Source organism: Podarcis liolepis, assembly GCF_965112155.1.
Source record: "Podarcis liolepis genome assembly, chromosome: 6".
NCBI lineage: Eukaryota > Metazoa > Chordata > Lepidosauria > Squamata > Lacertidae > Podarcis > Podarcis liolepis.
The window spans coordinates 73,948,372-74,009,319 of record NC_139559.1 but is presented as its reverse complement, the minus strand read 5'-3'; the positions used below and the strand labels follow the sequence as shown (position 1 = coordinate 74,009,319).

Sequence of the window (60,948 nt, the reverse complement as noted above, 5' to 3'; positions counted from 1 at the left end):
TTTTGTGGTGCTAGCATACTTAGAGGCAAGTACTATCTTGCCTCTATATTTGTGTATATTTCTGCTAACCTCTCTGGGAAACATTTTGTTTGAAAAGTGGCCTATAATTTAAGATAATAAAATAGAAAATAGAGTTGAATAGTATCCCAGCACATCATATACTGTGATTATGCCAGAGTTAACAAACATTGTAACACTGATGTATCTGGCAGCTATTCAAGTTCCAGTCTTTTAAGATGAGTACATAGCATTCCAGAATGAAAAGCCAATGTTCACGTAAGCCATCCTTCTGACGGCGGGATTAGAAGTTTAAATCCTACAGTCGGATGCTTTGTTTATTCAGAGATGCTTCAGATAGCACAAATCGTGGCCTGAGCTATGCAGAGAAGATTAAAAAAATGTCACTACTGGCACTCCAGAAATGCAAAGCTGGGTATTTCAGTTCACAGCCAATCACTTGGAAACATGAACACACAAGCCTTTGATGTGTGGGCCATAGGTGTCTGATGCAAAAGGCTGGACTTCTGTCAGGAAGGCAAATTTCCCAATGTGATATCATTGTGTGAAAACAATAAAGAAATTACGCAACAGTGAGTCTGTAGCAATGGCATAACTGCACAGAGACCCTCCAAAGGAACAACAACGACAATTTTATTATTTATACCCCGCCCATCTGGCTGGGTTTCCCCAGCCGCTTACAGCTTATATAAAAACACAGCATATATAAAAACCTTCCACTAGTCTCAGTGGTGGTTCCCCATTTGCAGATTGCCCTCCCTGGTGAGATGTATCTGCCTCTGTCATTACTGAAATGCAGGAGAAATGTATCAACATTTCTGGTTGCCCAGACATTTGATGGCTGAGACACTCTTCCTGGAAACCATGAGATACCGTATTTTTCGCTCTGTAAGACACACTTTTCCCCTCCTAAAAAGTAAGGGGAAATGTGTGTGCGTCTTATGGAGCAAATGCAGGCTCCATGGCTTCAGCGAAAGCAACACACCGACCCTTCTTGCTATCCTGGCTTCAGGGATAGCCGCTGGAAGCCTCCGGATGCTTCGCATTGCTTTTGCTGAAGACAGGAGAGCAAGAGGGATCGATCATTTTTCCCCCTTGTTCTTCTCCTCTAAAACTAGGTGCATCTTATGGTCGGGTGCGTCTTATAGAGCGAAAAATACGGTAACTGTTTTACCTGCTTTTAGAATTTTAAAAAAAGAAATGTTTGCTTATTGATGTGTTTGCCACCTTCTGCTCCTTCAGGAGGAAGAGTGGGCTATAAATTGAATTAATACTTCTATGGGGTGGGATATGCGAAAAAGTGGAAAGTAAAAGAGGTATCTGCGAAAGAAACCTGGCAGAATAAACTGATAGAATACATAGAATTTGTAACTATGACTGTGAAACTAAGAAAAAAGGATGAGTCACAGATAAGAGTGGAACTGTTCTGGAGAATATCGTAGAGGATACAATATTCAATTTAATTTACAAGTATGAGTTAACATTTGGCAGCAGTTAACATAAAATAAAGGAAGATTTGAGAGGAAAACGGGTGGAATATTGGGATATGCAGCCGACTAAGGTTTGCTTAGAAAGCCATGGAGAAATGGACTGGGAAGTCCTAGGAAAAGAGATAAATGATGAATATGGTATATTGTGTGCATAAAAAATTGTACAAAATGCATAAAAAATGAATTAATACTATTATCAATAATTATGCAATAACCATGTAATAGCATTCGGTTTTGACCTGGTTTATTTATGGGGAAGCTTTGCAGGAAACCAGTCAAACTTGTGAGTGGTGCTTCCATTCAGGCCATATAACACCAGTCCTGCTCAAACTGCAATTGCTCCCAATATGCTACCGGCCCCAATTCAATGTTTTGTTGCTAACTTGTAAAGTCACAAGTACCGGAAGGAGCGACTCTTTGATTATCTGCCAGCCTGTGTCTTGCCACCCCAGACTCCTTGAAATAGTAGTCATAGTACTACTACTAGTAGTAATAGGACCCCTGGATGGTTACATCCAGCCAAAGGTGACAACGGGGTTGCAGTGCTCATCTTGCTTTCAGGCTGAGGGAGCCGGTGTTTGTCCACAGACAGCTTTCTGGATCATGTGGCCGGGATGACTAAACTGCCTCTGGTGCAATGGGACACCATGACGGAAGCCACAGAGCATGGAAATGCTGTTTACCTTCTCCAGCACCTATTCTCCAATACCTGTTTATCTACTTGCACTGGCATGGTTTCAAACGCGGGGATTCGAACTGCCAACCTTCTGATCAGCAAGCCCAAGAGGCCCAGTGATATAGACCACAGCGCCACCCGCGTCCCTACAACAGTTGACTTCGTCAACTAATAATAATAATTATAATGGGGTGTGGGGTGGCGGCACAGGGAAGAGTTGCTTCCTTTATGGAACTCCCTTCTAGACTCAAGACTCTTAAGCGCAAGCACTACACAACCATCTGATTGCTGAGCGTTTGGGAAGTGCTTCTGACCTCAGATGATTGATGGGTGAATGGTCCCGCCCACTTTATTATTAGTATTATTATTATGTATTAAATTTGTATACTGCCCTAAACCCACAGGTCTCAGGGTGGTTCACAAGATAAAATCGCAAGATAAAAACACAAAATACATAATAAAAACAAAAACAAGAACAACCTAACACCCCCTGACCTGTCCAAGTTGGCCCATTAGGGTTGGGCAGGGTTCAGTCCTACCAGAGCCCCAAATGGTCCCCCCCCCCCGGCCGAAAGATGCATTGTGAAGACACATCTTTCAAATCGGGTTTGCGGGGCAGAGTAAAACTGTTTTTAATTCTGTTATCCCTGTAAAACTGTGTTTGTGTGTAGTGATTATATATTGGTCCTGAAAAGCAACATTGTGTGTATACACACACACACACACATACACACACACATTATTGTTGTTGTTGTTTAGTTGTTTAGTCGTGACTGACTCTTCGTGACCCCATGGACCAGAGCACATCAGGCACTTCTGTCTTCTACTGCCTCCTGCAGTTTGATCAAACTCATGCTGGCAGCTTCGAGAACACTGTCCAACCATCTCGTCCTCTGTCATCCCCTTCTCCTTGTGCCCTCCATCATTCCCAACATCAGGGTCTTTTCCAGGGAGTCTTCTCTTCTCATGAGGTGACCAAAGTATTGAAGTCTCAGCTTCAGGATCTGTCCTTCCAGTGAGCACTCAGGGCTGATTTCCTTAAGAATGGAGAGGTTTGATCTTCTTGCAGTCCATGGGACACTCAAGAGTCTCCTCCAACACCGTAATTCAAAAGCATCAATATACAGTGGTACCTCGGGTTAAGTACTTAATTCGTTCTGGAGGTCCGTTCTTAACCTGAAACTGTTCTTAACCTAAAGCACCACTTTAGCTAATGGGGCCTCCTGCTGCTGTTCCGCCAGAGCACGATTTCTGTTCTCATCCTGAAGCAAAGTTCTTAACCTGAAGCACCATTTCTGGGTTAGCGGAGTCTGTAACCAGAAGTGTATGTAATCTGAGGTACCACTGTACCTATATCTATCTTTTTCATTATTTGGGGCTTCATTAATTAAAAGCTAAAATGAATAAAAGTTGCAGGTCGCTGCAGTTTTTATCCTACAAGGCATCAAACTGGTGTTTCGTAGGACATGCAGAGGAGGGAGGGGACTCAAAAGTTTGACAGCGCCACATAACCCAAAACGCCTTTGCTGTTCAGCTCCAGAGTCCCTCTGCCAGTCCAAGACCTTGGCATGCCCTCCTTCCCAATCATCTCTCGTGTGCTTTAACTGCCGTGTGACAGCCAGGCTTCACCTGTTGAACTACTGGCTGCTGCTCTCCCCCCCCCCCCCATCTCTCTCTCTCACACACACACAGAGACAGAGAGTGAGAGTCAGAGAGGTGCGTGCGCGAAACCCTGAAACCCAGCCAGGCGCAATCCGGGTATAGCTGCCCCCGCCCATTTCCTCTCCCACCCTCCTTAAGGTGTAAGGCTGGGCGCGCGCCGGGGCTGATCTCGTCTCGCGTTCCGCGTGGATCCCTTCCACGGGGACCCCTCGGGCTCCTTCCCGGCCGCCCCGCGCCCTCCTCCAGTCCTGCGCAGTGGCAGGAAAGGGCTGGAGAAGCGCTCCGGCGACCAATTGCGGCGCCGAGAGGAGGGGCGCCCGCCGGGGATCGTGCCCGCCTCCCGGGCGGGGCGCGCACACCAGCCGGAGAGGGACGGACGGAGGGAGGGAGGGATGGAGGCTGATCGCTGCGCGCCCGGCTCGCCTCCGCCGCCGATCGCCTCCTCCTGCCTTCTCCCTGGCGGCGAGCAGGCTGCCGCCCCTACCGAGCCGCCGACGTGGCCCCCGGACCCGGATCGCCCCGTGCCCGCGGAGCTGCTGGAGTTCGACGACGACGAGGACCTGGAAGTGTTCAGCAAGGTAGAGGGAAGGGGGAATCCCTCTTTCCCCTGGGCTCCCGGGGAGCCTGCCAGCCCCCTTGGCTTCCCTGGGGGTGGGGTGGAGGCAGGCAGAGCCGTCCCCCGACGGGGCGCCCCCGCTCTCCTCCCCACCTCCAAGCGCAAGGCGCTCCACCCTCTCCAGATCCCGCCGCCCTTTGCCCTGAAGTTGGCTGGCTGGGAAGAAAAAGTTCTCTTTCTCTTTATTTTTCCCGCATCCACCCCCCGCAACCCGACCAACAGGCTTGTGATGAGGGGACCGGGACAAGAAGGGCAGGCGACCCGCCCCGTCCGGGCCCCTCTCTGCCTCGCGCCCTCCTTGTCGGTGAAAGGCTGGGGGACTCCGAGAAGTTTTGCCAAGCGCTCCTCCGGTCCGCCCGCATCAGCAGGGAAGGTTAGCATCCCCGCCCTTGGCAGGAAGGCGAGAAAGGGGCGGGGAGACAGCGCCGCCCACGGAACCACGAGGCTCTTCCTCTCACGGTCGTGGGTTCGAGTCCTACGTCGGGAGGAAGGTTCCTGCCTCGCAGGGAGTCCCTTCCAACTTTACGTTTCTAGGTTGGGTCTGCAGGTTCCCTCTTGGTGCAGGGCATCGCTGAGTCTGCTGCTGGCATAAAGGGTGACCTATGCCTTTGATTTTCCCAACCCACGGGGATGAGGAACTGGTGTCCCCAGGATCCCTGATTGGCCATGCTAGGTGTGGCTGAGGGTCATCGGAGATTAGAAGCGTCAGGATGGCCATAGGAGATTTCCCACCCCACCCCACCCCGTTCATGATCTGGGGGGTTCTTTTTAATGCCGCAGAGCTCTGCAAATGAATTTGGACCCAAGCAAGCTTCAGGCATCCTTTTTGGAACAAAAATTCATGTTGCCCTGATTACCCTTCCTAAGACTGCTCAGCCATCGCAGCCCATGGAAGTGGTGAGATGTCAAGTGTCCCTTTTCTGGCGTGTTCATGAAGATTGGTGCTCATGATGGTTATCAGGGCAGTTGCATGCAACCCTGCTTTTGACACTTGTTTGTGCCTGCAAACTTTTCAGGGAGGATATAGGCCACATTCACATCATACCTTTAAAGCGCTATGGTACCACTTTCAACAGTCCCCCAAAGAATTCTGGGAAGTGTAGTTTGTTAAGGGTGCTGAGAGTTCTTAGAAGGCTCCTATTCTCCCCTGCCCTCAACTGCAGAGCTACAGTTTAGCTGTCAGTTTTTCTTGCCACAGAACTCTGGGAATTGCAGCTCTGGGAGGGGTGTTGTAACAACCCTCTTCTCCCTTTACAAACTACATTTCCCAGAATTCCTTGCAGGAAGCCATGATTGCTTAAAGTGCTTTAGCGCTTTAAATGTATGATGCCAGTGTGGTTATAGTTTCATTTCCAATCAGTGCACATCCCATAACTTTTTATACCACAAATGTTCCGGTTTTATTTTTTATTTTCCCCTTGCTTTTGCTGTGCTATAGTGCAGGAATGCCCCACCAGATGGCAATGATGTGATAACACTGAGAAAGCATTCAGAACAACTAATAAAATGAAATGATGTGTGGATGACCCAGTATAAATCCACCACCAGTGTGCACTATTGTTGTGTCAGTTACATGTTGCAAAAGATACCTGCAAACAACATAGGTCAGGAGGGGCTTTGAAGGATACTTTATACTTGCCATGAGACTGTGGGAAGCAGACTTCTTGTGATGACTAATTTTCTCCTTGCTTTAATAATTGGTGGTGTGTATCACATTGGATCAGGAGCATCATGTTCTTTCTCCATATCTAGTAGACATGAGAGGAGGGTGTGGAGACTCTGCAGTGTCCCTAATTTACGCCATGAGTTCTTTCAAATAATCATACTTTGTAAATAATAATAATAATAATAATAATAATAATAATAATCTCACCCATCTGACAGGGTTGACCCAGCCACTCTGTGCGGCTACCAGAACATATAAAAACAAAATAAAACATCAAACATTAAAAAGCTTCCCTATACTGGGCTGCCTTCGGATGTTTCCTAAACATTACATAATTACTCATCTCCTTAACATTTGATGCGAGGGCATTCCACAGGATGGGCGCCACCACTGAGAAGGCCCCCTCTCGGGTTCCTTGTAACCTCACTTTTTGCAGTGTGGGAGCTGCCAGAAGGCCCTCGGAGCTGGACCTCAATGTCCGGGCTGAATGATGGGGGTGGAGACGCTCCTTCAGGTATAGAGGGCCAAGGCCGTTTAGGACTTCTGAAAACTCATGGTCTTTCCCAGAAGTTAAGTGTGGAAGAAATGGGATTATTCCATTTATTTTTTTCTGGTGCAAGTTATTCTCATGAAAGGGGTGAGTGACTTACCCAAGACCAGGCAAAGGCAAACTCGGCCCTCCAGATGTTTTGGGACTACAACTCCCATCATCCCTGACCACTGGCCCTGTTAGCTAGGGATGATGGGAGTTGTAGTCCCAGAACATCTGGAGGGCCGAGTTTGCCTATGTCTGCCCAAGACCATTGAGTGATCTTTATGAGCTTATTCCAGGATTAGAACCCACCTCTTCCCAATCCACATCCCACCATTCTGCATAGCTCCAAGTGTTCTAGCAAGGATCCACAAATCTTGCCTTTTGGTTCACTAATCAGCTGTAATTTGTGGCCACCACTGACTGCTTCTCTCTCCCAAGTCTGGTTTGCAGCCAAAAATATGGGGTACAGGAAGGATGCTCCATCGTGCTCTGGGCTTTGAAGCAAGCAGAAGCAATTACAAATCTCTTGTGCTGCTCCCACCTGTTGTTTAGTCATGTCCGACTCTTCATGACCCTATGGACCAGAGCACGCCAGGCACTCCTGTCTTCCACTGCCTCGTGCAGTTTGGTCAAATTCATGCTGGTAGCTTAGAGAACACTGTCCAACCATCTTGTCCTCTGTCGTCCCCTTCTCCTTGTGCCCTCAATCTTTCCCAACTTCAGGGTCTTTTCCAGGGAGTCTTCTCTTCTCATGAGGTGACCAAAGTATTGGAGCCTCAGCTTCAGGATCTGTCCTTCCAGTGAGCACTCAGAGCTGATTTCCTTCAGAATGGATAGGTTTGATCTTCTTGCAGTCCATGGGACTCTCAAGAGTCTCCTCCAGCACCATAATTCAAAAGCATCAATTCTTTGGCGATCAGCCTTCTTTATGGTCCAGCTCTCACTTCCCCTTCGTGGATCACTGCCTTGCCATGGCAAAGGGGCTTGAATAACTCAGAGAAGCTATGAGCTATGCCATGCAGGGCCACCCGAGATGGACAGGTCATAGTGGAGAGTTTTGACCAATCGTGATCCACCTGGAGCAGGAACCGGCAAGCCACTCCAGTATCTCTGCCAAGAAAACTCCATGGACAAAGACAACAGGCATATAAAAGCTCCAACCTACTTGATGGCTAAGCACAACTTCACGAAGCACCTACCTTCCCTCCTTCTTGCAGTTTAGGAAAGGGTTTATTTCATGCACTGCCATTTGGAAGAGGAGGAGACAGTCTTGGAGTGGCTTCCTCCTGCTCCATTGACCATAGTGATGAAATAGACTCCCTGCTCCACAATAGGACTTGAGTGATGGGGGTCTCTAATGTTGCCCGGAAAGGGAGCTGTTGCATGTGGATCTGAAGAAGACTAAGCGAGGAGCAGGCAACTCCCATCTCATGCGGGGGTTATGTTCTGAGGCACCACACATGGAGTGAAACTTCGCACATTTGAAACGCCATTGGCAGATCCTGCAAACACCCATTGGAAACCCTTGGAAAACCCCTTAAAAACCAGCAGCACTTACCAGCCGGGCACAAATACTGGCAATCGCTCCCTCCAAACCTCTTTACTCAAACTCCAACTCTCCACAGGCCTCAACAGTTGGTTGAAGGGCTCCTGGGATTGCACTTGCAAAGGCTGGGGGGATTGCTAGGCACTGTTTATGCACCTTTTTGCCCTTTCTGGGCTATTTTGACATTTTAAAAGTTGCTTCCTGGTTCAGTGCAATGAGGCGGTCGCAAGTCAATTAGACGCGCATAAATTGGTCATTGCCTGTATTTCTGGGCCAAATGCCACAATTAACAGGAGGGTGTATAAACGCCCTGCTGGCGAATGAGGAAGGACAAATGCAGATAGCGTATAACCTCCCCACAAACAAATAAGGAGGAATGCACATTGATGACTGGATACAATCTAACCTCCATGTTAGGTAGCTCTGAGGGAGATTCCCTGACTGAAATTCTGGAGAGTGGCTGCCAATCCAAGTACAGTGGTACCTTGGGTTAAGTACTTAATTCATTCCGGAGGTCCGTTCTTAACCTGAAACTGTTCTTAACCTGAAGCACCACTTGAGCTAATGGGGCCTCCTGCTGCTGCCGCGCCGCCGGAGCATGATTTCTGTTCTCATCCTGAAGCAAAGTTCTTAACCCGAGGTACTATTTCTGGGTTAGCGGAGTCTGTAACCTGAAGCATATGTAACTTGAAGCGTATGTAACCCAAGGTACCACTGTAGAGAATACTGAATTTGATGGACCAGTGGCCTGACTGTATTCCTTCCTAAGGGTTATAGCCTGATACTTTGTATTATTGTTGTTGTTGATACTTCTTTAGTCAGTAAGTGAAATTGTATACCAGCCTTCATCTGCAGATCTCAGAAATTTGTATACAGTGGTATCTTGGTTCTCAAACTTAATCTGTTCCGGAAGTCCGTTCCAAAACCAAAGCATTCCGAAACCAAGGTGCACTTTCCCATACAAAGTCATGCAAAATGGATTAATCCGTTCCAGACTTTTAAAAACAACCCCTAAAACAGCAATTTAACATGAATTTTACTCTCTAACGAGACCATCGATCCATAAAATGAAAGCAGTAAACAATGTACTGCAGTCACACAATCAATTGATCAATCAATCAATCAGTAGCTGAACCGGGTTCCACAGTCACTAAAACAAAACAAAAGAGCCACAAATACAAAAACGCAAAATAAATAGCAAAAAGAGACAGACCCCAGCGTAACACTCAAAACGGAAGTGTGGCATTCAAATCAGAAGTGTGGCACTCAAAATGGAGCACGTTCGGCTTACGAAAAATGTTTGCAAACTGGAACACTTACTTCTAGGTTTGCAGTGTTTGGGTTCCAAGTTGTTTGAATACCAAGGTGTTTGAGATCCAAGTTACCACTGTACTGCCCTCCATCCGCAGATCTCAAGATAAAATTACAAAAAAGAACCTCAGAATACATAGTAAAAGTAAGAACAATAACAAACCAATAATTCCCCCTCCCACAGCATATTTAAAGGGGCTTCGTATATTCTAAAGTGCTAACCACCACTGTTATATATTCTCAGGCAAAGATTTTAGTTTTTAAGGTCAGAGTTTGGTTCGAAAGGCTCATGGCAAGCACCGAATGCGGAACTGCAAATTCTTGCTGAAACGCGCAGCGGTAAATTAATCATGGCGTATTTCATTGCGAAGAAATTAGTGACTAACAGTCGTTTTGTATTTCTTGAGTTTGTTAAATGGCAGCATGTGCATTTGAATCTCTTTCTCTGATCCAAACGTCAGGAGCCCTGCCACTAGGTAGGAATGCCTGCGGCACTAGCCTGGGTCAAGTCAGGTCAGTCTGTAACTATTTTATTGTTATTATTTATATGTTAAACTATTTCTACCCTTCCTTTCCATTAAAAGAAGAAACCGAGCTGGCTTACAAATAGATTTAGGTACAGCTTCATGATATACAATTAAAAAAAAATATAAAGCCTAGAAACAAGTTTAAGATAAAACAGCAGACAGATTTGAGTCAAGTAAAGAAACTGGAAATGTAAAATATTTCACAAATTGGCAGAAAAAAAATTGCCTGATAGAAGAGGAAGCTGTGCTTTGGTCTTTAGAAGGTCTTTAGATGCAAGTGAGACAGGTCTCCCTAGGGAGAGAATTCCCAAGCCACTGAGGCGGCCATCTCCTATATCCAAACTAAGTGAAATTCAGATATTGAAGAGACGCAAAGGAGAACTTCCCTAGAAGCTCTTAGGCTGTGTACATGTTTCTGTTTTATTCTGGCTCCAGTGCACTCCCACCTCTGGTATTTGAAGCCATGATACTAGCCACAATCCACATCTATATCTCATAGATCAGACTGTTTTTGGCCCACAACTCCCATGATCCCTAGCTAGCAGGACCAGTGGTCAGGGATGATGGGAATTGTAGTCTCAAAACATCTGGAGGGCCGAGTTGGAGGAAGCCTGTCGTAGTTCCTTGATAAACACTGCTGTCTGGTGCATTTCCCCTTAGGCCAGTTTCCATCTGATTTGAAGGTATAGGGCACATTCACTTTGCTGTTAAGTTGAGGTGTATACATTTGAGGCAGACTTTGCGCATGCACGTACGACAGCTTCGTGCATATGAGTCAAGGTGAGTTGCAGAGGTGGAAAAGCCAAGCAGCCAATGTGTATTCAGTGAATGCATCCCTGCTATGCACAGCAATGTGCAAGTGTGACTTGAGATGGAGAAGGGCCTGGGGACGATCTCGCTGTGTGTTCAGCTGATAATGTGCACATAGTCTTAGTGAGCAGGCAGGCTACTGGTTGTTAGCATCTGAACACTGCCATGCTCAAATAGGCCAAGGAGAAGTCATGGAGGGGTTTTCCTGGCAACCCCTCATGCATTAAAAGAACATAGAATCATAGAGTTGTAAAATTGGAAGGAACCACAAGTGTCATCTAGTGCAGGCTATTATTATTATTATTGTTGTTGTTATTATTTTATTTGTACCCCACCCATTTGACTGGGTTGCCCCAGGCACTCTGGGTGGCTTCCAACAAATTTAGGTAAAGGAACCCCTGACCATTAGGTCCAGTCATGGCCGACTCTGGGGTTGTGGCGCTCATCTCGCTTTATTGGCCGAGGGAGCCGGTGTACAGTTTCTGGGTCATGTGGCCAGCATGACTAAGCAGCTTCTGGCGAACCAGAGCAGCCTACGGAAACACTGTTTACCTTCCCGCTGGAGTGGTACCTATTTATCTACTTGCACTTTGACGTGCTTTCGAACTGCTAGGTTGGCAGGAGCAGGGACCGAGCAATGGGAGCTCACCCCGTCGCTGGGTTTCGTACCGCCGACCTTCTGATCGGCAAGTCCTAGGCTCTGTGGTTTAACCCACAGTGACACCCACGTCCCTTTCCCCAGCAAATTTAAGGCATAATAAAACATTAAAAACTGCCTTCAGATGTCTTCTTAAAGCTGCATAGTTATTTATCTCTTTGACATCTGAGGGGAGGGCACCACTGCTGAGAAGGCCCTCTGCCTGGTTCCCTGTAACTTCCTTCTTGCAATGAGGGAACCTCCAGAAGGTCCTTGGAGCTGGACCTCAGTGTCCAGGCTCAAGGATGGGAGTGGAGACGCTCCTTCAAGTATACAGGGCCAAGGCCATTTAGGGCTTTAAAGGGGAACCTAGATGAGGCCAGAGTGTTCCTTTGTGTGGAAGAGCTGTGTGTGCAAGAGTTCAAGTCCCTTTCAGTATGCTCCAAACCTGTGGATGGCAGGCGTGTGTGTAGTGACCAGGGGCATTGGTATGTGTGGTGGGATTAGTTCACATTACCCACAACCCCCTTGCACAGTTGTGTGTATGTGTGTGTTTGTGTAGGGTCATGTTAACCTTTGTTGTCCAAGTAATTGTCTATGCTTCAGGGCAGAAGAATGGGAAATATTGAGAAAAGAGTGTAAAGGCAAGCCTGTCAGTTGGGAAAGGAGCAAAAACAAAACCCTAAAGAGCCATGTGGCAGAGGAAATTTGAAACCACGAGCAGGATATTTATGACCGATGGCTGTCCTGAAGCAGGAAGTTTGTAGAAGACTTTGAACCGTCCGCATGGCCAGAATTAAAGCCATTTGGGGCATGAGAGAATTTGGCAATCAGAAGGTGGCACCTTGGAACACAAAAGAATTATGTTACTTCCATGATCAATCTGTGAGGTATAACTGTTCCAGGCTACTGTAGTTCACCAGTTACTGGTTCAAAACCAGCTGTTTGAAATGGCAAACATTCAACCCCTGCTGCCTTTCTACAAATTAAGCAGAAGAGCATTCACAGAGCAGCTGTAGGAGACGACACACATTTTTCATTCTTGAAAACCCGTGTTCACAGATCTGTTTATGACAGAAATTTATGGAGTGAAAAATCCAAATGTCAGCATCTTAGATTTGACTGCTAGATTTGCTCCTGAATAGACGCCTAAGAGGCATTAATGAATCATTTATGAATTGTACACTTCTCCTAATGTTTAAAAACACATCCGGCTAATGCTGAAATAATATTTCTGCTTCTGCTCTGTGTACAGAATCCTCTTTGGTTGGCGATGGGGTAAACACTGGAAGGCAACAATTTAATACTTGAATATGCTGATTCCAAAGTCCTTCAGAACAGGAGCAGATTCTGTCAAGTGAATTTGGGGGAAGTGGATGGGCTGAAATAGGTGTGTGTGTTTGAGATAGAGAGAGAGAGAGAGAGAGAGAGAAGGAGAGAGAGAGCTTCATTTCTTCTCCTTAGCCATCCCTCTGCAAATCACACCCTTCCCCACACTTTGTTTTTTGTTTTGTTTTGTTTTTAATAATATTTATTGAGAATTTTAAGATTACAAAGAAACAAAGAAAAAAGAAAGAAGGAAAAAACTAGTAACATTTAAACAATACGAATCAATAAAGAAAAAACAAGGTCAAAAACAAAACAAAACACATAATACCTCAAGATCAAAAAGCAAAAATAGACAAAGAATTTAAAAACAAATCCAATATTCCCAAATCATTAACTGTCATTACCTTGTTTCATCGACCTCCTCACACCTCCCTTTTTTGTATTCTAGTTGTTAATTATCTCAGCAAATCCTTTCCATGTTTCATAATATTCTGTCATTAAATTACCTTAATCTATTTTAACCTTATCTTACCATAAAAGGCCCTAAAACTTAAATCTTATTTATACCAAATTCTCTTAACCATGACATATTCTTACATAATTCTTTTTAACATTTCTGCTAAAGCCAAATAATTTCATTCCAACATTTTTCTAATACTCTTTACTTTTACAAGATTTTCCTAAATAAATTGTTTAAAACTTACTTCCAATCTTCATCCAACGTCTCTTTCTCCTGGTCTCAGGTTTTGTCAGTCCTTTCTATCCCATCCATCTAGTCCATCAACCTGGTAGCCTTACCTTCCCCACACTTTGAACAAATTTGTGTGTTGCACGCAAGGAGTCCCAGATTGTGAGAGCCTCCATAGAAATTAATAGGAACCTTCCCCATCTTGGCATTCTCCAGATGCATTAGACTACAGCCAGCATTCAAAATTGGGCAGGCTCCAGGTGCATTTTGCCCTGGCTATCAGCCACTTGCGACCAAGTGAAGATTTCCAGGTGCTAGGATGGTGACTGACATTATTGCACTTGGGCAAAAAAAATGAGAGGCACAAATACAAGATGGGGGACACCTGGCTTGAGAGGAGTACATGTGAAAAGGATCTAGGAGTCTTGGTTGACCACAAACTTGACATGAGCCAACAGTGTGACGCGGCAGCTAAAAAAGCCAATGCAATTCTGGGCCTCATCAATAGGAGTATAGCATCTAGATCAAGGGAAGTAATAGTGCCACTGTATTCTGCTCTGGTCAGACCTCACCTGGAGTACTGTGTCCAGTTCTGGGCACCACAGTTCAAGAAGGACACTGACAAACTGGAACGTGTCCAGAGGAGGGCAACCAAAATGGTCAAAGGCCTGGAAACGATGCCTTATGAGGAACGGCTAAGGGAGCTGGGCATGTTTAGCCTGGAGAAGAGGAGGTTAAGGGGTGATATGATAGCCATGTTCAAATATATAAAAGGATGTCACATAGAGGAGGGTGAAAGGTTGCTTTCTCATCTCCAGAGAAGCGGACACGGAGCAATGGATCCAAACTACAAGAAAGAAGATTCCACTTAAACATTAGGAAGAACTTCCTGACAGTAAGAGCTGTTCGACAGTGGAATTTGCTGCCAAGGAGTGTGGTGGAGTCTCCTACTTTGGAGGTCTTTAAGCAGAGGCTTGACAACCATATGTCAGGAGTGCTCTGATGGTGTTTCCTGCTTGGCAGGGGGTTGGACTCGATGGCCCTTGTGGTCTCTTCCAACTCTATGATTCTATGATTCTATCTCCATCATCTGGAGGTGCATGCCTGGGGATCCTTGGATCTTGACTGTTTTCACACACTAATACCACACCCTGTGGAATTTTATCAGTTTTTTATCAGAATTTTATCAGTTATCTTTTATCTGCACAATCGGAATGAATTTCAGGAACCAAAACGTCGTAACCCTGCTTTAAGGAGCCATTTGGCACCTAGCTTATATATCTGAGTTTCTAACACTGACTACAATACCCATCATCCTTGACTGTTGGCCATGCTCGCTGAGGCTGATGGGAGTTGCTAGCTGTCTTCACTAAGATTTTTAGCCATTCCTGTGTCAAAATACCATTTTCTGATATTGGTACACTGTGGTATAGCAATATTGAATGGGAAGCAGCCTTCTCATTGTTTCCTGGTCAGTATTTACTTTTTATTTTATTTTCATAAACCGGTTTTTACGAACATTAATAAAAGATTTCCTATGAAATCAATATTAATATGAAGGAAATTCCTCCGTTTCCATGCCCCCTCTATGTATTCATCTGCAAAGTTTGCTGCCTAACCAAAACATTATTTTTCTAGTGCATGAGTACCTGGAGGTAAATTGACTTCATATATCATTTTTTGCAGCTTGCACAATAGAAATAAAACAGCTCCCTAAATGGTGAAAAATGAGAATCTTAAAACTGTCAAGTGTAATAATCCAGATTATTACTCAAAGCATAAACATAAAGCACATGTGATTTTAGCAACTGCCTGGCTGTGTGGCCTAATGGTGCCCCTGGTGTTTAGAAAGCTTGGAAGGTGCCTTGGAAGATAATAATGTAGGCCATCACCCTTTGTCATCATTCCTGATAGGCATTAGATCCCCGGACTTTTATATTCTGTATAAAGAACTTTGACTAATATGTTTTAAAAGGTTACAAAACTGCTCTGCAGAGGGCTGCTTTTGTGGTTTATCTGTGTCAGACATCTGCTTTGAAATCTAGCTGGCACCGGGGAACAACTTATGCCAATTTATCCCTTTTCTGCCTTTGGAGCCAGCGTGGCTCTGCAGCTAAGAGTATATATTATGAAATTTAAAGTTACCAGTTTAAATTTCACCTCTGCCATAAACTCACTATGCTGTGTGGCTTTCAGCAATTCTTTCAGACTTAGATCACCCATCTGCAGGATACGAGTACAGTGGTACCTCGGGTTACCACTGCTAACCCAGAAATAGTACCTCGGGTTAAGAACTTTGCTTCAGGATGAGAACAGAAATCGTGCGGCGGCAGCGGGAGGCCCCATTAGCTAAAGTAGTACCTCAGGTTAAGAACAGTTTCAGGTTAAGAACGGACCTCCAGAACAAATTAAGTTCTTAACCTGAGGTACAACTGTATATGAAACTTATATATTTAAAGGCAGTGCTGTTTTTCTAGAAAAAGAGGTGCCGGAACTCACCATGAATGCCCCCCTTGTTTCTCTTACAGTGGCAATGGCACCCACCTGACAGGCGCCGGAACTAAATTCCGGCAAGTTCCGGCTGAAAAAAGACCTAATTAAAGGCAGTAAGGAGTTTGATGGTGAAGCGCTCAAGGCATGCATATCTGATTCCCATTTTCCAGCACCCTTAAACTACAGTTCCCAAGCTTCTTTGGAGGAAGCCATGTGCTCGAAAAGTATGGTGTCAGTGTGCCCTCGGGCAGAAGGAAGTCATGAGGGTGTTTCGGAGATTATTTGTGGCACAGGAACGGCCAGAAGCCCTCCTGGTTTTGCGTCCGTCAGGTTGGAAGGTAGAAGAGCTGGAAGGGGATGAAGCATGCCAGTTCCAGGGTTCATTCTGGAAGCAGGTCAGGGGGGAGAATGCAAAGCCACCCCAACACTCAAAACTGCCCCCACATTTCCTCTCTACCATTGGAGAGCTGATAGCAGAGGAGCAATGTGGGTGGTTCTTTCCATGTGTCTGGGATGGCCTCCCTTTCTACCCACAGAGAGGGAGATCCACAATCTCCTATGGCCTTTGGAATGCCATCTCAGGGATCATAGGATTGTGCCCAAAATGTGTTATATCCATGTCCTGCATGGGGTAACTGTGCCCCTGAAGGGCCAGGTATGCAGCCTGGAAGTCATTTTGGAGGTGCGGGTTAATTCTGTGTCCAGGGCTGCTGTCTACCAGCTCCACCTGGTACGCAGGCTGAGACCCTACCTGCCCGCGGAACTATCTCGCCACAGTGGTGCATGCTCTAGTTATCTCCCGCTTGGACTACTGCAATGCGCTCTACGTGGGGCTGCCTTAGAAGGTGACCTGGAAACTGCAATTAATCCAGAATGCGGCAGTCAGGCTGGTGACTGGGAGCGGCCGCCAAGACCACATAACACTGGTCTTGAAAGACCTACACTGGGCCCCAGTACATTTCTGAGCACAATTCAAAGTGTTGGTTCTGACCTTTAAAGCCCTAAACGGCCTCAGCCTGAAGGAGCGTCTCCACCCCCATCATTCAGCCCGGACACTGAGGTCCTGCTCCAAGGGCCGTTCTGGCGGTTCCCTCACTGCGAGAAGTCCCTCCCATCAGATGTCAAGGAAATAAACAACTATCTGACTTTTAGAAGACATCTGAAGGCAACCCTGTTTGATGTTTTATCGTGTTTTTAATATTCTGTTGGGAGCCTCCCAGAGTGGCTAGGGAAACCCAGCCAGATGGGCGGGGTATAAATAATAAATTTATTATTATTATTATTATTATTATTATTATTATTATTATTATTATTATTAGCATCACTGAAGTTGAGCCAATAAAAATATTTAAGTTTCGATTCCATTACCCCCCCCCCCTTTGTGTGATAGCAGAAGACACATGCAAGCTGATGGGTTTGATAAACTGTGGCAAATTACAAGTGAAAGAGCAAATCACTTTTAAGTAATATTAAAATTAAGCAGATCCACCTGTAGGCTTACAGTTTAGAGACACAGTGCCAGGGGGGCAGGACAGAAAATTAAAGGGTGGGGAAAGAGACTGAAGGCCAGTAAGAAAGTTCCAGGGTAAATAGATGATGATGATTTATCCATTTGATTTAGATTCTACCTTTTCTTCCCAAAAGAGTCCAGGGCTAACATACATTATAAATACTGGAACATAACTAAAAGTGTTGCCAAATTATTATTTTTTAATGGTTTCAAACCCACTTTTGGTATAGATATCTAAATTTCCAAGCTGTGCTCCCATTGCGAAATATAAATGGTTCTGTAAGGTTTAGGTTTTAGATTGGAAGCTTTGCTGTACAAGTGTCATGCTGCAGCAGAGAAAGAAAGACGAGACCGTAGATCTAGATAAGGAAGACCACGGAAATACTTGAAAGTAAGCATAAGAAGCTTAGTGCAAAGTTGACAAGCAGGAGCAAGCTGGTGAATGGAGTAGTACAAAGGAGTAAGTGATCTGAATGATGAGAGGGAGGTATCATGGCAGTGAGGACAGTTAAGGCACAGCAGAGAGGTTTAAGTAGGAAGGCAGGCATCAAAACTTAAAATAATTGAGGGGTGAGCTGTGCCAAATGGGGCCATTGGGCATAGGCCAGACTCTGAGGGGGCTGAGTGGATCCCCAGGGAGAGAATCCCAGCTGGGCAGGGGTGGGGAGAGAGGTGTGGCTTTTTGGGGAATCTCTTCATCTGGGGTGCTGGTAGGAAAATCTCTGGAGGGGCTCCCAGGCTGCCTTGGCTTCTCCCACCTTTTCAGGAATCTGTGACTCTTAAAAGTCATCCTAGAGAGGGACCCCTAAAAAGGGGGAGTTTCAATTCCTCCCAGGTTCTGTTCTTCCCTGGAAGCTAAATTCCACCCCCCTCACCATGCCCAGGGCAAGCTGAAGCTTCTGATGCATTGGAGGTCGAAGGATCCAAACACAGGACACTGCCTTATGTGGAGTCCAGCCATGGGTCCACCTGGGAATCTACAACTTGTTTTAGATTCTGAGCTCCTCAGGAAAGATGAGGCTGAATCTGAATGGAAGGAGGAAGGTGGATTGCTGACCCGCTCAGGCTGTTAACTGGGCCCCTCTCCACAACCTCTGAGATTTCCCACCCAGGAGCCTTAGAGACATCTGGAGAGACTCTGATACCCAAGTCTGAGCTCATCTGCTTGCTTGAAAAATATAAATACTGAGATGTTGGTTGTCCAGGATAAACTGAAAGCAGACAATGGAGAAGACGGCCAGAATTGTCGGGGGTCATGTGTAGTTTTATTCAGAATAACAAACCACTTAAATGTCTGGATTGTGGAATGTGCTACAGTCAGTGTGCACAACTAACTTCACATCGACAAAGAGAAACCATGACACACAGGAGAAACCATTTAAATGTATGGAGCATGGAAAGAGTGAGAGTAGAACACTTAAGAAACATCAACAGACTCACACAGGGGAAACTATTTAGATGAATGGAAGGCTGAAAGGGTTTCAGTCCGGGTTGACTTCTTCACATCAACAAACTTGCATATGGGCTAAACCATTTAGATGCATCAAATATGCAAAGAGCTTCAGGAGTCAGAACTTACTGTACGTCTACAAACTCATACAGAGACAAACAGAAAGAGAAGTGTTTTTTGTTTTGTTTTTTGTATTTCCCTTACTTACCATCAATGAACTCACACAGGGGAGAAACCAGTTAAATGTCTGCAATGTGGAAGGACCTTCAGTGAGAAACCCATAGAAAGCATCAATGGGCTCACACAGGGGATAAACCATTTAAATGTATGCAGTGTTAGAATACTGCTTTAAATGCATACTGCATATGAGGCCAAAGACAAGGCAAAAGTCTACACACAGAGACAAAAGGAAAGAGCATTTTTTTAAAAGTACTTGAAGAGAGGCACAAACAAACTACATTATCTATAACAAGAGAAAATGATGTTGAAAAATACATTGAAAAACCCTTGAAGCCATTTATGGTGGATCAAATGTACCAAAAGCAGACGGCGAGTACTCTGTGAAACAACCAGAACTTGCAAGATGGAATAGCATTCACATTTGTGCTTTCACTAGGGCTGGATAGACCTTTTTGAGATATTGTAATGCAAGATGCAGTTCCATGATGGAAGAAAGATGGGATATAGACATAAGAAAATATATACCCAGCCCAACTGTTTTGCCAGTCAACCAATTGTACTTAACACCTAGAAGATTATGCACATCTCAATCTACATTAAAAAAAAAACCAGCAAAAACATTCTACCAGTTCATTTGGGCTCAGATAAGCATCACGATACATATTGGGGAGTGAGCATCCATATATTAAGATACAGCTTTGGAAGGAGGGTTTCTGGTGAGAAACTGACATGGGGAAAAGATTGAAGTATTTTGGTCCTGACCAAGTTTGGGAATGGGCCTTGTGGCTGCACTTTATAAACAAAAAAGATGTGATCTGCCTAAGCATTATTTTGAATGACATGCATAAAGTTACATCTAGTGTGACCCTTATTTTATCCATGTTGCATATGACATGAGAGAAGGTAGTTCATTGAAGGACATCCCATCTGGTTTGTGGCAAAGGTGAAGAACTGCACCAGGGACTTCCGAATCTATGGATCATTCCCTTAGCCACATTGGTTCTCTAACTCTAATCGTAGAGAGGCAGTGATTTGTGTTTGTGGGACAGAAAAGTTAAAAACAACCACTCAATATTCAATGCAAAGAAAGGCTCCCATGGCAGCTCAGAGAGTTTTTCGGGCTGCAAAGTCACCTTTTTGTGTGACTTAGCAATTTATATCTTGTAATGATCTGCCAGGAAAAGAAGCATGGAATACTGGCACTTTAGCCATTGTAAAAATGTGGTTTCCAGTGCAAAGTTAAGCTTCCTTTGTACAAAGGGGTTCTGTTGCTCGAAAAGAAACAAAAAGGCAGAGATGCATGACCTCTGGAAATCAGGGAAAGCACCACAGTCATCCCAGACTTGAAGGGCATTTTCACGGCAATAAAAGCTATTGTGCCTTGCTGGTTGATTGATATGTTCCCCCCCCCCTTGCTGCTTCATTGATAACTGAGTAGCCAGTTTTCAAGGCGATTGCCATTGTGGATCTGGATGTTGCCTGACAATAAAAAAAACATCTAGTTGAGCCTGGTGTGCCAGCGCAGGGGGCAGGGATGCAATGCTGGAGAAGTGTTTTGAGAAAGCCTGAGAATAAAATACTTTATTATATAGGGAAAAAGCAGTTAACCAGAGAGAAATGAGTCAATAATTTAATCTTCAAGTGTTAATGGCTCCCACTGTTGTTGTTTAGTCATGTCCGACTCTTCGCGACCCCATGGACCAGAGCACACCAGGCATTTCTGTCTTCCACTGCCTCCCGCAGTTTGCTCCAACTCATGCTGGTAGCTTTGAGAACACTACCCAACCATCTTGTCCTCTGTCGTCTCCTTCTCCTTGTGCCCTCCATCTTTCCCAACATCAGGGTCTTTTTCAGGGAGTCTTGTCTTCTCATGAGGTGGCCAAAGTATTGGAGCCTCAGCTTCAGGATCTGTCCTTCCAGTGAGCACTCAGGGCTGATTTCCTTAAGAATGGATAGGTTTGATCTTCTTGCAGTCCATGGGACTCTCAAGAGTCTCCTCCAGCACCATAATTCAAAAGCATCCCATTAGGAGCCATTAAATCGCACATTGAGCCATCTTACAGTGCCATACAAGACCCAGGCTGGAGAATCCTTGGTCCTGCAACTGTTGCTGAACTACGGCTCCCATCAAGCTTGGCAAATGGCCAAGGAAGATGGGAGTTGTCCTTTAGCAACATCTGGAAGGCCACAGTTTCCACAGACCTGCATTGCATCATCATCGGTGGCGGACTTTGGGCTCTCAAATTTCAGCGGCACTCTGTGCGATGCTAAAATCTGGCATTCCACACCCCACCCCGTTCTGCAGCATTGTTTTGACCCCCCCCCTGCAGTGGGGCACCCAGTTGGTCACACTACCCTAAAACTACCTCTGCCATCATCCCAGTTCCCAGCGGTGGCTCCTCACTCCTCCAACTGTCACCTCTCCACAGGGGCTTCTGTTAAGCCACTGTACCCTGAGGTGAGCGAGAAGCAGCAGTTACAGCCTCTTCTCAATGTGCAATGGCCTTTTCTATTAATATTGTAAACCCGTGCGCTGCTTGGATTCAAGCCGAGATAATTCACCATTTGCTTACTTTCCATGACATTCAAAAATAGCTGCCTAAGGTAGGAATGGTCCTGACAGTGCCAAATGGTAGGAATGGTTCTGGTTAGTACTTGTCGATGCCCCCTTTTCCTCACAGTCTTGAAGACTGGTAGTGTTGTGATTACGATACATTCCTTTGGATTATGGTGAAAGCCCCACAGATGAGGTACAACCCTTGGCTATATTTTAGCCTCACAAACTATGACAAATCAATGATGTAATATAGGAGTCACTACGAGCTCTGATGACAACAAGTAAGTTGTATCTTTTTGGTGTAAGTGGCAATTCTTTAAAATGCCTTGTTTTGTCCACAGGATGCATCTCTCAACGAGATCAATTCATTCAGTCCTTTGATGCCCACATCCCCATCTTCGATGATCAACCAGTACAAATTTGACGATGAACCAGAATTAAAGGATCTTTTCATTACAGTTGACGATCCGGAAAGCCACATCACTGCCCTAGAGACGTTCATCACCTACAGAGTTGTTACAAAGGTTAGTTTTCTATTGCCCCAAATTTCCGCTTTGGCCGTTTAAAGTAAACTTTGCAGCTGGTACCGACGTCACAGGTGTTGTGTGGTACTTGGCGAGAAAGAAGCATATCTGTTCCGCTTGCCTTAGAGCAGGGGTTGGCAAGGTTTACCTCGCATGCGCCGGTTCACTCCAGTGGATCTCTCTCCGTGGACCGGATTGCGCGCCTGAGTGCACACACGATTTCCGGCATCTGTGCAGATGTGATTTCCAGCATCTTCATCTGCACAGACGTGATTTCCGGTGTCTGCGTCTGCACAGATGTGATTTCTGGTGTCTGCATCTATGCAGACGTGATTTCCGGCACCGTGGAAGTGAGTCCCCACGCCGGTTTAGCACAGCTCACGGGGACTCACCAAGCGGGTGACTCAGTTTGGAGTGGCTCGTGGGCCAGTTAAACAACCCCCATGGGCCACTTGTCACCCATGGGCCTTAAGTTGCCTACCCCACCTTAGAGGAAGCCAGATGTCAGAATATAGCTCCCATCATCCCTCACCACTGGGACTGATGGGAATCCAAGACTTTACCTGGGGGGCAGCTACTCCTACCTGAGAGGGCTTTGGGCTTGGGCTTTTCCAACAGCCATGTGACAGACTTTTTGAAATACGAATAATGTTGAAGGGTTTTTTTTACCCCCAAATAAGGGGGGTTTCAAAAGCTGTGTGTGATATAGCATGCGATTCTGCTGGGGGGGGAGGGAACGGTCAGCAAGAATGTTGATTGCACAAAATTGGAAGACTGGAGAAATACCAACTAAAGAACAACAAGAGAAGTTGATGAACTATGCAGAACTGGCAAAAATGACAGATAGATTAAGAGAAAAAGACAACAGTGACTTTGAAAAAGAATGGGAACCATTTATATTATATTTGCAGAAACAAAGAAAGTCAATAGACTTGATGGCAGGATTTAAATAAACATTCACATTATTAGTATCAGAAAACAGTGAAATATTATAGTGTGTTTAATTTTATTTTTAAGTTTTTAGGCTTGATGTTATGTTATTAATAACTTTTTCTGTTAGGAGATAGCAAAGTGGATGAAAAGAGAAACAAACCAGAAACAAAAGTTGGGGGAAGCCCTGGAAGGGAGGGAGGGAGGGAGGAATAAATAATAAATCTTAAGAAATTGAGATGTATGTAATGAATGAAAAAGAAAAATGAATAAATAAATAAAAAATGGTCAGAAATCCCATGGGGTGTCCTGGCCAAAGCTATTTATATGAATGGAAAGATAACAAGGAAGTGGTTTGGCAAGGCTGCCTGTCAGTTTATGATCGTTACCTTCTGCATACATACACACAAACGAACACACACCCCTACATCTATATCTACAGTTCTACACACACATATTCCTGCCTTGTGATTATGCTTTATAACCTTTCACAGATATTTCTCCTATACACATACACACACACGTTTGTCTGGCAGTTACATGACAATCTTAAAATGAGGGGTGATGAATATAGGAATATATTTGTGGCTACACTGAAATGTACTTTGCCCATTTTTAAAATAAAAAACAAAAACCATACAACCAGTCAATTTTGAAATCTCCCTGAGAAGTGCTGAGTTTCTAAGGACCAGCTTAGATCATAGAGTTGGAAGGGACCTCGAAGATCATCTAGTCCAACCCCCTGAAATGCACAACTTTTTTGTCCAAATGTGGGGCTCAAACCCAAGGCCCTGAGATGAAGAGTCTCATGCTTCACCAACTGAGTTATCCATCTACTGCTTTGAGTGCTTTTCTTTTTTTCTCCATTTGTAAGTGAAGGCGAGGATAGGCAGCTTGATCTTACGCATATTTGCTTGGAAGTCAGTCCAGTTGTATTCAGGGGGGGGGGCAGGGAGGAGCTTGTTCCCCAGTGCACAAGAAGATGCCACCCATTTTAGATTCTTCTCTGCAGGTTCTTCTCAAAAGGCTGCTTGAAGCTTAGACGTCTTCAGAGCACGCTGTAAATACAATCTGTGCTAATCTGTGCTGCAGTAAGACTGAATGATCTCATGAACCTAGCTCATGCTCAGAGTCATGAATTGTAGTTCTTCTCTGGCTGTGTGCAGTTCTTCGGATACAAAAGGACCTCTGTGCCGAAGCGGAAGTCCCATTCATAGTGGCTACTCAATAATCATGCACTGTTTGCTTTTAAAACACTCATTCTCTCCGCCAAATAGCCATTATACACCATGAGTGCCTGAAGGCCTTTTCGACATATGCATCATTTGACTGTCTTCTGTATGTTTTCTAGACAATGCGTGGTGAATTCGACTCCAGTGAGTATGAAGTTAGACGACGCTATCAAGATTTCCTTTGGTTAAAGGGAAGGCTTGAGGAAGCACACCCGACTCTCATCGTTCCCGTAGGTCTAATCAACTCTTGTTTTGTTAGGCAGAAAGCTGAGATTGAAAGAAGAGAAAAAGCACATTGGATGGGCTAAACTGATTTCTTAAGAGTGATAAGTGGTAACTGTTCTTTTTCTGCAGTGTGTCCTCTCCCTCGTATTTGTTCTAATGATGAAACCACTGCATATTTTATTTTGATTTGGTTCGCATGTAACACTAAACCATGTTCTAATGTTTTGAAGATAAGCCTAAGTGAGCCTTGGGCTTGCACTCTCCTACCTCCTCTCACCCTTTGAGCCTCTGCTTTTATTTTAGATGAATCACAGTTAGAATAATGCAAAAAACCCAAATCTTAAATGAAAGCAAGCCATGCCAGAGGAGGAGGAGAATGTGAGCCCATTGAATCACGTAGCCTCATTCTTGTGACACTATAAACTATGGTTTCGGGTTACATCCAAAGCAGACCAATATTTTTAGAATGGCTGTTTACATATACATGCAGTTACGTAGCTTAACTGTGTTTTCCCTTCCATTATCTTTCTGCCTTAGCCATTGCCTGAAAAATTCATAATGAAAGGAGTTGTGGAACGATTTAATGAAGAATTCATTGAAACGAGAAAGAAAGCACTGCATAAATTTTTAAACCGAATTGCTGATCATCCCACTTTAACTTTTAATGAGGACCTGAAAATTTTTCTTACTGCACAAGCCTGGGTAAAGATTCTTTTTTTTATTTTGTTGTTGTGGTTATCATAAAAGTAAGATTTGTCAAGTCTGACTGAAATAGGTACCTATCTAACTGGGTTAGGATGAATTCAGACTATTCCCACTTCTGTCCCCCAGGATTGTAATTAGGGAGAGGTTGTGTGCTAACTTCAGACACCTCTTTTCTTCTCCCTCACCCTTCAACATTCTCTGCACTGCAGGGAGAAAAGACCAAAACTGAGAGAAATCAGACAGAGAGAACTCCCTGTTTGCTCATTCAGAGCAAAAGATATCCTCCTTGCTTCTGTCTGGATACAGTCCAGATCAAAAATACCCTGTTGCATTTATCCTGTGTTTTCATTTTTTAATGGAATATTCAGGGAGATTGCATAGGACCATAGGAAAGCCACATCTTCTCAGAAAGCTTAGTAGGAGTATCAGAATGCACATACACCCCTCCATTATGGGAATGCCTTTGAATATTTATAGGCACCAGTTTATTTTTACTGAAGTGGGGTTGTAGACAAAGCCATGCTTTTAAAGAAGTCGTTGAAAGCACTGGACAAAACAAGGAACAAAAGAGCAAAAAGACATGAGAATAATAATAATAATAATAATAATAATAATAATAATAATAATAATAATAATAATTACAGTTATACCTCGGGTTACAAACGCTGTAGTTTGCGTGTTTTCGGGTTGTGGACCATGCCGAACCCAGAAGTACCGGAATGGGTTACTTCCAGGTTTCGGTGCTTGTTCATGCACACAAGCGCCGAATCGCGTCACACACGTGCGCAGACACAGCGCTTCAGACTGCGAACGCTGCGGGTTGCGAACATGCCTCCCGCACAGATCACATTCGCAACCAGAGGTATGACTGTAATAGGTAATAGTTATATGCTTCCCATCTGGGTTACCCAAGCCACACTGGGAGGCTGACAACAAATTAAAACACAGTCAGACGTCAAACATTCAAAACTTCCCTTTACAGCGCTGCCTTCAGATGTTAGATAGTTGTTCATTTCCTTGACATCTGGTGGGAGGGTGCTCCACAGGGCAGGCACAACTACTGAGAAGGCCCTTTGCCTGGTTCCCTTCAACCTCACTTTTCACAATGCAGGAACCGCCAGAGGTTATACCTTAGTAGAGTGTGAGTTAGCAGATTAATTGTGGCATCAGCGATGGGAACAAAGGTTTATCATGTTTCATATGGACTGTGATGTGAACTTGGGTTTTTACTACATCTTTTTTTTTTTAAGTACGTAAACAACAACTCACCCAAGTCAAAGCTTGATTTCATCCCTTAATTTTTAGGAACTTTCATCTCACAAGAAGCAGGGGCCTGGTCTGCTCAGCAGAATGGGACAAACTGTCAAAGCAGTTGCGTCGTCGATGCGAGGAGCGCCCGTGAAGAACCGCCCAGAAGCATTTACAGAAATGATGGACCACGTGGAGGTGTTTAGCCAGAAAATCAATCTGTTGGATAAAATCTCCCACCGAGTCTACAGGGAAGAGAGAGGTTGGTGGAAAAGAAAGCCAACTTTCTTGGCTATTTCTGGTGGGCTTCCAGTTTCTTCCTCCTTTTTGGCTTCGGAATCCCCACAGTAGGGCAAACTAGAATCCGGCCTCTGTTCCCTCTCTAAACTTCATGTATACCAATATGATCTCCATTTTCTGAGTAGGGATGTTTAAGTAATCAAAATGGTACTAGTCACACAAGAAGGAGCCACAAGTTTTGGAAAAGTAGTAAACATATTTAGAAAGCCTAGGGTTGAGGAGGCAGAATCGGTCCAACGAGGACCAAGCATGCTCAGTGCTTGCAGAATGCTGACTAACTATTGAGGGTGGGTAAATCGTAAACCTGGTGGGAGGGTGATGGAACCGGAGTAGCTGGAATTCTGATCAGTGAGACGTCACGCTGCAGCATTTTGCTACAGACCCCACTTGTCCCAAATAGAAATTAAAGAACTATCTACCATGAACTCAAGACCAGATCTTGGACTAATAATGTGTTCCTCACCTGTCAAATGGGACTGACCTGGTCACAGACATTTTTAAAAATATTCTGGTTCTTATTTTATTTTAGAAACGGAATTTAAATGCCAATCCCTTCTCTTCTCACCTCCCCCCCCCCCCCCCATTTTAAAGACTATTTTTGTGAGCTGAAGGAGTTTGGCCCCATCCACACGCTTTGGTCCGCATCCGAAGTAGACCTGGCGGACACGCTGAAAGGGGTGGCAGGCTGCATCGACAAGTGCTGCAAGGCGACCGAGAAACAGATGGCAGGGCTCTCCGAAAGCCTCTTCCCTACTCTGCATGAATATGTGCTGTACAGTGAAATATTAACGGTAAGATGGAACGGGCACTGCGTGGATTCATCTGTCATGGACTCTTGTTTTCAACAACCTTCCTTCTGATTGCATTGCTGTAGTGTAAGCGGCCTGTCAAATGACTGCAGTCAGTGTGTTTTCTTAGCTGGTGTTGGCAATGCAGTACTTTGGGTAAGGGCAGCCAGCCTGGTGCTCTCTAGGTGTTGCTGGACTATTAGCTCCCATCAGCCCTTGCCACTGGCCATGCTGGCTGGGGTCGATGAGAGCTGGAAGTCCAACAATACCTGAAGATCTGGCCACCCCCTGGCTTAAGAGACTGAGCATTTGGCCTTTTTATTCTGCATCATCATCAAAACAATATGCCCCCTATCTGACTGGGTTGCCCCTGCCACTCTGGGCAGCTTCCAACAAATGAAAACACCACACAGTAAAGCATCAAACATTAAACATAGAGGGCTGCCTTCATATAGAGGGTCTTTATTCCCTTGACATCTGGAGGGCCTTCCACAGGGCAGGCGCCACTACCAAGAAGGCCACTGTAACTTTATTTCTTGCAGTGAGGGAACTGCCAGAAGACCCTCAGAGGTGCTGGATCTCAACTGAATCACAGGGGTGGAGATGCTCCTTCAGGTGTACAGGGCTGGAGCCGTTTAGGGTGGGCCTAATGTCCTTGATGGGACGTGGGTGGCGCTGTGGGTTAAACCACAGAGCCTAGGACTTTCCTATCAGAAGGTCGGCGGTTTGAATCCCCATGACGGGGTGAGCTCCCGTTGCTCGGTCCCTGCTCCTGCCAACCTAGCAGTTCAAAAGCACGTCAAAGTACAAGTAGATAAATAGGTACCGCTCTGGCAGGAAGGTAAAAGGCGTTTCCGTGCACTGCTCTGGTTCGCCATAAGCAGCTTAGTGATGCTGGCCACATGACCCGGAAGCTGTACACATGGCCAATAAAGCGAGATGAGCACCGCAACCCCAGAGTCGGTCATGACTGGACCTAATGGTCAGGGGTCCCTTTACCTTTTTACAACCTGAGCTTGAAATGGAAGGGCTCACAGCATTAGCCCTTGCTTCCCCGTTAAGTTTCCAGGCAGTTCCCTAAATCCAAAGTAAGGCAAGCATCTGTGTCTCTTCAGCTTTAGACTATTGGTTTTCCAGCTCTTTGATGACCTGGCATTCAGCCAGGTGAGAGGGGAAGCCCCACACATTTGTCTCTATGGCAACATGGCCCACTCCTCAAGATGCTAATGGGGTACTTAGCTGGGCCAGCTAAGGCCCTTATCTTATGGAGAGGCTGGTTTGACCAGTCCCTCTACTACAATCACAGGATTGGTTGGGGTCCATGGATATAATCCAGACCACCTCCCAGTCCTGAGTGGTTCTGAGCTCTGAAAGCAAACTTTATAGGTAATAGGGTGCTGATGAGTTGGCAGTATCCAGTGAGTCCAGCATTGCATTGTCTGCAGTGCTAGAGTTTTTGTCCTGAGAATTACCTTGAGACCTGCGGGTATAGGGTAGTACAGTGTTTCCCAACCTTTTTTGGGCAAAGGCACACTTGTTTCATGAAAAAAATCTCGAGGCACACCACCATTACAGCCCCGTGACGTCAGCGCGCAGCGTCACGCCGGGAGGGACATGAATTGCTAGCAAATTACATAATCACCTCCTTGAGGGCTGGCTCATCTTCTCCGAAGGCAGAACCCCATTAATTAACAGCACAGACTCACACCATAGCCAAGACGAGGGGGGGAAACCTCAGTCATGCACAGTCATGCACATGTGGGGGCTAAGGACGAAGACCGGGCAGAGAGCAGGGTTCAAATCACCCCACCTGGCCAGGACAATCCCTGGGTGCTCCCTTGGGCCACTCGCCTGACCCACTTCGCAGGGCTGTTGTTGCGAGGATAACACGGGGAGAACCACGCGCGCCCCCAGGAGCTCCTTGGAGGAGAAAGCGGGCGATGAATGCAATGCACGAAATATATGAGAGGCGACCAGGTTTTGCAGGTGAGGGGGCCCCGCCAGCCTCCGCTTCCAACACCCGGCGCAACGACGCCGAAGTTTCCCCCCGGGCTCGGCTCGGGGAGCAGCGCTGCTCCCCCCGGCTCCCCTTCGCCCCCCCGGCTCTCTCTGCCGCCCACTGGGGACCCCCCTCACCTGCCAAGTCCGGAGCGCCGGTGGAAGTTGCATGCATGCATGCAGGGCGCCGCGTTGCCATTGCATTGCATTGCACTGCACTCCATGCAATGCCTGCACGCATGCACTGCCTTGCACGCCCGCCAAGGGGTCTCCCCGCGGTCCGATGTGTCCCCTCCGGCGCAGATGCAGCATTGCAAAAATAACCCCCCCCCTGACGCAGCCCTACCTGGGGGGCAGCCTCCACCGCCGCCGCTCCGCCTCCGCGGGGATCCCCGGGCTCCATCCTGCCGATCGATCTCCGCGGGGGCGCAGGCAGGCTGCGCGGGTCTGCGCAGAAGAGCCCCTGCCCACCTGGCCGCCGCCGCTGCGCTCATTCCATGGCCGGGAGAAGAGCGCTTCAAACAAAACGCCCGGCCCGCCAGGCCACGCTGGGAAACGTAGTTTGCGCACCCCGCGCAGGCGCGGAGCCCAAGGGCGAGGGGACTACGGATCCCGGCAGCCCCTGCGCCGGGGACGGAGGGGGAGAGGCCGGGTGCAGGGATGGAGGGACGGGTGGGCGAGCGAGTGAGTGAGTGGCAGCCGCCAAGCCTTGGCCGAGAGCCAGGAAGGGCCTCCCCAGAGGAGGAGGAGGAGGAGGGAGGCGCAGAGCGGGAGGGAGGGAACCCCAGGGGTCATCTAGTGACGGCGCCCCAATCGAAAATTTGACTTTTAAAAAAAAAATCTTTCGAATTTTTTTATTTTTCCCGCGGCACACCAGGCAACATCTCGCGGCACACTAGTGTGCCGCGGAACAGTGGTTGGGAAACACTGGGGTAGTATATAAATTTAACTAATTATGTGCTATAAGCCAACCATGGGACGCGGGTGGCACTGTGGGTTAAACTACAGAGCCTAGGACTTGCCGATCAGGAGGTTGGCGGTTCGAATCCCCGTGATGGGGTGAGCTCCCATTGCTCGGTCCCTGCTCCTGCCAACCTAGCAGTTCGAAAGCACGTCAAAGTGCAACTAGATAAATAGGTACCACTCCGGTGGGAAGGTAAACGGTGTTTCCGTGTGCTGCTCTGGTTCGCCAGAAGCAGCTTAGTCATGCTGGCCACATGACCTGGAAGCTTTACACCAGCTCCCTCGGCCAGTAAAGTGAGATGAGCGCCGCGACCCTAGAGTCGGTCACGACTAGACCTAATGGTCAGGGGTCCCCTTTACAAGCCAACCATATATGCTGTAAGTCGCCCAGAGTGGCTAGGGATACCCAGCCAGATGGGTGGGATATAAATAATAAAAAATATTGTTTTTGTTTAATCATCGTCGTCATCATAGCAACAACAACGACAACAACTCATCATAAACGCCTTCCTTGTTCTCTTACAATGGCAATGGTCCCCACCTGAGAGGTGCTGGAACCGAATTCCGGTGAGTTACGGCTGAAAAAAAGCCCTGGTTGTCCATATCTTCGAGTTTCCTATGAGCAAAATCCTTACCTTTGTTTCAAGGGTGCTGTTTTCTGTCGCCGTAGTCAGCATCTTGAGTGGAAAACTGCCTTCACCTCCTCACTTTCTCACCTCTTAAAGGTTGCCAGCCTCAACACCTCCTCTGATGTACAATTTCTCTTGAGCAGCAATGCACAATAACTGTTTTCCAACTAGAGAAACTCAGAAGCAAAAGATTATTTGGAAGGTGGGCCAGAACTTGTGGGTCTGCAGCTCAGAGTAAAACGCGCTTAAACTCCAGCGGCATGAAGAGAACTTTGATGTGTCTGTTTTTCTCTGAATCACATCCAATATGCTTTCATCACAACTGAACCCCCTCTACTTATAGGGTACTTACTAGGAATGGCATAGCGTTTTCAAAGCGAAGGGGACAATTTGAAAGCTCCATTCTGCCTGCAATTTTGTGTGTGTGTGTGTGTGTGTGTGTGTGTGTTGTATACTGTATATTCTTGTGGCCAATCTGATTGTGCAGCTATCAAAGGAAAATTGGAGGTAGAAGCCTCCACAGCAGTAGAGGAAAAATTGCTCAAAATATATGGCATCTGTATACAACTTGGCAGGATTCACTTGAGAATGTAGCCCTGAATAGCCATTTTAGGCATAAGGGGGGGGGGAGTGTTTGCTTTGAAGCAGCTCTGCTGCTGTTACTCAAACTCTCCTTATACATGTTAGGGAACTGTGGATATCAGGGGAAGGTTCTGCCGCTCCGTACCGCCCTGTTGGTTTGGATTTTGCCCCAAGTTAGCCCCCTAATGCGGGTGGGACGCGGGTGGCGCTGTGGGTAAAACCTCAGCACCTAGGACTTGCCGATCGCATGGTCGGCGGTTCGAATCCCCGCAGCGGGGTGAGCTCCCGTCGTTCGGTCCCAGCTCCTACCCACCTAGCAGTTCGAAAGCACCCCTAAGTGCAAGTAGATAAATAGGTACCGCTTTATAGCAGGAAGGTAAACGGCGTTTCCATGTGCTGCGCTGGTCCTGGCTCGCCAGAGCAGCTTCATCACGCTGGCCACGTGACCCGGAAGTGTCTTCAGACGGCGCTGGCCCCTGGCCTCTTAAGCGAGATGGGCGCACAACCCTAGAGTCGGACACGACTGGCCCGTACGGGCAGGGGTACCTTTACCTTAGCCCCCTAAAGTGCCTCAAAGTATAAGCACACTGCAGAGATTAAAAATAAGGCAGTCACAACCCATGTGCTTACAATCTAATGAATGTGATAGATAAGGAAAAGGGGTTGAGGAGGGGAGAGGAAAACAAAGGCTGGAGCAGCATGTTCTTTCTTGAAGGGATGAGGGAAGGAAACTCCCTGCACCATTCATTTTCAAGATGATGGCTGGAACCAGGTTGGTCTCCTGCTTGCCATGGCAGTCTTCCTGGGAGACTTTGGGTGCAGCTTCCCTGTGGCTTTCGGTCTCTTCTCTGATGGCAGAGGCCAAAATGTGCTTCCCTTCAGCTTCACATTCCCTGGGAAGCTGATGGTTGGAGCTGGCTGTTGTTTTCTTCTGACGGGGTTGGGGGAAGCTTTGTGAAATGGCTTCTTGTCTGTCCAGTGGCTGGGATCAAGCTGCTCTCCACTGTTTCTCCTGAGAGGCAGCCTCACAGTAGCTTTTAGTCCCCTGTCCAATTGATGGAGACAGAGTATGCTGCCATGTAATGTATCCTCAATGGATTTGTCTAGTGCTCATTTTTAAAAGTTCAAGTTAGCAGCCATTATCACATTTATTTATTTTTTGGCAGCAGATTCCTTAAATTAAATATGCATTGTGTACTTTCCTTTATCTGTAGTGAATCTGCCAATTTCATAGGACAAGAGACGGAAATGTCTGTATCCACCTTCTTCCAAGTTTCTAATGAAAATATTTGTTGGGAGCTCCCTTTCATAAGTTATTTAACTGGACGAAACATTGCTCCGTTATATGTATTGCGCTCTCTCTCTCTCTCATTCTTTCTCTCTCTCACTCTCTTTCTCTCTCTCCTGTTTTGCAATTCAGGGGGTTTTGAAAAGAAGAGACCACATACAAGCAGAGCTGGATTCCAAAGTGGACGCTCTATATAATAAAAAGGCAGAAAATGATCTGGTGAGTATGCCAACCATTGCTAGATAATAATGGGGTGCTTCTTGCTGTAATTAAAAAATTGATGCAGTCGCATCACATAACTGTGCTAATGAAACATGATGGCAAAGGGCTTGCACCAGGGCTCTCCCTTCCTGGGATACATCCCTCTAGCTCAGTATACTGTCAGATTTTACTGGATCACTGACAGAGATCTTTCCTATAATTTTTTTAACTGGAAATAGTTAGGGATTGAGCCTACAGACCTACAGCTCCTGCCCCAATACTCTTCCAAATACAGTGGTACCTTGGTTCTCAAACTTAATCCGTTCCAGAAATCTGTTCCAAAACCAAAGTGTTCCAAAACCAAGGCACGCTTTCCCATAGAAAGTAATCCAAAATGGATTAATCCATTCCAGACTTTTAAAAACAACCCCTAAAACAGCAATTTAACATGAATCTTACTATCTAACGAGACCATTGATCCATAAAACGAAAGCAATACACAATGTACTGCAGTCACACAATCAATCAGTAGCTGAACTGGGTTCCACACAGTCACAAAAACAAAACAAAAAAGAGCCGCAAAAATAAAAACACAAAATAAAAAGCAAAAACAGACAGTGTAATACTCAAAATGGAAGCATGGCACTCAAAACAGAAGCGCAACACTCAAAACGGAGCACATTCGGCTTCTGAAAAAAGTTTGCGCACCGGAACACTTACTTCCAGGTTTGCAGTGTTTGAGTTCCAAGTTGTTTGAGTACCAAGGCATTTGAGAACCAAGGTACCACTGTAGGAATTTGGTGTGCTGATCTTGAACATACTTAGCAGACCACTTTTTCCTTTCACCATCACCACTTACGAACCTCTTGAGTGATGATATCTGTTAAGTCAAATTTTGTGGAAGGATGTAAAAGCGCATCGTTGGAAACTGCCTCCTCCCATCTACAGATGGTGTCTGGAAAAAGAATGCCAACTTCCCCTCTTAGCTGCCATCCCTCTTCCTCCCCGCATGTTTGCAAGCTAATCACATTTCAGGAACAATGGATTTGAACCTTGGCTTCCAGTTAAGTTCCACACTCCAGCAACTACATCTTTTATTGTGGGGAAAACAATTCAGGAGGTACAGTTTGCTAGTCTGTGCTCAAAAGAGAGATGATGTCACAGTACAGTGGTGCCCCGCAAGACGAAATTAATTCGTTCCGCAATTTTTGTCGTCTAGCGAATTTTTCGTCTTGCGAATCACGAAATCCCATAGGAATGCATTGAAAATCAATTAATGCGTTCCTATGGTCAAAAAAAGTCCAAACAAAGCCAAATTTGGTACAACAACAGTTTATTAACTGCTCTTTAAAGTCACACATACTGTAAAGAGCAGTTCAAAAATTTAAGGGAAAATAAATTAACTTTATAAACAAAACATGTCTTTGTTTTTAGACAAAGAAAAAAAAGTCGCGAGACGTTTTCGTCTTGCGAAGCAAGCCCATAGGGAAATTCGTCTTGCGAGGCAAATCGAAAACGGAAAAACCTTTCGTCTAGCGAGTTTTTTGTCTTGCGAGGCATTCGTCTTGCGAGGCATTCGTCTTGCGAGGTACCACTGTACTGGTCTTGTATCTCAGATTTTTATCTTGAGTGTGCGCACACACACAAAACACTTTCTAATAGAATTGTCATCCGATTTGTCCTAAGGTAGTTTGGAGATTCCTGCTTGGACAAAACATCTGAAAAACGGCAAGGGAAGCAAAATGAGTTCGGGTAAAAACAAGTATAATTTCTGCAAGGGTGTTCCATTGTAGCCCTGAGTTGTCGCTGGCATTTGTCTAAATCGAAATCGTGTCAGGAATCTGCAGGTTGCTGCTCAGGCCAGACATCTGAGGAATAAGGGGGAATGTAAAAGAGTTTTGTTGTGACTTGCAAAATTTCTCAGGGAATGCAGAGATGGGAACAGAGTGAAACGAGCGATCCGTGATCAAGCTCCACAAAACCACCAAATTGCCTTAACCATGATAGCATGCAATGGAACTCACAATCACAGAGTAGTTGAGGGCAGTCATTCTCCAGTGAGTAAAAGCTTCGCCTGTCAACACCTGCCTGCCACACAGTCATTAGACAGCAGAGCTTCAATTGGTTAAAAAAGCAGAACACATCTTGCTCACGTTAGGTGTGATGACCATACAAGAACATCAGAATCCAAAGCCTATCTAAGTCCAGCGTTCTGTTCACACAGTAGCCAATCAGATGCCTATTCTTCTGTCCACAAGTAGGCTGCTGATTTCTTTCCAATTGCTTTACCGCTTTGTGTACGAAGCTCTGTATGGTTCTGGAGCAATGACAAAACCACGTCTTTCCTAAATCCCACCTCGGTCACTTAGATTTGTGGAAGAGGGTGGTTGGAGCTGGCTGGGATGGGGAAAGGAAATTCCCTGCGCCATTCATTTTCAAGATGATGGCTGGAGCCAGGTTGGTCTCCTGCTTGCCATGGCATTCTTCCCGGGAGGCACTGAAGGAGTGTCTCCACCCCCATCGTTCTACCTGGACACTGAGGTCCAGTGCTGAGGGCCTTCTGGCAGTTCCCTCACTGCGAGAAGCCAAGTTACAGGGAACCAGGCAGAGGGCCTTCTCGGTAGTGGCACCCGCCCTGTGGAATGCCCGAGACCACATAACACCGGTCTTGAAAGACCAACATTGGATCCCAGGACGTTTCCAAGCACAATTCAAAGTGTTGGTGTTGACCTTTAAAGCCCTAAACAGCCTTGGCCCAGTATACCTGAAGGAGCGTCTCCATCCCCATCATTCTGCCCGGACGCTGAGGTCCAGCGCCGAGGGCCTTCTGGCGGTTCCCTCGCTGCAAGAAGCCAAGTTACAGGGAACCAGGCAGAGGGCCTTCTCAGTAGTGGCACCCGCCCTGTGGAATGCCCTCACGTCAGATGTCAAAGAGATAAACAACTACCAGACTTTTAGAAGACATCTAAAGGCAGCCCTGTTTAGGGAAGCTTTTAATGTTTTACGCATCACTGTATTTTAATATTGTGTTGGAAACTGCCCAGAGTGGCTGGGGAAACCCAGCCAGATTGGCGGGGTATAAATAAATTGTTGTTGTTGTTGTTGTTGTTGTTGTTATTCCTGCAGCCTTTGGTCTCTTCTCTGATAGCAGAGGTCAAATTGTGCCACTTTTAGAAGCTTTGCCTCTGCAGCAAAGCATGCTAGGACCGGAGGGTGTTTTTAGTGTTGTGGCATCTGTGTGTTCTTTTCGGACAGGGAGGAGAAAACAAAGCCTTGTGCAATTGCTTCTTGTCTGGCCAGCGGCTGGGATCAAACTACTCTCCAAGTTCTTCCTGGGAGGCAGCCTCATGGGGCTCTCAGCCAGGCGGCTTCCTCCACTCCTCCTCATCCAGCCAGTCCCTGACATGCCCTCTCTGGCCATGATGGATAGGGCTGATGAGAATTGGAGTCCAGCAAAATCTGGAGAGCCACATGCATTGCCGGGGGTTGGACTAGATAACCCTTGGGTCCCTTCCAACTCTACAGTTCTATAATTCTGTGTTGCCTATCTGTCTTTCAAGTATTCAGAATATGGGACATCTTTTTTTCACTCCTGCCCCCAACAAAAAAGAAATCATATAAACAGTGCTTTTTTCTGGGGGTATGCATACCCCTAAACATTTTGTGAATCTAAGTTTGGCCTCATTGAGGGGCAGTATTTCAATATGAGTAGGTGCTGGAGGAGACTCTTGAGAGTCCCATGGACTGCAAGTAAATCAGACCTATCCATTCTGAAGGAAATCAGCCCTGAGTGTTCACTGGAAGGACAGATCCTGAAGCTGAGGCTCCAATACTTTGGCCACCTCATGAGAAGAGAAGACTCCCTGGGAAAGACCCTGATGTTGGGAAAGATGAAGGGCACAAGGAGAAGGGGATGAGATGGTTGGACAGTGTTGTCAAAGCTACAAACATGAGTTTGACCAAGCTGCAGGAGGCAGTGGAAGACAGGAGTGCCTGGCGTGCTCTGGTCCATGGGGTCACGAAGAGTCAGACACGACCAAACAAACAAACAGAAAAATGAGAGTACCCCTAAACATTATTTTTTTTAGGAAAAAAAGCACTGCATATAAAAATGATTCTTCTTATCCATGAATTTGCAGATGGGGAGCTGAGGCTGTGAACGGCCTCCTAATAAAATTGTGGCAGCGACTTCCCAATCCATAGCACAGTCGCATGACGAGGAAAGACTTTGTTTGGGGTACACGAAAACTGGTTCTGTAGATCTTGGTTGCTGTGCAGAACGGAATCTGGCTCTCTTCAGCAACCCCCCGCCCCTTTCTCTCTCGTAGGCAGCGCTTTCATCGACCTTAATGAGCACAACACAACTGTCCGGTTGAGCTTGCCTTTGAAAGCAGATACCCAGAAATTATGTTGACAGTGAGTGGCATGAGCGTGAATGTAATGCGAAGAGTAGTTGTGCCAGAGAAATGGAATCACAAACAGGTCATTAGCGCTGACAAAAGGCTAGAACGCTTGGTCTTTATAGGGGACATCGATTCGTTCCTGCAGGGAAGTCAGCTGTGACGCCTGATAAGAGGGAGGAGATTGGGACCGGGAACAGTTTTGGCAGTCGTTTCTAAGACTGAAAAATGGATCTCATCCGATAGGCCATGTGATAAATAGCAATAGCTTCCAAGCTGAAGTGCATAATTTGGGCCAGCTGTGAATTGCCCCTTTCCTGACCCTTCCTTGCAATCGGCTCCTTTAAGAGCAGGTTTGCAAGTTCAGAAAGAACGTGGGACTTGGACCAAAAAGATCTGGGTCCACAGTCCTACTCAGCCAAGAAGGTCAATAGGAAATCCTGGATTAGACCCATTCTCTCAGCCCAACCTACCTCTCAGGGTTACATGAAGACAGAACTGAAGGGGTGAAACTAAGGAGGAACTGATGGAGCTGCTTTATACCCAGTTGGCCCTTCAATTGGCTCAGTATTGTGTATACTAGTGTTTCCCAAACTTGGGTTTCCAGTTGTTGTTTTTGACTACAACTCCCATCATCCTTAACTACCAGGACCAGTGGTCAGGGATGATGGGAACTGTAGTTCAAAAACAGCTGGAGACCCAAGTTTGGGAAACATTGGTACATACCAAAGATGGGCAACCTGTGGCCCTCCAGATGTGGAACTCCCAAGTCCCATCAGCCTAAGAGGCAGATACAAAACCCTGGACTTGTAAAAGGGTAAAAGGGTATTGGGAAATAATCCATAATGAATTGTAAAAAAATGTTTAAAAGTCCTCCCCCCCCCCCAAAAAAAAAAACCAGAGTCCTTTTTGTTGGGGACTGAAATTCCCAGATGTCAAAAAAAGGTTATGTATGTATGCTACTACTGCGGCCCATGTTTTGTTAACCCCAAAATGGAAAACGAGTGAGGTCCCAACTAAAGAAGAATGGCAACTTAAGCTGACAGAATATGCACAGTTTGCAGACTTAACATATAGAATAAGAGAACAAGAAGAACATAACATTTAGAGAAGACTGGAAAACGTTTATTGAATATAAGGGGGGGGAATATGTATACCTGAAAACATTGGCAGCATTAAGATAAATACAACAATGTAAATAAGTTTTGATGATGCAGTAATGGAATACTGAATGGTTTAGTTTTTGTAAAGTATGCAGGGATTTATGATATGCAAAATGAACCATGGAAAGAGAAGAAAGGAAGTCATTGATATTTTTAAGGATGTTTAAATGAATATTTTAAATTGTAAAACAGAAAATTTAATAAAAATTATAGATATATATATTATAGATAAATAGATAGATGATAGATACAACCTGACACTGTAATAAAGCAATTGGGTAGAATAGGAATGGGAACTTGGCTTTCATACTTTGAACAGCTGTGGAGAAGACAGCATTTTGGCAGGTGCACTTCGTCTCAGCGGCTTTATGACACAACAAATGTCGCCTGCCCCAAAAGATGCCTCTTACACATCCCTGCTAAAGGTACCTGAGCCCTGGTCAACTTACATGGCAGTAAACAAGAATCGACCAGGAAGTAACTGCAGCTTGTCTGCAGCGGGTGCAGCAAGGTGGTTACTATGGTAACCACCAGGAAGTCAGCGCTGCAAAAATGTAATGATTGTTACTCCCAATGACCACTATAAGCTTCCAAGGATATATATCCCTGTCATGGAAACCTGAGGCCAACATGAGTCGTCAGCTTTTTTCCCTTCAACAGCCAGAAATCTTAGGGATGCACAAGCTGCTTTAGCTCCATTCCAGAATTGTTTGAAGGTGTCAACATCTCTTTGGTTTCCACTCTTACTGAAGCAGTCAGAGAAAGAAAGAAGTTTGTTTGCGTGCATATTAGTCTGTAGTGAACATTCTCTTTTTTTGAATAAATTTTATTAGCGCTTATAAAGAGAGATAGATATAAAACTTCATACCAGATATCTTTCTTATCCAACGTTAATCTAAATAAAATAAAAACATAGAGGAAAGGGGGGAAAGGAAAGGAGGAGGAAAGAAGGGGGGGGCGAGAAAAAACGATAAGAAGTCTAGTGAACACTCTGCGTTGGGGCAGGAAAGCCTCCCCTCAAGATCTTAGGGTGAAAAGTTTTTGTTTGGGGCAAGGATTTGGGTTGTGTTCTTTATTTTGGAATGAGAGGAGGTGGCACAGGGGTCCTCTTCATTTATTTCTTTTTTAAAAAAAACTCGCTCAGCTGCGAAATACTTTGAAAATGGCCATGTGACTGAACCCTGCTCAGAGAACGTGACCCTTTTCTCTCTTCCAGTTAGTGCCACAGTCTGGAAGAGAAAGGGAAAAGTTGAGGGAAGAATGATGGCTACTCACCTTGCCAACAAAGGTCCGTATAGTAAAAGCTATGGTTTTCCCAGTAGTGATGTATGGAAGTGAGAGCTGGACCATAAAGAAGGCTGATCGCCAAAGAATTGATGCTTTTGAATTATGATGCTGGAGGAGACTCTTGAGAGTCCCATGGACTGCAAGAAGATCAAACCTTTCAATTCTTAAGGAAATCAGCCCTGAGTGCTCACTGGAAGGACAGGTCCTGAAGCTGAGGCTCCAGTACTTTGGCTACCTCATGAGAAGAGAAGACTCCCTGGAAAAGACCCTGATGTTGGGAAAGATGGAGGGCACAAGGAGAAGGGGACGACAGAGGACAAGATGGTTGGATAGTGTCTTCGAAGCTGCAAACATGAATCTGACCAAACTGCGGGAGGCAGTGGAAGACAGAAGTGCCTGGCGTTCTCTGGTCCATGGGGTCACGAAGAGTCGGACACGACTAAATGACTAAACAACAACAACATGAAAAGTGGCACTTCCTCTTTTAGTGGGACAGGAAATTTGGTCCTGCCTTTTGGTTTAGCTATGTTTTTATCTCTCTTTCTTCCTGCATTGCTGTGTTCTTAGGTTTTTATTATTTTGGGGTATAAGTTGCTTTGTGTTACCTGGTAAGAAGGGAACAAAGCTAACTCATTATACCACAGCTACGAATGACATGAAATTCATTCATGAATGCAATAGGCAAGCAGTTCTTCAGGGAAACTTGTCAGCCATCACTGACCTTCCAAAGAACCTGAGTTTGCTGGAAAATAGGTTGGGTTTTTTAAAATTGCAGCCAAGAGAAAAGGTCTCTTGCCTGCATCTGCAATCTAGAAACGCAACAAAGACCTTGCTTTGATGCTAACAAAGTTTCCATTACCGAGTTCTTGATTGGGATTTCACCCTCTGTTACTTAGTCTGATTTTGTTTGTTTGCTTGGTCTAGCTATCAGAAGAGATTGGAAAACTTGAAGATAAAGTAGAGTGCGCCAATAATGCTCTGAAAGCTGACTGGGATAGATGGAAAGAAAGTATGCGTCTTGATATGAAACTGGCTTTTGGCGATGTTGCAGAAAATAATATCCACTATTATGAACAGGTAAGACGCACTTTTAGGAAAGCGTTGTGTACAGTTCGCTAAGAAAAGAAACCATTTGCAATGCAGTTTTATATTCCGGCATAGCCCTTTCAGTTAGCTGCTGTGAGCTCCAACTGCTTCTGAGTTGACGGTCAACAGAGGGCAGTCTTGTTTTACAAAGTGTAAGGATGGAAGCATGTATTTATCTTGCTTCAAGAGAGCTGCAAGCGTTTGAAACAGGGAAACTTTGCCTTCCGGGGCTGTGTAGAAGAAGACGGCAAGGTTTGAATAGTAGATCCATCACTGAGCGCTTTAGTTGATTAATCAGTAGGCCAATTTTAAATTGGTGTGGCTGAGATGGAAATTAGTGTCAGCTTCAAGGCAGAGCTGCCACCTCTTTTATTGGACCTGTTCCTTTTCCTTAAACAGCAACCCAGCACAAAGGGATCAAGCAAGTTAAGCTATAATAAATAATAATAAATTTTATTTATACCCTGCCCTCCCCAGCCAAGGCTGGGCTCAGGGCGGCTAACAACCAATAATAAAAACAAGTTGAATAAATACAACTTAAAAAACAAGATTAAAATGCAACATCAAAACATTAAAATGCAGCCTCATCACAGGAGGAGAAAGGAAAAAAGAAAAAGGGGGAGGGAGTCAAATTGACTCCAAGCCAAAGGCCAGGCGGAACAACGCTGTCTTACAGGCCCTGCGGAAAGAAATCAGATCTTGCAGGGCCCTGGTATCATGAGACAGAGTGTTCCCCCAGGCCGGAGCCAGTGTTGAAAAAGCACTGGCTCTGGCTGAGGCTAATCTAACTTCCTAGACCTCTAGGGTGTTGCTATTTATGGACCTTAAGGTCCTCCTTGGGGCATACCAGGATAGGCGGTCCCGTAGGTACAACGGTCCTATCTCTTATCTCCATACAATAAAAAAAGTTTTGCCTGTTAAACTTCTGAATGTCGAGCTGTTTTAAAGACACTGGGGTAGGGCAAGAGGGGAGAGACTGATAGAGGGTCACACTTGTTTTATTTTCTTAAAGCCATTGGCTGCATTCGCACATCACACTAAACTATGGTTCTGCGTGACATATATGAGCAGGGACAAGTTGCAGGAAGCCTCGAACGCGCATGCTCCTCATCTCCCCTCTCTTCTTCCCATGCAGCCAAGAGGAGGAGTGTAAAAACCTTTGCTTCCACTTTTAGTTTGCCGTGCCATTTGCTCCTGGAATTACGGTTCACCTTAGGTATGAATTAGTTTTAACAAGCCAGCTTCAGTTTGGAGTAGGCTTGTTGGAAACTGACCAGATGTTTACATTAGCCACAATTTGTCACACCAGGCAACACAGCAAACTAGATTAACCAAAAGTGAAATTAAAAGCTTCTGAGATCCTCCAACCAGCCATACACGAGGAGAGAGGAGCATGAAAGCTCAAGGCTTGTTGCAGCTTGTCTCTGCTCCTGCAGGTCACAGTAAACCGTGGTTTAGTGTGATGGTCAGATGTGACCACTGCAATAAGGAGTATATCATAAAAGATATCTAATTATGAATGTCTTACATAGATGTCTAATGTTTGCTGCAAAATGCTAAGGACCTGATCCACAGGAAACCTTAATGTGGCACCCACTTGCCATCTAAGAGCTTTTTGCAGAAATAAGTAAGTTTAACTAGTTTTCTTTGTGAATAAAACCAATTGAATGGAGCTTTTGAACAAATGAAATTGCCATACAAGGCAATTTTTTTCTCCCCCTTAACAACCTTGAAAAGGAGCCATGCTATATTTTCTGACTGAGAGCACCGTATTAATTAGTTCCTTTAAAAAGATAGAGAGAGTCTCTATACCTTGTTGTATTCTAATATGGGTTTTCCCTAATATGAATGGCTTTCATCTGACCTCTCAGTGCTGAATTTACAAATGCTTTCAACATAATGTAATTAGAAAGAGAGAGCTCTTGATTATCAGGTCTGTTTAAATTTGTCTAAGAGAGGCACGGGGCATTGGCAATCTGCTCCTATAAATCAAGATCAAAACACTTCCTCGTATCTGAAGCTTTGCTGCTTCTTGACATTTCCTTAGCTTCCTCCTATCCACTCATGACTTTTGGATTTTCCTATCAGAGATGCATGCCCCAAAGCTAGTCATACAAATGTTGTGCTCTAAAATTATTAGACTGTTCACAGACTGGTCTTGAGGCAGTTTGGGTTTTTCGTAGGAGGAAAAAAGGATCTGCAACCCAAACATAAGCATTTGCTTTTGAGTATCTCTGTGAATTCTTACAGTGGCCTCCTTACAATGCCCACCATTGCACCAACTCTCCAGTATTATTACGATGCAGTGCCAGTGCACAGCTCTCAAGATATTTGAAGGTGGCTAACCTGTGGTTCTCCAGATGTTGTTATATGGCAGCTCCCATCACCGCCAACCATTGGCCATGCTGGCTGGAGCTAATGGGAGCTGGAGTCCCAACAACATCTGCTCTAACCCATCCCCAGCATTTATATGCTGGTGCAACTGCTCAGAACTGGGCTATCAGACTGATAACTTGAGAAGGAGCTAAGGCATATTAATTCCCACTCCCTTCCTCAGCTGATCTGCATGGATGTGCAAGGAAGGGGGCGTGTGTGTGTGTGTGTGTGTGTGCGCGCGCGCGAATATATATGATATGCATGAGAGGCATTGACTCTGGGCCACACCCACTGCTCAGGCCAAAAAGAGGTTCTCCAGTCCTGCCTTTAAAAGGTTTGTCACATTAGACATGCCAGGAAAGATTGTCAGACTTCGGGGCCTCAGGGAACTGTCTTCAAACAGAGGAGAGAATGCTACACGCCTTGACATTTTTCTTTGGCTTAGATCAAAGTCCAAGCTGGAACGGAATTTCTGGCTTCCCCACCATCTCCTGCTTTCAACGGGTCACCTATACTCCCACAGAATCTCGTCAGGGTGACAAAAAAGTAGGGGGGAAATGCTCTCTTTTGCTTTTCTTCCAGGTTGCCAGTGATGCTAGAGGAAGGGAAGATGAAAAGTGTGTGCCCGGGCAGCAGTGGGGTGCTGGCATGGGGATAGAGCGACGCTTTTCCGAGATAGTTTAGGAACAGCTTGGGAAATTTATTTGTGATTTCACCATTTATTTCCAGGAAACTTTGGAGGGCTCCTGCACCAATCTGAGGAGAGCCTCAGCAGGCTTGCCCATCCCTGCGTCTCACAGACGTGCTGTCTCCGTAACCCTCCATCAACCTTCTCATGTATACCATAATTTATTGTGCCCTTTGTGTAGATGGGGAGCTGAGCCTTGCCTACAGAAACCTAGTGACCTCTTAGGTAGACCGAGATTTGAACCAGTGATTCAGTGACTCAGGGTTCATTCTCCTAGCCACTATGTTGCACTTCCATTTACCTGTTGGTATCAAATGCATGCAAAAATCATGGCATGTATTCTGGGTGATGACACTCCTCCCCCTTTTATTACATTTTCATTTATTAAATTTATATCCTGCCCTTGCTCTCAAAGGAGTCTAGGGTGGCAAACACACCAGTGAAAAAACAAATGCTATTTGAAACATTTAAATGCAATTAAAAGTATCCAAAGAACATTTAAGAGCAATAAGCACAGTAAAACATTAAACAGATTTTTTTTTTAAAAGGGTCTCTTTGGCACAGACCCACCGAGATGTTCAAAGAGGTTGCAATGGCCCCTTTGCTTTGTGTTTTGTTCCTTTTATTGCCTTGGATTCCATCGTATCACACAAGTATTTCTAAAACGTTGTTTCCCCTTTGTTAAGTCTGGGGTAAAGATGTGACCTCAGAGTTGTTCCACATGCTTTCTTAGGTACGTTTGCCTGAGGATTTTTGCTGTCAGTCTGTCGAGCCCCATTTAGCTAGTATGGAAGAACACGTCTTATCCTCCTTAAGCCAGATTAATGCTGTCACTGTGTGAAGTACTTCAACAACAGAGCGTACCTGCAAACTGATCTGCACAGAGCGAAATGACTTACAATGAGTTGCAGGGCTTTGTTGACACTGTAGCAGTCCTGGCATCTCCAGCCAGAGCTGGAAATGTTCCCTGTCTGAAATACTGGAGAGTGTGGACAATACTAAGTTGGAAGGACCAATGATTTGATAAAAGTCAGCCTTCTATGCATAACTATTGATACCTAAGCTTTCTTTTTGCCATGTAGTGGAATTCTATTCTGGGTGCCTAAAGATGGTCTAGCAATGCAGAATGCTATCAACATTTTGTTGGACTGTGTGGCGAATGCCCCACTGGTTTCAATTAGCACTATCAAGCAATAAGATTTTTTTTTAATGATTAGCAGTACAACCCCAGGGACGCGGGTGGCGCTATCGGTTAAACCATGAAGCCTAGGACTTGCCGATCAGAAGGTCGGCAGTTCGAATCCCCGCGATGGGGTGAGCTCCCATTGCTCGGTCCCTGCTCCTGCCAACCTAGCAGTTCGAAAGCACTTCAAAGTGCAAGTAGATAAATAGGTACCACTCCGGTGGGAAGGTATACGGTGTTTCCATGCGCTGCTCTGGTTCGCCAGAAGCAGCTCAGTCATGCTGGCCACATGACCCGGAAGCTGTACGCTGGCTCCCTCAGCCAATAAAGTGAGATGAGCGCCGCAGCCCCAGAGTCGGTCACGACTGGACCTAATGGTCAGGGGTCCCTTTACCTTTGCTATCAGTACAACCCAGGCTTCCCCTCCCTCCGCCGGAAATCACTGAAACTCAGTTCTGACACCTCTCAGGTGGACACCATTGCACCCCAGTGATCAGGGATGATAGGAACTGTAGTCCTAAAACAGCTGGGGACACAAGTTTGGGGAAACGGTGTGCTGGCCCTTCTCACATTGCCAACAATCCTGTTTATGCCTGAGTTAAGGAGCATGATTCTCCACTTAGACCGTTAGCATTGTGGACATTTCCCTATGCAAAGATTGAAAACACGCAGACTGACTTGATATATATTTGCAGAAGAAGCCAGCTGCTGATCAGTATCAATTGCACCCATCCGGAGGCAATCGAGAATTTGCCCCTCTGGCTCAGTGAAAAAGGCAGCTAGGCCACAGACTGGTTTGTGACACAGCAGCAACCTGTATGTACCAATGAATGAACCATCGCAGGCAGAACTTCAGTACCCTCACAGAGCACAATGCCTTTCATTGTAATCAGTCAGATATTCAGCTGCCAGTTGCCAAGTGTGGAGTAATCATACAATGAGAAATCAAATGCTGTGCCTGCATCCCTCGGAGGCTGTGTAGCAGGTGTCTTTTAAATGTGTGTGCGTGTGCGTGACACACACACAAATCCCACACCATGGTGGGTATTATAAAAAAACCAACATGGATGCACAAGTGCAGCCTGCTTGACAATCAAAAGAACAGCACGCTGTTCACAAACCAGCAGGTAACCACCGCTATTGTGTTTGTACTGTCACATATCAGCAGGGCTTCCCCTGCGACAAGGACAGATGAGTTTTCTGCTGTTCTCCATAGCGCTCCATATCTATAATGTTTAATTCATCATTTTGGGGGGAGATAGCTTCATTAGCCATTGCAGCATCTTGCCAGAAGGGGTGTACGTCCAGAAAAACGTGTCAAGCAGTTTTAAGTCGAGATGAAATCAGTAGCACTCAAAAGCAAGGCTTACCTGTATATACTGCTCATTTCATGGAGCAATGATAGCCTGGGATGAATGTTGTAGAATGAGGAGTTTGCACAGGAGAGAGTACACAGCCCTGGGGGTTGTTGGCATTTGCCAGTCTCCAAAAAACAACAGTGAGCCTCCGGGGGTGAAGTCAAACTGCTGTGTTCACGTCACTGAAGTGACCTCCCTAGGGTGTGAGCCCAGAAGTGTGTATGGAGGCCCCAGGCTGCCCAGATGACAAGACTCCCCTTTAGCTTTGCTGATGTGGTCCAAAAGAAATGAGAGCAATACATTTGGCACCAGCTTGGCTGCAAGAGTTGCCAAAGGAGGCGTACAAGGAGCCATTTAACCATTTTAGGAGCTCCACTCCGGATTTGTGTAGGGTTTACTCCTTAGCCCCTTCTTCTCCCACAAGGCAGTGGAAGTTTGGGACCAGAGTTTTCTATATCCTAGATGAGCTCCCTTCCCATGTTGATGAGCCCCACCTGCCCCTCCCTCTACAGCACATGCAGAACCTGCCTTCTTGACCACTGGGCCCACCATTGGTCTCGCCCACTCAACCTACCAGAGCCTGTTCTGTTCCGAGTCACCATGTGCGACAATGGGACACATGCAAGTCAGTTCCAGCCTGCTCCACTCCTGCCCTGTCTCCTTTAGCACCAAAACCAGCGCACACACATCAGCAGTCGTGTGTGGGCTGATCTCATGCGAGTGGGGAGGCTCCTGTATATGCAGGAGGTGGTAACCACATCCATTTCTCCTTGGCTATAAGGTAAAGTAATGGTAAAGGACCCCTAGACGGTTAAGTCCAGTCAAAGGTGACTATGGGGTTGTAACACTCACCTCGCTTTCAGCCAACGTTTGTCCACAGTCAGCTTTCCGGGTCACCTGGCCAGCATGAATAAACCGCTTCTGGTGCAACAGGACACCGTGACAGAAACCAGAGTGCACGGAAACGCTGTTTAGCTTCCCGCCACAGCAGTACCTTTTTATCTACTTACGCTGGTGTGCTTTCAAACTGCTGGGTTGACAGAAGCTGGGACAGGGCAGCGGGAGCTCACTCCATCATGGGGATTTGAACCACCGACCTTCCGATTGGCAAACCCAAGAGGCTCAGTGGTTTAGACCACAGCGCCACCTCCTTCCCTTGGCTATATCCACCTCTGGCATGTAGGCCCTAAAGGGTTAGGCAAGAAGGATTGCATCCCTTGGGCAGAGTAAAGTTCTACACCCTTCCCTTAGAGTTAAGACAATATATAATGGGCATAAAATCCTTAACTGTTCAAGAGTCACAGTTTAAGGAATACTCAGAGGCAGACATTGTCTCCTTGTTTATTATATCTGCTAAGCCAGGATTGTGGGACTCCCAGCTCTCAATGACCACAGGGCGGAAGCGCTGGGCAAAAACTTCCAAGCCAGGGAGACAGGCGATCAGTAGGTACTATCCAGTATCTCCAGCAATATACAATAGATGATAAATAGAAGATAGATAGATAGATAGATAGATAGATAGATAGATAGATAGATAAGGTAAAGGGACCCCTGACCGTTAGGTCCAGTCATGGCCGACTCTGGAGTTTTTGAACTGCTAGGTTGGCAGGAGCAGGGACCGAGCAACGGGAGCTCACCCCGTCTTGGGGATTCGAACCGCCGACCTTCTGATCGGCAAGTCCTAGGCTCTGTGGTTTAACCCACAGCACCACCTGTGTCCCTAGATAGATAGGTAGGGAGGTAGGTAGATAGGTATCCAGCAATATATGGAACCATTGAGTAATCGGGTGCACCATTGTAAGAACAAGCAATACCAAGGATGAACACCATGTAGACATCAACTTAAGTATGAAGCCGAATTGGTTCGAAGAAGCACATTAAACGGCTCTTGTTTATAACTGACAAAGCAAGACATTTTAATATTAAAATCACAGTAAGTGACTCGCCTTTGAAGCAACAGTGTAGCGCTGCCTTTCAACACAAAGATTTAGAGCCTCTTTTACTTACATAAGTTATTCAATTTTTAAAGCTTATCCACATTTATGTAACCAAATGTGTGTTCCAAAATTCAGATCCTTCTGTGGCTTATTTTGTTGTCGGAGATCAGAGCTCTGCTCCAGCTGACAAGATATATAATTAACCATATGAATACAAAAGTAGGTCTCTGTGCCTCAGGCTCTCCAGGCCTTTTCTTCTGCAAAAACATCAGCTGCAAAAGTGACATTACTTTTGAGGCATTCATTTGAGCTACTCTGAAATTATTCCATTCCGCTCCCTTAGCACGGAGCGGGGAGGTGGTTGATTCCAGATAAAGGACCTTTAGCACAAACTCACCAAAGGAGTGTAAAATGTTAAGACGGAGTTTAATTTCAACGTGTGGGATTGGATTTGTAATTTACGGATCTAATTACTCATAAAACTGTTCTGGGTCACAGGGAAAGGATAACGACCAAAAAACGAAATGAAAGAAACTTGCCTGGAATGACATACTACATGGGAATATCATTGCAATTTACAACATATAAACCAGAACATCAGCTATAGGGGGAAACCCAGAAAATGTTTTAATTTTGCATGCAGCTGTGCCTAAAGATCATTAGCAACTGCAATAATTACACCATAATCCTGTCTGGTGCATCAGCAAGTTCTATGAAGTATTTACAAATGTGAAGTAATTTCTGATCCAGTGCAATGCATTTTCGCTCCATTCTGTTGACTGGAGAGCAGTAAAGTGTTCCCTTAGCCAGTGTTACATGACAACATTGCAGCCCTTTCCACAGTTGTGGCTACTGTAAAATTGATCCACAGTCTGTCTTTACAGTCAGAAGGACTGGAGGCTGTGATCCAACTGGGACCTCCACTATATGCATGGAAGATCACACTGTTGTATATTTCTTAGTTGCTGCCACCTCTGTTTTCTGTATTCAAAATCATTAGCACAGAATCGTTGCCCACAGGGGGTGGGCAGAAAGGGCAATCTGCTTAGCAATACCTTGAATTCCTTTACAGTGGAACCTCGGGTGTCGAACATAATCCGTTCTGGAAGACGGGTCAACTTCCAAAACGTTCGACAACCGAGGCACAATTGCTGGTCGGCAAATTCCTTTTTAAAAATGGAGAAATGTGCCTCAGAAGCTGTTTGACTTCCGAGGCACGTTCGAAAATGGAAGTATTCACTTCCGGGTTGTCAGCATTTGGGTTCCAAATTGTTCAGCTTCCGAAGCGTTCAACAACCGAGGTTCCACTGTATTCACAACCACTGGGGCTAGGAACCAACTTGGTCTTTAATTTAGAAACAGTTTCATGAGAAGCTGAACTCTGCGCCTTGTACTGTTGGATAATTTAAATGGGTCCCTACACTGGAGGCATACCTCCCATAATCCCAAAAGAAAGTGATGCCGGCTTCAAGTGAAAGCAATGCTTCTTATTAGACGCATGATTTCTGCTCACCACTCAAAGGATCACAGCAATCTTAGCCGTTGTAACCCAACATCATTATCCTGAACCAATCAAAATTATTTAGAGCTTCAGATCAGCCCTCATCATAATACCATGTGATTACATAGAATCATTTTCAGTGCTATTTTTCTAGAAATAATGGCGCTGGAACTCGCCATGAGCATCTTCCTTGTTCTCTTACAATGGCAATGGCTCCCATCTGAGAGGGACTGAATTCCAGCTGAAAAAAAGCCCTGATCATTTTTCAAAGGCCTTCTTTGACTAATTTTCCTGCTTACTAAATATCCCCCAGTATCTTCTTTCATCTATCTTCAAAACAATTCAAGATTAATAGCAATTTCCATGCCTAGCCGATTCTCTTTTTTGTGCACACAATTGACGCTCAAAGATTCAAACAAGAAAGCCCACAGTTTAACACTGAATCAGAACAAACAGCAATAGGATTTCCCATGAGTTGCTGTTTGTTCTGATTTAGCACTAGAGAGCGGATTTTCTGGGTAAAGGCAGAGGGAAAAGGGCAAAACTGCTCAGATCTGTGTCTAGAAAGCACGGGACAGGTGCAAAACTGCTTGAACCCGTGCTTTCTAGGCACAAGGCAAGCAGATCTGTGAATGAGCCTGAGTGCTTCATGACTAAAGAGCAATGTGTAAAAGTTGTAAATAAATAAGGGGTAGGCCTTGAAGGGTAGCTTTGCCTCTGTGCTTTTGAGAGGAAGGCAAGCTGACTTTTTTATATCCTTTGCCTAAAGAGCTGCCATCCATAGAGCCAGTATTCGTTGACCTTTTATTGTAGTGTGATCAAGACTGTAATAATCAGTGCAGACCTTTTCAAGTTAAAAGTACCTAAAATAAGCAGTCAGTTACCAGGAATCGATTTCCTGAACACGGGCAAAGCAGCTACTTGTCAGAATAAGCTGTGGCCCTGCTCATCATTCCTCGTGGTTTTTAAATGGATGTAAATTATTGCTATTCTTAGGAAAATTAATGGGTCCTAACATTTCACCCTACTGCTTGTTTTATATTACATGCACATCAAGACATTTGAACAGGTTTGCGAGACTTCAATTTAATTTCCCCCCTCTTGTTTTAAGTGCCTTGCTACCTGGGAGTCCTTCTTGACATCTCAAACAGACATTCGCTTGGAAGAACCTGAAGATCGGCATTGACTTCCGCCAGCAAGGACCTGTTCCTTAATCTTCTTCCGAAATATGTCTAGCCAAAGAAGTTCTCTGCCTATGAGATCAAATCCATTTTTCCATGTTAAGGTTCTGCAACGTGTAGAAAACAAACCTATTGAAGTCTCAGGTATTCTACAGTCCTGGACTATATTTTGAATCATGGTCTATAGAGGAGGTGAGGATAGTGTTTAGGATGTATTGCTAAGCCATGGTTAATGTTATGAGGATGAGATCTTGGAAGACATTGGAAGGTTTTGATCAACCACATTATGCCATAACCCTAAACTAAGGTTTGTTAAAAGCATTGTTTGGTTATTAAACCACGGTTTGAAGATGGTCTGTTTCAGCTAACCATAGTTAAGATTCACCACGGTTTGTTGGGTTTGGATGATAAGCCGCAGTTAATCAAAAATGGAACAAAAATGCCCAAACTCTCCCTCATGGCTGTGCTGGAGGAAGGAGAATGCAAGCCTTATAACACTCATAACACCAAATCATGGTTTAGCACTGGATCCAAACTGAGTCAGAGTGAGAGCGAGATCTGCTTTTATTTTTACCAGTTTTGTGCATTTATCTGGTTTTTCTTTTTAAATACCCTGTAATTTGGATATAAAATATTTTAAATATGTAAAAATAGCTGCATTTTAATAAATAAAAATTAAGAGGATTTTCTCTCTCTCTTTATGCTCATTGGTGCAGCCTGTTTAACTGGCTTTGAGTATTTATAAAACTTCAGAACAATTGCTGAATGAAATCTTATCTTGGTAAATGTATTGCAGCCAAGCTTTCACTAGATGGAATGCGGATGCCGCTAACGGCAGATTCAACACCAATTAGTCTAACGTGTCTGACACCAGGAATTTTTTATTTTTATTTTTAGATTGTCAGACTACTCTGTGTGTGTGTGTGTGTTTGCACGCTCACACGCAGAAACAAATGATGTTATTCTATATTAATCAATATAAACAAGGCTCGTACACTTTCATTATTGCTAGATCAGCCAATTAAAGTGGTGATTAATTGATGGTAAATTTTAATTTGCACAGAAGCTTCTCTCCCGGTGGGTTGGAACCGCAACACTAGCTTAGCTCAGTTGGTAAAGCATGAGACTCTGTATCTCATAGATTTGAGCCCCATATTGGACAAAGCTTCCTGCCTTTCAGGGGGTTGGACTAGATGACCCTGGTAGCCCCCTCACACCTCTTCCTCCCTCCTGCTGCCGGGATGCTAGGCATTGTGGCTCTAGCCCACTAGGCAAGCCGCTTCTGAATCTGCAAGTTAAGAACACACTCTTTCCCTTTTTTAAAAGGGGTGGGTGCTGTTTTCCTATTGTGTTGCACAAATCAGGGAGGTGATGGACGATGGTAGTTTTCTAAGAGCAGGTGGCCATTTTTGTTGATTACATCATAGCACATTTTACATTTGCTTTAATCCTCCCACTAGTGAGGTTTCCCTTTCGTGTTCCATTTTTAAAATTCGTACTTCTGCTTTCCTTATCCAGCCAAGCTGTAAATTATGGAAGGAAGAACCTCACAAGTAGCCCATAAACACAAAGCTCCTTCACATCACAATATTGTCCATTCTATGATCTTCCTTCTTCTAATACTCTTATGTTAAGTATGCCAAACACTTCTTGTTTCAATAATTCATTTATAGTTTTACTATATGAAGGCATCAAAATGCCACGAACCTTCCCCCTCCCTACATATTATGTGGTTATATACTTTATATTACTTTTCAGGAGGAATCTTTCTGGCAATTTATCACCCATTGAGCCCCATCTCAGGGGATTCATTTCTTTAAGTATTCTTGGTTGTCAACATTTGTTTTCCCTCAGGCCACAGCTCATGCATCCCAAGTGCTCTGTTAAAATCTCAGCCGCCTACTTGTTTGACTGGAAATGTCCTTATGCTTTACCTGTTTTCTTTAGATGACTGCAGGTGAACAGTTTTAATTATTTTTATTTTTATTTAAATGAGGAAGACGCAAAAGGACGTCTGCAGTCTTTCCTGGAAGCAGGCCTCACTGAACAAAGTGGAACTTACTTCTGTGTAGGGATGGGAAATAAGTTTGATTTTTTTTTTTCATTTAAAGGCAAATTTGCACTTTCTGAAACAATACGCAGATTGGAAACACAATCCTTTTAAAGTCACACTTGCCTGAAATTTGCAGTGCAGTTCTCCAGCCTAGTAATTCGTAAAAAAATAAAAATAAAATGCATATTGTAGGATAAAGTGTGCATAAAAATGCAGATATTGCATACAAAAATGCCTTATGTTAGGGGATATACAAGTATTAGTAGAAGCTTTCCCAAATTGTGGATAGTGAGCAATATTGCACACAAACCTGTATATTAGGAGAAATTTCCGGGAGGACTTTAAAAACAAGGTATCCCGTTACTGATGTGGAAATGTGGAGAACTGATTTGAGAATGGAAGAATAAGAAATTGCAAGAGCCCCACCCTTACTTCTGTGTAAACATGCATAGAAATGTACAGTCAAGACTACAAGATGGGATGGTTCCAAATGTGCCATTGGTATATGCACAGCTGGAATGATCATAATTATGCCTGAAACACAAGCTATGTAGCTACCAGAAAAGTTTGAATAATATACTCTGGCCTTTTATCAACACATTTTTAAACTGCCCATTGTGGGATGAAGGAAAACCACAGAGAGAAAAAAGACACTGAAACGTGGTCTGTTTCTTCAAGTGGGGAAAATACAGGATGTTGCATATACAGTGGTACCTCGGGTTAAGAACTAAATTTGTTCCGGAGATCCGTTCTTAACCTGAAACTGTTCTTAACCTGAGGTACCACTTTAGCTAATAGGGCCTCCCGCTGCTGCCGCACCGCCGCCATGCGATTTCTGTTCTCATCCTGAAGCAAAGTTCTTAACCTGAGGTACTATTTTTGGGTTAGCGGAGCCTGTAACCTGAAGCGTCTGTAACCCGTGGTACCACTGTATGTCACTTCCAATACCCTCACTCCTAAAAAAAGAGGCCTTGCTGGGGGGGGGGGGGAAACAGCACTTGTATCTTTTCTTTCTTTCTTTCTTTCTTTCTTTCTTTCTTTCTTTCTTTCTTTCTTTCTTTCTTTCGACACCCTTCATTTTGGAGGTAGTTATTTTTATTTTCTCATAGTAGAAAGTGAAAAACATTTCTGTTATAAAATGGCTACACAATTTCTAAAAAAAAAAAAAAAAAAGGAAGATACTGGTCCAGGAAACACAGATAAGACAATAGTGGGAAATAAAATGTAAAGTTGCCACAATTTGGAACTTTAGATGTTGCACTCACATATTGCTTTCGGTCTTCTGATTGGCCACTGGGAAAGCAGAATGCTGGACTAGATGAGACATTGGCCTGATCCTGCAAATTCATCTTATGTCTATATGAAGATGCTTCAGACTAGTGTGGAAGTACTTGCTGAAGTACTTCCACAAAACACAGCTGTAATTGGATGGTGCATATTGCACAGCTCATTACTATAAAAACACGAAAACAGGACATTTCCCCCCTCTCTCCCTTGAAACCCAAGGCATGCCAACACTCGGTTGCAGAAGAAGCTGAGACACAGATGGGAATGTTTGGCTGTGATCGTTCCACCTCCACACACTTTTTTAAAAAAAACAGATATAAAATGCCAAAAGCATATTCTAGTGAAATTCCATTACAATAAGGTAGAGCTTGCCAACATTTTGGGGACAGTGAGCCCATTTGGAATCAAGGAAGTGCCATGGGTGCCAGTCACAAAATGGTGACTGCGGAGTTGTGGCGTGACACAAAATGGTTGCCTTGGGGTGTGACAGAACATGGCTTCCATGGGGCTGTAACTTAACATAGAATATCGACACATTGAAAAGTACAGGGAAAGAAAATGGTACAGAAATTCCCCCCTTGTCAATGGGGGGAGGCACCTGCATCCGCCTCATCACATTCACTTCTAGAAGCTTCCAGAACAGAAGGTAGGATGTGTGTCCAATCCTGCATCCAATGAAATGTGAGCATGTTTACAAGTATGTTCACTTGAGGCAAAGCATGCAGCACTCACCCGATCTTTCACCTCCTTCTATTTGCTTAAAGGTTTTCTATCTCTGCTGTGAATTTTTTATCTGCATTTGTGCATTGATAAAACTCCGTAAAAACAAAAAAAGTAATTTTGATGTGACTGTGTGCATAATTGCATAAAGAACTGCAAACCTTGAAATGCGGATTGGTGCATGGCAGCGGGGGCGGTGCTGAAAGAGGAAGGAATTGTCTAAAATTAGTCTTGGATCATAAGGTAAATGAAATAAGTTCTCAGAAAGTTCCTTCCCCTCTGCTTCTATTGTCCAGGAGCCACCCACTCCAAAGCTCCCAAATCTTTAAATCAGGGATGGGGAAGCTGTGGCCCTCTGGATATTGGTGGACTCCAGTTCCCATCAACCCCCAGCTAACAGTGGTCAAGAACAGGGGTCAGCAAACTTTTTCAGCAGGGGGCCGGTCCACTGTCCCTCAGACCTTGTGGGGGGCCGGACTATATTTTTGGGGTGGGAAATGAACGAATTCCTATGCCCCACAAATAACCCAGAGATGCATTTTAAATTAAAGGACACATTCTACTCATGTAAAAACACGCTGATTCCCGGACCGTCCGCAGGCTGGATTTAGAAGGCAATTGGGCCGGATCCGGCCCCCGGGCCTTAGTTTGCCTACCCATGGTCAAGAATGATGGGACAGTGTAGTCCAGCAACATTTGGAGCAACATCTCCACTCCTGAAGCAGCTAGTGTTATTTGTATGAAGCCCTGTACCTCTTCCTTACCTCCTTGAAGGCCGGATCTGCTGCCCTTTTGGAACCTGCCGCCTGAGGTGCTCGCCTCACCTTGCCTTATGGGTGAGCCAGCCCTGTGTGCTAGGTATGGATATCAGCTAGGTGTTTGAATCCTTTCAGTGTGGGTTTCGCTGGCGATCACCCAAGATGAGGGAACAGACAGTGTTTCTTTGAGGAAAAATGAAAACTAATTCACAGCACACAGAAACTGCACAGGTAATTGATGTGATATCATTTTCCCAAACTGATCACCGCTTTCTTTGTTCCAAAGATTTCGGCAAACAGCAGTGCTTTGAAGGGCTCAGAAGGAAGGGAGCTCGAGCAATGCACTTGTTACCATGTATTTTGGGGAATTGCTCCATGGAAACATATAAAAGGCATAGTGATTCTCTGGCCTTGCTGGTTCTGACACCCACACCACAAACCCACACTATCCCACTTCCTTCCTTTCCCTTTGTCACTCGCTGGGCCTGGGACCAGAACTGAGCCCTAGCAGCTAAACCATCTGTCTATATTTGTTAGTGATGCTTCTGGAGAGGAGGAAAGGAGAGGGGGAGCCGTGGGAGATAAACAGTTGTTTGTTTTTAAAATGTTCCTTTGTGCATATGCTTTGCAATTCCAGGGTTTGCAAAGTACAAAAAGAACAAGTTGGCCAAAGGTTAGCAGATCAAAATAAATGCAAAACACCTACTGCATTGGCCGAATCTTCATCTTGAAGAAGTCAGAAATCACAGGATTGTGTGTGTTTTTCTTTCTAAATGATAGTATCCTAAAGGTGCAACGATATTTACTGCGTCTGAAGAAATGCATTTGAAGACAGCTTAAATAAATAAAGAATTGATGCAAATATTCCATTTAGGAGCCTTTCGTTTTAAAACCAATATTTGCTTCCCAGTTGAAATTGTATTTGTCAAGCTCTCCTACCACTTAATCATCTGAATCCTTTTTGTTTGAATTACTTCATATAAGGATATTGTGTCTCTTGTTCTATTTTGTCTTGCGATGCAAAGGTTGCTATGGGAATTCTCCTGTTCCATTCCCTCAGGGAGCTGGAGCTTGCGGTTCGCACCAGATGATGAAAATGATTGGTTTGTACAGCCAGCTTAGTACTATGACCCTCCCGCATGTGCTGAAACCAGGAGAGACATGCGTCCCTGCAATTTACAGCTCAAGTTCTTTAAACGCGTCCTTTTCAATATTGATCTAACATCCGGCAGTGGTAGATTTGTTGAAAGATATGTAGATTTTCAAGAGTCTTGTGTGTTTGGCTCAGAGGCAACATGGATTTGAGCTGCAGACGCAATTAGTTCTTCTCCGCAATCTTATAATGAGGGGACTGTGTCGCCAGAAGCCCCACCAGGGCAAGGGTACAAAAGAACGCCTCCGAGCTAAAGTGTCAAGAGCTGTGTGATGCTTTTGACTTCTCTGCAACAAGGAAGTCATCGCTTCTGCAGATGGGAACCAAAGGAATAGTTTGCACATTTCACAAAAGTCCAAAAACAAGCATTCTATTTAATACATGGATCCTCTGACTACGGCTGGGGGTAAGTTCACACAAGTGGGACCAGTGACAACATTCAGGTAGGTAGCCATGTTGGCCTGACAGTTGAAATATATATTAAAGATTAAAAAAATTGTCCAGTAGCACCTTTGTTGTTGTTGTTTAGTCGTTTAGTCGTGTCCGACTCTTCATGACCCCATGGACCAGAGCACGCCAGGCACTCCTGTCTTCCACTGCCTCCCACAGTTTGGTCAAACTCATGCTGGTAGCTTCGAGAACACTGTCCAACCATCTCATCCTCTGTCGTCCCCTTCTCCTTGTGCCCTCCATCTTTCCCAACATCAGGGTCTTTCCCAGGGAGTCTTCTCTTCTCATGAGGTGGCCAAAGTATTGGAGCCTCAGCTTCATGATCTGTCCTTCCAGTGAGCACTCAGGGCTGATTTCCTTAAGAATTGAAAGGTTTGATCTTCTTGCAGTCCATGGGACTCTCAAGAGTCTCCTCCAGCACCATAATTCAAAAGCATCAATTCTTTGGCGATCAGCCTTTTTTATGGTCCAGCTCTCACTTCCATACATCACTACTGGGAAAACCATAGCTTTAACTATATGGACCTTTGTTGGCAAGGTGATGTCTCTGCTTTTTAAGATGCTGTCTAGGTTTGTCATTGCTTTTCTCCCAAGAAGCAGGTGTCTTTTAATTTTGTGGCTGCTGTTACCATCTGCAGTGATCATGGAGCCCAAGAAAGTAAAATCTCTCACTGCCTCCATTTCTTCCCCTTCTATTTGCCAGGAGGTGATGGGACCAATGGCATGCAATTCGTGTGCATGCAGGTATCTGAAGAAGTGCACACGAAAGCTTATAGCAAGAACAAACTTAGTTGGTCTCTAAGGTGCTACTGGACAATTTTTTTATATTTTTTATAATATATTTTGGTGACAACATGTCGCCCTACAGAATGTTCCTGTTCAGTGTCCCATCCACAAAAACCATAGGCCCAATCAATGCGACCCATAAAGAATCGAAAAAACAGTGAGTGTTCTTGGCAGAAAAGCAAACAACATGTAGTATTTGCTTCCGGTATTTCTTCGCAACATTTATAGACCCCTTTTCAACATCAAGGGTCACAAAGTTTTCTTGTTTTCGTTTTCTGAATGACATTTTAGACTGTGATCTTGTAAACTGACTTAAAACTTCCAGTTTATAAAGAAGGCCAAATTCCTATAATTAGGATGATGATCTCAACTCCTCCTCTCCCTCCATCCACCACAGCAAGTCAATCCAGAAGGAAGAGGGAGAAGTTATGTACGGCAGTTTCAATTCTGACCTCCAACTGGATAAAGAAGGGGAGGGAAATGTGAGCAATTTTAAAGTCTGCCAGGAGAGAGTGTAGTTATTAAACCCCAACGTCTAAATGCTGGCGGTGAGAAATGAAATGAAAATGACATTTCTGAATGGATACTGAATTTCTCAGCATGCAATGTGAGCATCAAATCCAAACTTAGATTGGCTGGTGGGTTGTTTTTTCCCCTTTCCCTTTTCCATTTGGTGAAGTTTTTCCTGTCAGTGCTGCTGAATGACTGTTCTGGATCCTACAGACAGCACCGCTCTCTTGGGGATTCGCTTGACATGTTGCGCGGCTGTTAGCTTGATGAAGCGTAGACAGGACAGGGCTGCAAAATGACTGCTATTTCCCATCTCTTCCGAAGCCTCTTCCACTGTCATTGGCTGCTGCTACATAACAGTTTTGTTGAATGCGGCATTGTGTAATAGCAAAGACGCGGTTCATTTATCGTTCCATGTCCCAGGTTTGACAGTTTGTTGGCAGGCCTGGAAACTTTTTCTGCACAGAGCCTCCTAGCAAATGACGGGAGCCTAGTATCTGCCCAGTCAGGTGGCAAGCCTGCATCTGGAATGTGTTCCCTGCAAATAGAAAACCAGCTTGTCAGGGAGAAGGATTTCCCTTGATATCTGTATTTCTATATGCAGGGTTTTGCGTGTCGAGGTCCCCAAGCCACCCCTCAAAATCATTCACAATTCACACATAATTTTTGTTTCAGGTTTTTGGCATAATTTTGGCCACAACTTTATTAAAATACATAATCTGTGAGTGGTTGCTTAGGCATTGGTTAAGACTATCTGTCCCCCCGCCTGGGACAGAACTGACTTCCGAACTCCCTCGGAAGCCAGTGAAGGGAAAACAATATTAGGGAGCAATGGAGCTGAGTCACAGGCCCTCACCGCTCACCCAACCTGCTCCCCAGGGCTTGCCGGCCCTGGTCCCATTTCAGGGATTGGACGAAATCGTGGCAAGCCCCTGGATTCCTTGAACGGAATTCCCTTCCACACCACCATTGGAGGGGCAGGCCCAGCCTATCCTTACCCCTCCTCCAACCAATTTTTATAACCAATGCCTAACCACAACCTTACAAGTTGTGACGAATTGCTAAGTAGTAGACAAAAACCAAATGGCACCAGCCAATCAGCCAAATGGACAAAATTCCTACTAGGCCCCTGCCCCAAAGGCAGACGACCCCATGACAGGCATAGCAAGGTCAACTGGAACTCAGGGCGGGCGGGCAGGTGATCCGATGCACTCAGCGAAAGAGAAAGCAAAAGCTAAGTGCCCCAATATTTAAAACCTTTGGTCCCACCCACCACATTGCAACATGCAATTTGCCCCAGCAACCCGGCCATCCAATCGTTGCCCCAGGCCAGCTCACTTTTACTTGCCTGGCAACAGAGGGTTGGCTTGGCAGACCCCACCGCAACACGTGCTCTCATTTCAGGGAGAACACGCTTTTTCCAATGCATCCTTGCCTTCCAAAATGCAATGATTTAACTCTATCAGTATTTGATCTTTTAAATGATTTCCCCCTATGTTCTTAGCAGTTCTTTTTAATCTCCAAGGTCAATGTGGAGAAAAAGGCATGGTAATAATAATAATAATAATAATAATAATAATAATAATAATAATAATAATAATAATAATAATAATATTTCAGGGGCAAATGCACTCAAGCTACATTCACATGGAAGTTTGTTTCGTATACTCTGAAATTTTCCACATTATATTTGTGCTTTTGAGGCATCAGATCAAGGCTTGCATTTTAAAATGAGCTTAAAAAATATATTTGTAAAT

At 45.0% G+C, this 60,948-nt stretch overlaps 1 protein-coding gene across 2 annotated transcripts; it reads left to right on the top strand.

Annotated features, from left to right (window-relative positions):
• Positions 1–4,193: 4,193 nt before the first annotated feature.
• On the top strand, positions 4,194–52,158 carry SNX7 (sorting nexin 7). Of its 2 annotated transcripts, none has more exons than XM_083511178.1 (9): positions 4,194–4,424; positions 22,043–22,225; positions 24,507–24,617; positions 25,150–25,314; positions 26,623–26,827; positions 27,457–27,656; positions 33,246–33,332; positions 41,089–41,241; positions 51,405–52,158. In XM_083511178.1, the coding sequence occupies exons 1-9, from the start codon at positions 4,239–4,241 to the stop codon at positions 51,477–51,479; spliced, it is 1,365 nt and encodes a 454-aa protein (XP_083367304.1). In that variant the 5' UTR covers positions 4,194–4,238; the 3' UTR covers positions 51,480–52,158. The 2 variants fall into 2 exon arrangements, with proteins under 2 accessions (XP_083367304.1, XP_083367305.1); XM_083511179.1 differs by lacking the exon at positions 4,194–4,424 and adding an exon at positions 4,677–4,835.
• Positions 52,159–60,948: the final 8,790 nt, after the last annotated feature.

What these genes read in the sequence shown, in the direction of transcription:
- SNX7 (XM_083511178.1), top strand. Translation starts at nt 4,239, where the DNA reads ATGGAGGCTGATCGCTGCGCGCCCGGCTCGCCTCCGCCGCCGATCGCC. An exon ending in TTCTTACTGCACAAGCCTGG is followed by an intron (nt 25,315 to 26,622) that starts GTAAAGATTCTT and finishes CTTAATTTTTAG; the next exon opens with GAACTTTCATCTCACAAGAA. An exon ending in AAAAGGCAGAAAATGATCTG is followed by an intron (nt 33,333 to 41,088) that starts GTGAGTATGCCA and finishes TGCTTGGTCTAG; the next exon opens with CTATCAGAAGAGATTGGAAA.